Source organism: Erinaceus europaeus, chromosome 19 (assembly GCF_950295315.1).
Source record: "Erinaceus europaeus chromosome 19, mEriEur2.1, whole genome shotgun sequence".
In the NCBI taxonomy this organism is placed as follows: domain Eukaryota; kingdom Metazoa; phylum Chordata; class Mammalia; order Eulipotyphla; family Erinaceidae; genus Erinaceus; species Erinaceus europaeus.
Genome location: NC_080180.1, coordinates 24,080,333 through 24,151,481, shown reverse-complemented (window position 1 = coordinate 24,151,481; position 71,149 = coordinate 24,080,333). Strand labels below are relative to the sequence as shown.

The 71,149-nt window shown below is 48.5% G+C and overlaps 1 protein-coding gene across 8 annotated transcripts; it reads right to left on the bottom strand.

The window, feature by feature from the left end:
* Positions 1 to 24,774: 24,774 nt before the first annotated feature.
* On the bottom strand, positions 24,775 to 70,922 carry TMCC2 (transmembrane and coiled-coil domain family 2). Of its 8 annotated transcripts, none has more exons than XM_060178697.1 (6): positions 70,157 to 70,267; positions 57,144 to 57,226; positions 55,707 to 56,234; positions 27,279 to 28,210; positions 25,470 to 25,605; positions 24,775 to 25,364 (listed from the first exon to the last, which is right to left on the bottom strand). In XM_060178697.1, exons 3-6 carry the CDS (start codon positions 56,205 to 56,207, stop codon positions 25,053 to 25,055), a joined length of 1,881 nt encoding a protein of 626 aa, XP_060034680.1. In that variant the 5' UTR covers positions 56,208 to 56,234; positions 57,144 to 57,226; positions 70,157 to 70,267; the 3' UTR covers positions 24,775 to 25,052. The 8 variants fall into 8 exon arrangements, with proteins under 8 accessions (XP_060034680.1, XP_060034681.1, XP_007523198.1 ...); XM_060178698.1 differs by lacking the exon at positions 70,157 to 70,267 and adding an exon at positions 69,109 to 69,529; XM_007523136.3 differs by lacking the exon at positions 57,144 to 57,226 and having other exon boundaries at positions 70,157 to 70,922.
* Between the last annotated feature and the right edge of the window lie 227 nt (positions 70,923 to 71,149).

Here is a 71,149-nt window from a genome sequence, read left to right as displayed (position 1 = left end):
TTCCCATAGTCGAACCCTCGTGGGACTCAGTTTCCCTGTCTATACAATAATTGGACTGTATCAAGAGATCTCAACACCCCCCCACACACACACACTTCACACCTTCAAAGGCTTTCATACACTGTATAAAGGACATCAAGACTGTCATCCTTGAGCTGGAGCTCTGCTTCTGCTTGTGGCAACCAATATCCCCCATGGGGACCTTGTCAACCTAAGTCAGGCCCCATCACCCATTCTTTATCCTGTGTTCTGGGGAGCTTAGGCACAGACCAAAGCCTGGGAACATGCATTTGTAACAAGCCTGCTCAGCGCCTCTGCTCACCCTGAAGTTTGAGAAGCTTCTCCAGGTGAAGGCCCTGAGCATACCACTTAGGAGCAGCTGCCTCTCAGGAATTCTGCACCCCTGGGCAACCAGCTTCTCTCTTGGTTCAAGCCTTCTGCTTACCCTGCCTGCCCCTTCTGGCTCTAAAGTCCACCCTCCTTTGCTTCTGCAAAGGAGCTTGAGAAACTTCAGCTCTTCATTCTCTTCTCTCTAACCTCCAGCCCCTACCAGCATTAATCCCACCTCTTCAGTGTCAGCCTGTCCCCTCTGGGGGCACTCAGGTCAAGCTGAGAGAATGAGTCATCGGGCTGGGGGAGGGGGCTTCAAGCCCATAAATGGGCAAAAACTGTGACTTCAGGCCCCAGGATTCCAGGATTCCTGGATTCCAGGAAAGGGCCAGTCTCAGCACTCACTCCTCTCCCCAGAGGAATTCCCCCAGGGGAAAGAAAGGCATCCTGGAGGGCTGGCCTGGGCCCCTGGAGTTCTAGAAGCCACTGATTCTCCGGAGATAGTTTGGGATCTGACTCAGCTTCCCTGATAAACAGAGACTGTCGGTCAGGATTTTCCCAGACCTGACAGCCAACAGCCCCACTTCCGGGTAGAAGCAATTGGCTTTGGCTTGAACTGAGAGCCCAGCATCTCCCCTGTGTAGCATCGCTTTTTCCTGGTGAGGAGAAGGCCCCTTGGGGCTCTGGATGTGGGGATACCCAGCTACTGCACAGTGTGCAGAGGAGTGGCTGAGATGACCTTTCAAAGCTCTCTAGCTTGCTGGCAGTCTCAGCACCCCAGCCCCAGCTGTGACCTCTGCTGTGTCTGCCAAGATGTCTTCACTTGTTGACAACTTTGTACCCTGAGTAGGCAGGCTACTGGCATAGGTCCCTTCTCTGCCCCCCCCCCCCCCCCAGCCCAGACCAGTGCCTGGTCCTCTGGGCTTCCATTGACACCTCACTTTGCTGTTCAGAAGCTTGCTTATTCCAAGTCTTGGGAGCTCAGGAGCCAGACTCCCAAAACTCCAGAGAAGAATAGACTCAGTCTGAATGCCAAGTCACCGATTTTCAGGGAAAGTAATTGCTGTCCAGCCACCCTTTGGGTTTGCTGATGAGTTTTGTTCATTTTATTCACCAATAGCAGTTTGGCACAAGGGTATTGTAAATAACGTTCAATTAAAATTACTTGTCAAGGCAAAAAATAAGGAGTTGAAGCAAGGCATTTATTCTTTTGCAAAAGGGTGTGCTGCCAACAGTGCCTGTCAGGCAGCAGCACTCCCTCCTCAGCCTTTTCTCATCTTTTTTTTCTTTTTAAGATTTTATTTATTTCTGAGAAAGATAGGAGGAGAGAGAAAGAACCAGACATCACTCTGGCACATGTGCTGCCAGGGATCAAACTCGGACCTCATGCTTGAGAGTCCAAAATTTTATCACTGTGCCACCTCCTGGACCACTTTTTAAAATTTTTAAATATTTATTTATTTATTTACTTATTTTCCCTTTTGTTGCCCTTATTGTTCTTTATTGTTGTAGTAGTTATTATTGTTGTTATCGATGTCATCGTTGTTGGATAGGACAGAGAGAAATGGAGAGAGGGGAAGACAGAGAGGGGGAGACCTGCTTCACTGCCTGTGAAGCGACTCCCCTGCAGGTGGGGAGCAGGGAGCTCAAACCAGGATCCTTAAGCCAGTCCTTCCTCTTTTTTAGACAAGTGCGCTTAACCAGCTGCGCTACTGCCCAACCCCTTTTCCCATCTTATATACTTGACTCAAAACTGTCTCCTCCACCCCTGGGCTGGGCTTCAGAACTCACAATCTCCCCGTTGCCTAAATAAGGAAAGAAGGGAAGAAAAGCAGAGGGTCTCTGCTGGAGGATTAGTAAGCACTGCAAGGAGCTGACCTAAAGAATACAAAACTACTGGCCACAGGTGGTCACAGATAAAAATTTATACAAAGAATTTTTGTACTTAACTGTTGTTCTATTCATGTTCTTTTGAAGATGGTTAGGTCTAACCATCTCTCACAAAGGGAAGCTCAAGTTCAGAGGGCAAGTGGCTTAGGACAGGAAGCCAGGCCAGTGGTCATCTCAGAGGTGGCAGCCTCTCCTCTGCCAAGAGCTCAGGACAAACCCCAGCCCCAGCTCTGGAAATCTCCTACTTCCCTCCCTTTGGAGCCATGGGCAGAGCACAGTGCTCATGGGGTCACTCTCACAGTCCATGTACCCCAGTATGGCACAAGGCTTAAGTGAGAGGATGAGGCACACTCTCTAAATAACATCTCACCAAAGGAGAGGAGGCCTTCAGTGAATGTTTACTAAGGGGCCTCCACCTGTTTTCCTGGCCCCAATAAAGGGGATCTGATAGTTAAATCAGTGGAAACCCATCCCCTAATATACCTTGCCTTGGACTGACAGCTTGTCATTGTTCTGGATGCTGTGGAAAAGACAGAAGATGTAAAGGAACAATCCCTCCCTGAAGGAATTTATACACAATAAAGCAGAAGCTGTAAAAAAAAAAAAAAAAAACACCTACGGGAGTCGGGCTGTAGCGCAGCGGGTTAAGCGCAGGTGGCGCAAAGCACAAGGACCGGCATAAGGATCCCAGTTAGAACCCCGGCTCCCCACCTGCAGGGGAGTCGCTTCACAGGCGGTGAAGCAGGTCTGCAGGTGTCTATCTTTCTCTCCTCCTCTCTGTCTTCCCCTTCTCTCTCCATTTCTCTCTGTCCTATCCAACAACGACAACAACATTAATAACTACAACAATAAAACAACAAGGGCAACAAAAGGGAATAAATAAATAAAATAAATATTAAAAAAAAAAAAACACCTACAGCTGGATCATGAGCGGGGCAGTGAGGGTGGATGAGTGGGGGCAGAGAGTACCTAGCACAGAAATGTACTAAGATGCTCAGGCCCCTTGGGTTTCCATGGGAAGAGGACTACTAGGTGCCTTGACCCTGAAGCAGGGCCTCCCTTAAAACTCCTCAGCTGAAACTCCAAGGTCCTGCCCTCCTGCCTCAATCTGGGTTTAGACCTATTTCCAACAGCCTTTGCAGGGCATGGCAGTAAGCTCCAGAAAGGGCGATACAAGTCAGGGAATGGGGGTGGACAAACTCCCTACCTTGTCAGCCTAAGTTGGGGGTGGGGTGGGCAACCAGCAGCTGGGTAACCCTAACCTTGTCCCCCACTTGCCAGCCCAGCTTCCACTGTCATCCACTATCTTCTCCCTGCCTAGAGGATTTGCCTTAGCAAACAAGCCTCTCAGAGCCTCAAGGCAACCTTGCAGTCTCTACTTTCTCTCTCTCTCTCTCTCTCTCTTTCCCTCCCTCCAGAGTTACCTGGCCCCTTCACAACCTATGTTCTAGGCTCCCTTGGGTCAGAGTCTCTCCACATCCATTTAATTCAATTAACCAGGCAAGATCCAGTCTCAGCATCCTCTCATCCCTACTATGTATCTCAGAAAGAACAGCCAGCTTTCAATCTGACTGTGTGCAGTGTCATCCCATCCCCACTCCAAATTAATTCAAGGAACCAAGGAACTGATAGTGGCATGGTGCTGAGTGACTGCTTCTCAAAGTGGGTTCCTGGGAACCCTGAGAAGTTCCCTTAATCCTTTTATCAACAGAAGCCACATGATGTCAAAACTTTCAGTAATAATATGAAAACATCAACTACATTTTCCACACACATTTTTCACATGGGTACAGTAAGGTTTTCCATGATGTATGATGTCACAACAGATTGTACCTATAAGGACCCAACTCTGCACCAGAATATGAGTATATTCAATATAACTGAACTGTACACTTAAAAATAGTAAGGATGGAGCTGGGGAGAAAGCACGATGGCTATGCAAAAGACTTTCAGGCCTAAGGCTCTGAGTTCTCAGGTTCAGTCCCCAGCACCACCATAAGCCTGAGAAGATTGGTGCTCTGGTCTTGATCTCTGCTTCTTTCTCTCTGAATCTTTCTCATTAAAATAAATAAATAATATAGATAGATGACAGATAAATAGATAGTCAGGACAGACCTCCCTGGCCAGATGATCTCACTAGCATGTCCCAGAATCTGATCTCTCCAGACTCCTACCCTACTAGGGAAGGATAGAAATAGGCTGACAATATGTATCAGCCTGCCAATGTCCATGTTCAACAGAGAAGCAATTATAGAAACCAGAACTCTTTCCTTCTGCACCCCAAAAAGAATTTTGGTCCATTCTCCCAGAGTGGGGTAAACATAAAAGAAGATGGGCAGAGGGATCTGGACCCCAATTCCACCAGGACCTGAAATGTTTGTCACCAGGAATCTTTGTTTTTGTACCATCATTGAAAGGGAAGCAAAACTAGAAAATGTCAGAGGAAGCCAGGCATTGTATCACTAATCTGAGAAAGGAAAAAGGAAGTACACTTGGAAGTAGTAATAGGTGTAGGTGTGACTTAGAAAGAAAGTGAACTATATTGCACCAAAGTAAAAGACTCTGGGGTGGGGGGGGGGGCGAGAATACAGGTCCAAAAAGGATGACAGAGGACCTAGTGGGGGTTATATTGTTATATGGAAAACTGGGAAATGTTATGCATGTACAAACTATTATATTTACTATCGAATGTAAAACATTAATTCTCCAATAAAGAAATTTATAAAAAGAAAGAAAGAAAGTGAATGGGGGCCAGGTGGTAGCACATCAGCACAAAGTAAAAGGCGCAAAGCACAAGGACTTGCTCAAGGATCCCGGTTCGAGCCCCCAACTATCCATCTAAACAGGTGTAAAGCAGGTCTACAGATATCTATCTTTCTCTCTCCCTCTCTGTCTTCCCCTCGCCCTCCCAATTTTTCTCTCTCCTATACAACAGCAGCAGCAGCAACAATAATGGAAATAAGATAGCTTCCAGGAACAGTGGATTCGTATTGCAGGCACTGTGCCCCAGTGATAACTCGAGGCGAAAAAAAGAAAAGAAAATGAGTGAAGGGGCTGGGGAAACAGCATAATATTTATATAAAAGACTTTCAGGAATTGGGATGTAGTGCAGTGGGCTAAGTGCAGGTGGCTCAAAGCGCAAGGACCAGTATAAGAACTCTGGTTCAAGCCCCCAACTCCCCATCTGCAGGGGAGTCACTTCACAAGGGTCAAGCAGGTCTGCAGGTGTCTGTCTTTCTCTCCATTTCTCTCTGTCATATCCAATAACGACAACATCAACAACAACAACAGTAATAACTACAACAATAAAACAAGGGCAACAAAAGGGAATATAAATAAATAAATAAATAAATAAATAAATAAATAAATAGGCTTTAATACTGAGACTCTGAGGTCTCAAATTCAATCTCCAGCACCACCATAAATCAGAGCTGAGCAGTGCTGTCTCTGGTCTTTCTCTCTGTATCTCATTTCATTAATTTTCTCTGTATCTCATTTCATTATCTCATTTCATTATTTCATCTCATTTCATTTTCTCTGTATCTTATTTCATTAAGTAAATAAATAAGAAAGAAAGAAAAAGAAAGAAATAAAGGAAGGAAGAAAGGAGAAGGCAGAACCTTGGGGAGGGATATATATATATCCAACCCAATCTGTGACCTTGGGAGAACTATTGAAGTTTCCACAGGAGGGGTGGAGGGGGATGGGGACAAAGAATTATGGCAGCAGGAATAGTGTGGAATTATGCCCCTGCTATCTTAAAATTTTGTAAATCACTAATAAAAAGTTAAAATAAAATAAATAATTTTTAAAGATTTCATTTATATACTAATGAAAAAGGTAAGAGGAGAGAAAGAACCAGACATTACATGTGCTGCCGGAGATTGAACTCAGGACCTAATGCTTGAGAGTCTAATGCTTTTTCCACTGTACCACCTCCTAGACCAGAATATAAAATTTTAAAAAAATGGTCAGGATGGTGGCCTGAGAGGTGGCATAATAGATAAAGTGTTGGACTCTCAAGAATGAGGATTGGGGGGCTGGATGGTTGTACACCTGGTTGGGCACACATGTTACAAAGCACAAGGGCCCAGGTTCAAGCCCCCCAGTCCCCACCTATAGAAGGAAAGCTTTCTAGTGGTAAAGCAGTGCTGCAAGTATCTCTCTTTCTCTCTCCCTCTCTGTCACCCTCTTCCCTATCAATTTATGACTGTCTCTATTCAATAAATAAAGATAATAAATTTTTTTAAAAGAATGAGCATCAGTTCCCAGCATTATAAGTACTGGTTCTCTCTCTCATGCATATATATTAAAATTATCAGAATGATAATTTTTATATATTTTTACCACAAGTTAAAATTATATTTTAAATATTTTATTTATTTATTGGATAGAGACAGAGATAAATGAAGAGAGAAGGGGAAAAAGAAAGGGAAAGATAAAGAACAGCACCACTTCAACACTCATATGGTGGGCACTTGGGCTTGAACCTGGGTCCTTGTGCATTGCAGCACATGTGCTCAACCAGATGTGCCACCATCCAGTCCCCCACATTTAAAAAAATTTTTTTTCTCTAAGGTGATCACTGGGGATTGGTGCCTGCACTACAAATCCACTGCTCCTGAAGGTTATTTTTTCCCCTTTTGTTGCCCTTGTTGTTTATTGTTGTTGTTATTATTGTTGTTGTCATTGCTGATGTTGGATAGGACAGAGACAAATCCAGAGACAAGAGGAAGACAGAGACAGGGAGAGAAAGATAGACACCTGCAGACCTGCTTCACTGCTTGTAAAGCAACCCCCCTGCAGGTGGGGAGCTGGGGGTTCGGACCGGGATCCTTATGCCAGTTCTTGTGCTTTGCGTCATGTGCACTTAACTCACTGCACTACTGTTGGGCCCCCTAAAAAATTATTTTACAAAAATCCTTTAGTGGTCCGGGAGGTGGCACAGTGGATAAAGCATCGGACTCTCAAGCATGAGGTCCTGAGTTCAATCCCCAGCAGCACATGTACCAGAGTGATGTCTGGTTCTTTCTCTCTTTTCTCCTATCTTTCTCATTAATAAATAAAATGTAAAAAGAAAGAAAGAAACTTCCCTATTCTTTAAAAAAAATTCCTTTAACAAAGTTTTCTTTGTTAAGTCAAATATTAAAGACATGTGCAACATCTGTAGAACAATGGCACTCTTCTCACCAATTATTGTATTTTTTAATGTTTTATTCATTAATGAGAGAGATACAAAGAGAGCAATACAGAGAGAGAGAGAGAACCAGAGCGCTGCTCAGATCTGGCTTATAGTGATGCTGGGGATTGAATCTGAGACCGTGGAAGCTCAGACATGAAAGTCTTATACATAATCATTATGCTGTCTCCCAGCCCCCTCGCTAATTAATTTATTTCAGAATATATGTATATACATATATATGTAAATATATATTTTAATTTATTTATTGGGAGATTAATGTTTTACATTCTATATATATTTTCTTTACTACAGCACTGATCACCTCTGGCTTATGATGGTGCAGGGGATTGAACCTGGGACTTTGGAGCCTCAGATATGATAGTTTCTTTGCATAACAATTGTGCTATCCAGTGCAGCACCAGGTTAAGTACACATAGCACACATAGCAAGGACCCATGCAAGGATCCGGGTTTGAGCCCCCAGCTCACCACCTGTATATATATATTTGAAGCAGGGCTGCAGATGTCTCTCTCTATCTCTCCCCCCCCAACTTCCTTTCCCCTCTCAATTTCTCTCTGTCCTATCAAAAAAAAAAAATCAAAACAATGGCTACAGAAGCAGTGGATTTTTATTGCAGGCACTGAGTCCCAGTGATAACCCTATAGGCAAAATAAACAAAGAAATGAATGAATGTTGGAGGACTGAGGAGATAGCAAAAACAAACAAAAAACAATTATGCTATCTACCCCTGCCCCAAAATATATTATTTTTCATGAAAAAGTTTTTTGTTTATATAAATAATTACATGTTGCTATTACTCTGATTTAAAAATTAAATTTTGTTCTCATCTAAAAGAAAACAAAAATTGGGAGTCGGGCTGTAGCGCAGTGGGTTAAGCGCAGGTGGCAAAGCACAAGGACCGGCATAAGGATCCCGGTTCGAACCCCGGCTCCCCACCTGCAGGGGAGTCGCTTCACAGGCAGTGAAGCAGGTCTGCAGGTGTATATCTTTCTCTCCCCCTCTCTGTCTTCCCCTCCTCTCTCCGTTTCTCTCTGTCCTATCCAACAACGACGACAACAACAATAATAACTACAACAATAAAACAACAAGGGCAACAAAAGGGAATAAATAAATAAAATAAAATATTTAAAAAAAAGAAAACAAAAATTAAAAAGGAAAATTTAAAAAAATCAAATATTTGAATTTTTAACTATTTATTTATTCCCTTTTGTTGCCCTTTTTTGTTTGTTTGTTTTAAAGATTTTATCCATTTATTAATGAGAAAGATAAGAGGAGAGAGAGAGAAAGAACCAGGCATCACTCTGGTACATATGGGATCAAACTTAGGACCTCATGCTTGAGAGTCCAGCGCTTGATTCACTGAACCACCTCCTGGACCACATTGTTGTTTTTTTATTGTTGTAGTTATTGATGTCGTCATTGTTGGATAGGACAGAGAGAAATGGAGAGAAGAGGGAAAGACAGATAGGAGGAGAGAAAGATAGACACCTGCAGACCTGCTTCACCCTTGTGAAGCTACTCTCCTGCAGGTGGGGAGCTGGGGGCTCAAGATAGTATCCTTACACCGGTCCATGGGCTTTGTGCTATGTGCGCTTAACCCACTGTGCTACCGCCCAACTCCCAATATTTGAAATTTTTTCTGTTATAATTTCTTTTTTAAAAAAAGTTTTCTTAATTTACTTATTTATTGCCTTTTGTTGCCCCTGTTGTTTTATTGTTGTAGTTATTATTGTTGTTGTTGTTGTTGGATAGGACAGAGAGAAATGGAGAGAGGAGGGGAGACAGAGAAGGGGAGAGAAAGACACCTGCAGACCTGCTTCACCGCTTGTGAAGTGATTCCCCTGCAGGTGGGGAGCTGGGGGACCGAACAGGGATCCTTATGCCGGTCCTTGCGCTTTGCGCCACGTGCGCTTAACCCGTTGAGCTACAGCCCAACTTCCTTCTGTTATAATTTCTAATATGATTATATCAATTCACCCACATGAAAACTCTTCGAGTGTCATCAATCATTTTGAGGAAACCCTGAGACCAAACCATCTGAAACCTAGAATTCAAGTGAGAAGGAATACAAGAGGTAGGATTGCCAGAAAAAATTACAGATGCCCTGCTGAATATAGCTTCAGATAAATAACACCCAATTTTTAATATGAGCCATACTGAACTTTAAAAAAAAAGTACTTGTTGGGGGTCGGGTGGTGGCGCAGTGGGTCAAGCGCATGTGGCGCAAAGTGCAGGCACCGGCTAAGGATCCCGTTGGAGCCTCCGGCTCCCCACCTGCAGGGGAGTCGCTTCACAGGCGGTGAAGCGACAGGTCTGCAGGTGTCTATCTTTCTCTCCTCCTCTCTGTCTTCCCCTCCTCTCCCCGTTTCTCTCTGTCCTATCTAACAACGAACAACATCAACAATGGCAATAATAATGGCCACAACGAGGCTATAACAGCAAGGGCAACAAAAGGGGGGAAAAATGGCCTCCAGGAGCGGTGGATTCATGGTGCAGGCACTGAGCCCAGCAATAACCCTGGAGGGAAAAAAAAAAAAAGTACTTGTTGTTTGGCTGAAATTCAGACTTAAATAGGTGTTCTGTATTCCTTAAAGATTTATGTATTAATGAGAGTGGGAGAGAGAGAGCCAGAGCATCACTCTGGCACATGTAATACCAGGCATCAAACTTGGACCTCGTTCTTGAGAATCCAATGCTAAATCCACTGGTTGTGTGTTCTGTGTATTTGTCCACTAAAGCTGGCTACTCTAACAGCAGAAAATATCTAGGCTAGACTGAGACTTGGGTCCAACTATGGGACTCTGACCCATGGAAGGATGGAGAATTCTCTATTCTGAGCAACTCTAAAGGAAAGTGAGCATGTTGGAGGCCTTAGGGTTAGAAGTGACAGCCTAAGGAGCAACCTTCCTCAGCTGGACCCAAGACCCACTTGTCCAAAAATCCAAGCTGTGGCCAAGGAAGTGAAATGGCCAGCTGAAGCCCTTCCCTGGGTTGGGTTCATTGCCCAACCCCACCCCAGAACAACAAAGACAGAACAAGTAGAACATCTCGGATGGTGGAGTAGTGCTTTGAACTCTCAACCTCTAGCACAGATACACACAGAAATAAAAAATAAATAAATGAAACCCTGGCAACTGAAGTGTGAGCAGAAGATTCCAGAAGCTATGGAGAGTGAAATACAGCACGTGACAATGTTCTTCAAAGAGGGAAGTGCAAGAGGGCTGGGTAGCTGTTGTCTCACAGATGGAAATGAGGTCATTTGTTCCTGCTAAAAATAGTTGTGGTTTTGTGTTGCCCCCCAACTTACCTCCCCAAGAAGCTGTGGGGAGGTGAGTCTAGAGATCTGGTGAGGTTTCAGGTCAGGTGGATGGAAAGCCTAAGAAACACTTTCAAGTCCACAAATAAACAGAGATTAAAACAGCCCAAGAAGGGCCCTTCCCTGCAGCTTCCAAAGTATAAGAAGCATGAGCTCTCTCATCAGCCTGGGGAAGATCACAGGACCCTAGAAATAAGGCAGTAGGGAGGTGGCAATGTTTATTGTTGTTTATTTGACATGCCTGGAGCATCAACTGTGTAGCTGGCCTTGTACCAGGCCCTGGGGTGTTTCCTGCCCTACAGAGCCAGGGAGTTCAATGGAGACAAAAAGTACAACCCAGCAAGAATTCATGGATTCATTGGGAGAAGGAAGGCTTCATCACTGAGGTCCAAGCAACAAACATCCCATCCACCATAAACCCAGCCCTCAGCAATTCCCAGCCCTAGCACAAGCTGTACATCTAGAAGAGGGGAAAGTGTCACCCAGAGGCCTGCAGACTGAATCTTCTTTCCACAGATGTCTCAAAATGGGGATCTCCTTTCCTCAACTTTCTTCTTCTCTCATCATAGCCTGGTGTTTTTTGTTGTTTATTTTATTTTATTTTATTTTATTTTATTTTATTTTATTTCCTGCAGCCCTGTTTCACCACTCACAAAGCTTCCCCCCTACAGGTGGGGTCCAGGGGCTGGAACCTGGGTCCTTGTGCATTGTAACATGTGCCTCGAGCAGGTGCGCCACCACCCAACCCCCTATTTTTTGTTTTTGTTTTCCCTCCAGGGTTATCTCTGGGGCTTGGTGCTGGCACTATGAATTCACTGCTCCTGGAGACCATTTTTTCTTCCATTCTATTGGATAGAACAGAGAGAAATTGAGAGAGGAATGGGAGATAGAGAGTGAGAGAGAAAGACAGACACACCTGCAAACCTGCATCACCACTTTTGAAGCATCCCTCTTGCAGATAGGAAGTGGGGGCTTAAACTCGGGTCCTTGTACTTAATACTATGTGTGCTTAACCTGATGTGTCCTGGCCTGACCCCCTTAGATGCTTCTTTAGAAGGTTTCTGAAAGTCTGGAAATGACTGTTGGCTCTAGTTAAGGCAAAGGGGAAGATAGAAAGGGAGCAAAAAAAAAAGACACCTACAGTACTGTTTCACCATTTCTGAGACTTGAACCAGGGTCCTTGTGTATGTGTACTCAACTAGGTACCAGGCCTTCACTCTGGTACATGCAATGTCAGGGGATTAAACTCAGGACCTCATGCTTGTAAGTACAGCACTTTATCCACCACATCACCTCCTAGGCCACAAGCTTTCTCTGTAGGTTTCAGCTTCCAGATGGGAATTCCTCACCCGACGTCCAAAATTGATCTGCAGGGAGTCCTGTGTGTGATTGGCAGAATTTTTGAAGTGCCTTTTTTTGGGAAGAGAGTATAGTTTTCCATCACACCCTCAGAGAAGTCCATCAGTGAAAAACTGAGGAACCACTGCTGGAGCCTTGAGATCCCTCAGTGGTAGGAGAGATAGGGCTGGTCACATTCATCACAGACTTCACTAGATAGCCACATGGGCCCCATGGGTAGGGGGAATGGAGTAGGTGGGGAGTAGTGATTACTGTGTTCTGTTTGGACTAGAGACACATTAGAATTTATGGGATGGACAAGATCTAGAAATGTTGTTTCTTTTCTTTTTTAAATATTTATTTATTATTCCCTTTTGTTGCCCTTGTTTTATTGTTGTAGTTATTGATATCGTCATTGTTGGATAGGACAGAGAGAAATGGAGAGAGGAAGGGAAGACAGAGGAGGAGAGAAAGATAGACACCAGTAGACCTGCTTCACCGATTGTGAAGCGACTCCCTTGCAGGTGGGGAGCCGGGGGCTCGAACCGGGATCTTTATGTCAGTCCTTGTACTTTGTGCTACCTGCGCTTAACCCGCTGCACTACCGCCTGACTCCTGTTATGTTTCTTTTTATTCTTTCCTTTTTGTGTGTGGAACCAAGGCCTCACACATGTGTACTTATACCACTACACACACACACACACACACACACACACATACCTGAAGATTCCTCCACTGCCCCCACATGATGAACAGCTCCCATGTGATGCTGGGGTTCAAACCTGCGGACTCCTTACCTGGTATGTTTCCTCTCTGGTCCCTTTGGGAGTGATGGATGTCTCAGTCCTTTTCTTTGCTGGGATGACTGGAGTCTTGACACATGTTATAAGATTGTAGACTGGCAGCCCAGGAGGTGGTACAGTAGAGAAAATGTTGGACTCTTGGACATGAGGTGCTAAGTTCAATTCCTGGCATTACATACCTTCCCCCAATAAATAAATTAGTTTTAAAAAAGATTATTGACAGGTAGAAATTTTTAGAGAGGACGCACATGGAACTGTCAAAAGATCCTGAAATTGTACTTTAGGAGGCATGACAGGAAGAACAGAGGGTACTTGATGAGAGCTAAGAATCACAGAGTTGATGGGGGTTGGGAGTAGACAGTAAACTGAGTTCCCCCCTTATTTAATTATAAAAAAACAACTAAATGAAGTAGGGCCAGGTGGTGGCACACCCAGTTAAGTGCACATAGTACTAAGTGCAACAACTTGCTCAAGGATCCAGGTTCGAGCCTCCGCTCCCCACCTGCAGGAGGTCCACTTCCTGAGCAGTGAAGCAGGACTACAGGTGTCTCTCTTTCTCTCTCCCTCTCTACCTCCCCTCTTTTATCAATTTCTGTCTATTCAATAAAGTGGAAAAAATGGCTGCCAGGAGCAGTGGATTCATAATGCTGACACTGAGAGCCAGAGATAACCCTTGAGGCAAAAAAAAAATGGGGGAGATTATAGGGCCTAGAAAAGGATAACAGAGGACCTAGTGGGGGTTGTATTGTTATGTGAAAAACTGAGAAAATTTATGAATGTACAAACTATTTTATTCACTGCCAAATGTAAAACATTAATCCCCCAATAAAGAAAAAAAGTAAAATAAAATTTAAAAAAATATATTAGACTCTGAAAAAAAAATAATAAAGTGCTACCCAGGGGATTCTACAGGGAAGTAGACAAATAGTAACTCAGGCAAAAACAAAAACAAAAAACCACTTCCTAATAGTGAGTGAATGCTCTCCTGCACTGAGTATTTGGTCTCTCAGAAGGGGGGTATGTTGTAGGCAGAGTCTACATTCTAACTTGGAGAGAGATGAAGAAATGACAATGACCTGTCTTTTCTTGGGGCAGAGTGAGTGGATGACATATTGTGGAGGGGAGAAAGGGCAGCAAAGGAGAGTGGATGGGATGCCCTGTGGCTCCTGCCTGTTGGGATGCGCTAGTGAGGAACCTCCCTTCTTCCAGTCACCCTCTCGAGCCCCTGGTGCTGCAGGAGTGGGCCCAGGGCTATGGTGCTGGAACAGAGAGTTGGTAGCTAAGGAAGGCAGATCTCTAGGCCCAATGGAAGACAGCCTGGGGTGTCCTAGGCCGAGCAGAGGGTGTGGAGCTGGCTCACTGGTGAGTCAGCCAGGCCATTGTCTGCTCCTGTTCCTCTCAGTCAAGATGACAGGAGGGACAGGCCTCTGGCCAGCTGGGCCTGTGGGGACAGGTTCCCTTGCTTTGCTTCAGGACTCTGGGGACAAGTGGAAATTGGCTTCCAGGCCCTTCTCGCCCACCAGGCAGCAAGGCTGGGCTGGCATGCTGGCACTGGATGCGAGCAGGGAGCTCTCCACTCAGTCCTGGATGAGGGTAAGGTGGTCACATGGGGAGCCACGAGGCCCATCCTGAGGAGCTGCCCACCCTGCCTGGCACAGAGGCTACTACCCATCTGCCCTTCTTTAGGGATTCCTCCTGAGCTGGGAGGTACGTCCCTCCACACCCTGTTTAAGCCTCCTTCCAAACCTGTTTTACCTAGCCAGCCGGTCAGGCACTCCACCCTTCTTCAAGGGCCCAGAGAAGCCTAGGGATAGCCAGGGTAACCTCAATGGGTGCCCAGACAGGACCTGGTCTGGTCTGAAAGGCAGGGCCAGTCTCTTGCTCCCACTCAGGCTCAAGTCTGCTAGGGTTCGAGGTTCCTGGAGTAGACTGTCCAGACTGTTAAGTATGCTAACCTTGCTGTTCTGTTTCTCAGTGGAGCTGAGTGACGGTGTTCTGGAACCAGTGGATGAGGCTAAGGAAAGCACTGACAGTGGTCAGGGAGGTGGTTCAATGGTTAGAACACTGGATTTATGGGCATGAGGTCCTAGGTTTGAGCCCCTGTGTTGCATATGCCAAAATGATGCTCTGATTCTGTCTATATATCATTAGTAAATAAGTAAATCTTTAAACGAAAGCAGGAAAGGAAGAGAAATAGAGAAACACAGAGACATAGAGGCTTAGAAAGATGTAGCTTCTCTCTCTGAGGAAGAGTTCCAAGGAACCTTTTTCTACTCAGTGCCCTTATATTTGCATTTCTCACAATGCATTATTTGATTCTCCTCCTCCTCCTCCTTCTCTTCCTTTTATTTATTTTTTTTTCTTTAATTTTTTTACCAGAGCACTGCTCAGCTCTGGCTTATGGTAGTGCTAGGGATTGAACCTGAGACTTTTGGTACCTCAAGCATAAAAGTCTTTTTGCATAACCATTATGCTATCTACCCAGCCTTTATTTCTATTTTTTAATATTGTGTTTTATTTTATTTATTTATTTTGAATAGAGACAGAGAGAAAATGAGAGGAAAGGGGAGACAGAGAGAGAGAGAGAGAGACAAACACACACCTGTAGCACTGTGTTACCACTCACAAAGCTATTCCCCTGCAGGTGGGCACTAGGGGCTTGAACCTGGCTCCTTGTACAATGTAATGTGTGTGCACTCTACCAGGTGCACCACCACCTGCCCCCTTGAATTTTCTTTTAAAGGACTGGAAGGCCGTATGTCAAATGCTAATGGTGAGAAGGGAGGAGGGAGAACCACCTGTAATTTGAGTTCACTTGTTACATTTTCTTTTTTTTTTTTTTTTTAAATTTTTTATTTAAGAAAGGATTAGTGAACAAAAGCATAAGGTAGGAGGGGTACAACTCCACACAATTCCCACCACCCAATCCCCATAACCCACCCTCTCCCATGATAGCCTTCCCATTCTCTAGCCCTCTGGGAGCATGGACCCAGGGTCGTTGAGGGTTGCAGAAGGTAGAGCGTCTGGCTTCTGTAATTCACTTGTTACATTTTCTATAACAAACATACTAACGGTGTGTGTTCCTCCCTGTGCCTGAGTTCCTGGGTTTGAGCCTGTCACCATCACATGGAAGTAGTAACGCAGCTCCAGGGGATGCTCTATGCTTGGTGGAGTGGTGCTCTGGTCTCCCCTCCAGCCCGTCCCCCTTCCGCTAAGTACATAGAATTAAAGAATTGGGCCAGTGATGTCTCATGCTAGTAATGCCTATTCACAAAACTCTGGTTCACTCCTGTAAGACAGTTTTTTTTTCTTTTAAATGACTTGTTTAAAGAGATAGATAAATAAGCCAGATGGCATCTACACCATGTCTAGAACAGCACTGTCCAATCAAAAGCTTCTGCAGGGGTGGAACTGTCTTTTCTCCCCGTGTCCAGGAAGGTGATATCAGCCACTGTGGCTACAGAGGCCCTGAAATATGGCTCAGGAAGCCAAGGAAATACATTTTTCATTTTATTTAGTTTCAAGTATTTTTGACTTAGGTCTTATTTATGTATCCCTGAGCTGGGGCCTCACACATATGCAATTTCACCACTCCAGCTCAACTTTTCTCATACATATGAAATATATTTATGAAAATATGTGTGTGAGACAAGCAGAGACCGAAAGAGAGAGAGAGCACAACACTACAACTCCCCCCAGTGCCGCAATGTTCCCCTATGGTGTACAGGCTTTGAACCTGGGCTGTGTGTATCCCACCAGGTGAGCTGTCTTGCCAGCCCTTTATTTAAGTTTAGACAGCCCCAGGCTTGTAAGTGTTCAATAAGATGAACTTAATGTGACATCAGATCCCAGTAGAAAGCTTCCTGGCTAGTCACCCTCTGAGCCTCTGCTCTCCCCCACCCCCGTCCCCCAGTCTCTCCTCCTCAGAGCTTCCTCTAGTCCCAGTCCATGGGTGGAAGGGGAGAGGTCTTAGAGCTCCACCACCATCTAGGAGCTTCCCTTGGTACCATGGAATTTCCATATGGTGCTGGAGCTCAAACCAGGGGCTACATACATACTATCGAGTGAGCTATCTCCTGGCCTCTCAGGCATGCAAATCCAGTGCTCTACCACTGAGGATTGGCCAGAGATTTCAGAAAGACCCCACAGCCTTCCAAACTTCAATGCTGAGATCCCAGAACAGTCACTGAGCGTGGTGAGGTGCGTGGGACTCTGCTGAGTGAAAAGGGTGTCATGCCCAGCTGGCATGAAGGTATGTGTGGCACCAGGGTTGGGGAGTACATGAGGAAAGCGGTGTCACTTGTGGACGTAGCTCCCCTCAGCTCCACAGAAAGCAATTTTCTGGCTCATCTGGGCGTCCTCCATCCTGTACAAATCCAGACATTCAGACACGTTGGGTGAGGAGACGAATGAGGGATTCTTAGCTCCCCCAGCCTGTCCCCTAAGAGCTGGTATTAGCCCCACCTGCAGGGGAGTCGCTTCACAGGCGGTGAAGCAGGTCTGCAGGTGTCTGTCTATCTTTCTCTCCCACTCTCTGTCTTCCCCTCCTCTCTCCATTTCTCTCTGTCCTATCCAACAATGACAACAACAATAACTACAACAATAAAACAAGGGCAACAAAAGGGAATAAATAAATAAAATAAATATTAAAAAAAATAAAGAGCTGGTATTAGGCCTTAGTGAAAGACAGAGAGGCAGTGACAATTTCTGTCTCTTTGGAAGTGTTTTCTCCTCAATTTCCAGCCTTTCCAAACCCCAAGTTTCCCTTTTGCTGGCAGAAGGAAGAGCTTGTCCACTGCCAAGATGTTCATGACTTGAGCTGCCACACTTGGCCTGTGGCTTCAGCTAGTTGTGGCCATGCCCCTGTCAGCAAGCCTGTCTGGCCCAGACCTGTCCTCTCGTAGCGTCACCACTCTAGTCAGATTTTAGGGCTGTGGGTACACACACAAAGCATTTGTTCCTCAGATGGCCCTGGACAAAGAAGGGGATTGGCACACCTGTGACTCTGGGCCAGGGTGGGACCTTACCACTCCTACAGGTCACTCCCAAGTAGCCAGTGGTCATGTTGGATGCCACCTCCCTTTTCATCTGGGAGCTGCCAAGCAATGAAAGAGACCTAGCTTCTCTGTCCTGTCTCATTGCACACCCAGGGGAGGCCCAGGAACCAGAGGAAAACTTCTGCCTCTCACTGGCCTCAGACATTGGACCTCTCAGCCTGGGTGTCCACAGGTAGGACCCTTGGCCATGAGAACAAGGCTGCCTTCCTGCTCACAGGCTGCTCATTCAGGTGGCCTCCCCACCACATTGGAAGCCTGTCCTCCACCATCTTTCTGCCAGGATCTTTTTTTTGCCTCCAGGGTTATTGCTGGGGCTTGGTGCCTGCACTACGAATCCACTGTTCCTGGAGGCCATTTTTTCTCTTTTGTTGCCCTTGTTGTTGTTATTGCTGTCATTGTTGTTGGATAGGACAAAGAGAAATCAATAGAGAAGGGGAAGATAGGGAGAGAGAAAGACACCTGCAGACCTGCTTTACCACTTGTGAATTGACCCCCTGCAGGTGGGGAGCCAGGGGCTCTAACTGAAATCCTTATGTCGATCTTTGCACTTTGCGCCATGTGCACATAACACCTTGTGCTACTGCCCAGTCCCTCCTGCCAGGACCTTCTTGGCTCTCCTCACATGCTCCTTAGACATGCCAGCTACCCATCTTGATAAATATCCAGCTATCACTCAGTTGTGTGTGGTGGGGACTCAGGACCTTGGTTGTTGGGACTTTTCCTTGTTAGGGGTTGGGGGAAATTGTGTTTCCTTTCCTTCTCTCCCAAAGACCTCACCCCCACTTCAGAACCTCCAAGTCCCTGTTCCTGCTCTTTCTTAATAGGGAGGGTTCAGTAGCCCCTTCCTTGGCCACTCTGCCCTCTGGAGTATGTGAGTATAGAGGTGTTGAGGCCTGAATGGACAGTGTGCCCCACCAGTCATTGCCTGTTCCTGGGGGAGCCCAGGACCCAGTGGAAATCATCCTGCTTGGGGACACTCTCCCACCTTGCCCTTTACCTACCCTCCAAGGCTTGAGAACACCCCAAAGCTCCCCATAGCATGGCAGCTTCCCTCTCAGCCTACTCTGTGTCAGAGGTGTGTGCACGTGTGCACATGTGTACTGGTGTGTATGTAATCATGAACATGTGTGTCTATGAGCCATGCTTTTCTGTGGCCCCAGGCTTGACACACAGCAGGTGTTCAAAACTGTGTTTCTGGAACTTAATCCAACTCAAGGATGGGTCTATGGGGTCACATAATTGGGCTCCAGGCTGAAAGCCCCCCCACCCCACATACACACAGCCCCTTCCTTCTCTACAGTTATGATGCCTGATCTTTCACCAGCCTGCCCCCACCCCAGGGAAAAGGGGGGAGAGGTGGGTCTGGGCTGGTGGTGATCCTTCGCCTGCGTCCTTTTCATGCCCAAGTCCATGAGCAATCTTTCTCCCTCCCCCCCATCTCTGGGTGCCTGGGGCTGACTTCCACTAGAAGAACCAGGGGCCCTGACTGCAGGGAATAGTGGGTGGTTCTTACCTGGCCTGAGGATGCAGGAATACTGAGAGAATTCAGCCTTCCTGGGGACACCAGGGAGGAGAGCCCCTAAACCAGCCAGAGACCAGGGATTTCCACAGTCCTGAAGGTTTAGGTGGAAACCTCTGAAGGACAGCCCCAGTTGCCATAAGAATCTCTGGGCAGGGCTGGCAAAATAGATCACTTGGATAGTGTGTTGCTCTATCATGAGCACAGCCCACCACATTGAGTCTGACTCCCACCACATTGAAGGTAGCTTGGGTGCTGTGGTCTTTTTAACACTCTTCCTCTCTGACTCTATTAGAAGAAGGGAGAGAAGAAGGAGGATATGGAGGAGGAGGCTGAGGAGAAGAAGGATGAGAAAAGAGGGAAAAGAAGCTTTAGGCAGGGAGGTTGGAAGGGGTGGTGTATGCAGCACTCATGAGTGCTCTCCAAAGCAAAGTCAATTTGCTTGGTGGGTGGCTGCCTGGGACAGGATCGCTGTTAAGGTAGTCTCTCCAGGGTCCCCAACTCAGGAAGCTGGCCTTGGTGGGGTGTGGGGCACTGCCCTGGAAGGACAAAGTGTGGGAGGCAGCCTGGTTGCTCTTCTGGCTGGCTGGGTGACTCAGGTCTTGCTGCAGTCCTAGATGTGCTGAGACAAGTCCTGGGCTCCCCTCCCTCCTGCCACCCCAGCACTGGTGGGGCCGAGCTTCCTTTTTCCACCTCCAGGACTGGTGGCTGAAAGCCCTTCCTCCTGCCTTACCCTAGACCTTCCCAGAGCTGTTGGAAGGTTAGCTCCCTGGGGTGGGTGGTGAGTGTCAGCAGAAGGTGGGTTTAAGGTTGGCACCCAAAAATCCGTGGTCTCCTCTGGGCCTCTTGAATGCCTGATGCCCAATTGCCCACGCATCTTTAAATTTATTTATTGAATAGAAACAGCCACAAATCAAGAGGAAGGTGGAGATAGGGAGAGAAACACCTACAGTACTGCTTCACCACTCTTGAAGCTTTCCTCCTGCAGGTGAGGACTGGGGGCTTGAATGTCTTTGTGCATTGTAACATGTGTGCTCAACCAAGTGTGCCACCACCTGCCTGCCCCCCCACCAGGCATCTTTATCACGTTTCCAGTGATAAACCTGAGGTACAGGACCTCCCAGTGAGTGACTAAGTCTCAGTCCAAACCCACATTCCTTCATGCCAAGTCCACAGCCCACATAGGCCTGTGGTCCAGAGGAAGGGTCCCCAACCCCCCATATTGATAGATGCACTTGCAAAACCAGGGTAGACACCAACCTGCACCAGGGAGGCCTCATCCAGTCCTCTCTTGGGTTGGGGCCTGACCTTCTGGAACTAGCCATTTTCTTGGTGAAACTTAGTAGAGGGGTGTCTGGAAGAAGCAGGCTCTCAGCCCTGGGGAAGATGCCTAGGCCTAGGCCACCCCTCCTACTCCCAGTCTTGAGGTTCCTTCTGGGTATGTGATGACTGCTCTGAGCAGCACCCCCTACCCTGAGGAATGATAATGCCTCAGGTAAATCCTCTATTATGTCCCAGGCCCTGTTCTGAGTCTGTGACAGACATTCTCCCTCCTCCTGCAACAAATCTGCGTGCATTTGTGTTCCTGTTGGTGGACAAGGCCTGAGAGCAGCTGAAAACCTGTCTGAGGAGAGGGAGGGATGGCCAGGTCTGCCAGCTCTAATGCGAGACCTCTTATATGTGTGTCTAAATATTTTATGTATTGATTAATGAGAATTATAGGAGGAGAGAGAGAAAGAACCAGACATCACACCAGTACATGTGCTGCCAGGGGTTGAACGCAGGACCTCATGCTTGAGAGTTCAGTGCTTTATCCATTGTGCCACCTCTTGGATCACATGTGTGTATGTTTTAAGATATGCAGATTTTTTTATCTTTATTTATTGAAATCAAGAAATCAAGAAGGAAGGGGTGACCGAGAGAGAGAGAGAGACAGAGAGACACCTGCAGCACTGCTTCACCACTCGCAAAGCTTTCCCCCTGCAGGTGGGGTAGGGTGCTCGAACCCAGGTCCTTGCACATTGTAACATGTGCGCTCAACCAGGTGCACCACCACCCAGCCCCAAGATATGCAGCTTTTTAAAATATTTATCTTACTTATTTTATGAGACACATACAGAGTAAAAGGCCAGAGCAGCACTCTGGCATATGTAGTACCAGGAATCAAACTCAGGACCTCATACTTAAAAAGAAACACCTGCAATGCTGATTCAATGCTTGTGAAACTTCCCCCCTTGCCTCCCTGCAGTTGGGAGGTGGGGACTGAACCCAGGTCCTGGTGATTGATAACATGTGCTCTACTGGATGTGCCACTGCCCAACCCCTCTTGTGTTCTGCAAGTATAGAGTTCTACTTCTGCGCCACCTCCTGGACATAGCAGGGACTCCACCTACTGGGTCTGAACTTCATGGGAGAAACCAGCTGCCAGGGAATAGCTCACCTGTAAAGCAAGGGACTCTCAGGTCCGAGGGCCCTGGCTTCATCCTGGAACCACATGGACAAGAGTGGAGCTCTAGCTTGCCTGCCTCTCGGTCTCATGTGAAATTCTCTCATATGCCATAAATAAAATGTTTAATTTTTTTTTATGTCAGAGGTCAGGCAGTGGCACACCCAGTAGAGCTCATGTTTCCATACTCTCAGACCTGGGTTTGAGCCCCACTCCTCACCCGCAGGGGGGAAGCTTCATGAGTGGTGAGCCAACGCTTCCACTGTCTCCCCCTTTTTAAAATTTTTGTTTATTTGATAAAGACAGAGAAATCAAAAGGAACGAGGAAGATGCAGCCCTGCTTCACTGCTTGCAAAGCTTTTCCTCCTGCAGGTGAGGACCAGGGGCTTGAACCTGGCCCAAGTGTATTATAACATGTGTGCTCAACCAGGTGTGCCAGTGCTGGGCCCCTTTTATCAAATAAATTTGCCAAGAAAGAAGCCTGGCCTGAGGACCCCTTTAGGTACCCCGGGTGACTGCCCTCCTTTCTCACCTCATAGCACCAGGTCACTCCACCTCCCAGCTGCCCTGGAGTAACCCCAAGTGGCAGGGCTGTGTCCCCACCCCCTGCCATGTTTGCCCAATGCACCTGCCACAGTGTCACTGTTTCCACACCGTCCAGCTCTGCTTGGACGGGTGCTCTGCACACAGCCACTCTGGGCCCCTGCCAGGCAGCACTGCTGCACCGAGGACCAGTGCCACTCAGCTGACCCCACAGTCACTGAAGTCTCGGGACAGACTGCCAGTCTGCCCCCTGCAGAGAAGGCCACCCATGTGGTGGCTCATCCTGTGAACCCCTGGCAGGGAGGGTACAGGTCTGGAGTGGGAGGTCACCCCCTTCCTTCTGAGGAAAGAGGCTCAGACATAAAGTGGGAAAGACACAACTTCACTTGGGGACACCCTAGCCCCCACATCCTCCCCTTTGTCAAGGCCACTCCACCCACTGCCTGGACTGATTGTCCTTTCTGGACAGGAGGATGCTGGCTGGGCTGGCTTCCCCTTTCTGCTGACCTGCACTTTGCAACCCTGGGATCCAGAATGAGTCTCTTCCTCCCTTTCAGTGTGAACTCAGGCTGACAGTGACATTTCAGAACCCAGGGAAGGCCTGACCTTGGTAGGAATTCAGGAAATGCCTACAGCCAGCCACCCCCTACCAGGAGCCCAGGAATGTGGGTTCCAGCCTCCTTGGGAGATGTGCTGGGAGGGCCCCTGAAGTCACCTGGTCAGACTGGTTCCAGGTGAGTCCAACAGCTGAGGGCAGACCCCCAGAGCACCCCCTGCTCAGGAGGTCCCTTCTCTGACCCCATCTGGCATGGCTTGGGCATAGCTGCCACTGTTGCCTCCCGAAATCCACAGAAACACAGGTGGCAAAGCCTTTTGAAACAGCAGCTGCTGCACCCATCCAACCTTACAGATGGGGAAACTGAGGCTCAGGAGAGCCTCAGGTGTACCAATTAACTATGGCCCAGGAACTAGGGTGGTGCCTTCCCCACAACCCTTCTGCTGGAGGCCATCGTCCCTCCTTATCCCGCCCCCCCCAGCTCCCACAGGAGCCCAATGCCCACTATGGGTGCCCATAACTACTGCAGGCAGTCAGGGCCTCACCCTGATCTCAAGGCCATGGTCCAGCTCCAGGGTGACCTGGGATCTGACTGGATCTGGCCTAGAGTGTGCCACCAAAGGCCTCCATCCAGGGCTGAACCTAGAGAGAGGGTTGAAGAAGGACACTGCTGCCCTCTCATGGACACACCTGGGCATGACTGCTGTCACTCAAACTTCCAGATCCCAGTCTTCAAAAGCTAGGGAATTCTCTAGCTGGAGGGCTGGAGGGAGTGGGCTCATGTCACCTCTTCATCGGCAGGAAAGGACAGTTGGAAGCTGACTTGCTTGGATCTGGAGGGAGGTCTAAGGTCAACTAGGGAGTCTGCTAACCAGAATGCCTGGGTGTGTAGGGAGGGCCTCGGTTTCCATGGAGAGAGACAGTAGAACCAGCCAACACTAGACAGGGTGGTTTGAAAATGTAGAGAATATTTATTTCTCAGGCAGGGGGGTTCCACAACAGTGGGCAGGTACTGCCCTCCCCCACGGAGGAGATTTCTCTCTCCTCCTCCTCTGAGAAACCCTCACTTCCTGGAAGTGCCTGTGGAGAGGCTAGGAGGAGAAGAGGAGAAACCATACACCACACACAACACTCCAGAGCCTTTAAAAAAAAAAGCCACAAACAACTCCTCCACACAAAGACACACATATGAAGTCAACAGACATAGAAAAGAGAGACTTCGCTCCTGCCACTCTGGCTGGGGCTGTTCTGGGGGGGGATTGGGGCTGGGTGGTCTGGCCCCAGGGCTCCCTGGCAGGATAGCACAAAGGCTGAATGGTGTGGAAGAGCCTGATAGTCAGGAATAAACCCTGGCTCCAGAGAGAGGGCGGGGAAGGGGTGCAGGAAGGTACAAATAAATAAATAAATAAATAAATAGAACCCAATTCTCCCCCAGAGGCCAAAGGGCTGAGGCTTGGGGCCTCTGGGGCCTATTTCCCTGAAAGAAGCAAACTCAGTGCCAGGCAGAAAGAATCCCAGGGAAAACATGGTCCAAAGTCACACCCGCCTGGCCTCCAGAGCCTGTAGCCTTCAGACCCCAGAAGGGCCCATCCCAGAACCCAGCCTCTACCCAGCAAGGCTGATGCTGGTCCTGCAATGCCCCAAAGGTTGGGAGCCCCTCTCATGCACACTCTTGCCTTCCTTCTGACCATCTCTGTAAGGGGGAGCTCAGCATGGGTCCTCCCTTGTCCCTGTTGTCATCGGCTGCCTTGACCCTGGGTGAACCAAAGAGTGGCACAGTCTATGTTGCTGTTCTCCTTAGTCCATTTGCCCACAGGTGGCTCCTGTGTCCCCAGCCAGGGTTTCCTCCCAGGCTCCCTCTGGGCCAACAGGAAGGAGGCGACAGACAGAAGTGAGGACTGAGCAGAGGGGCCGATGGTGCTGGAATGGACACTTTGTGCAGATGGCCAAACCGGGCACGTGAAGAAGTCTAAGGGACGTGGGGGTCCCAGGGTCCCTCCCGGAGAGGCGCAGGCAGTGGGGAGGGGGGATGCGGGGGCCAGGCTGGCTCCTCAGCTGGGCAGCAGCACGTGCTCAAGGAGGTAGGTGAGGGAGTCCCAGTGTTTCCAGAGGAAGAAGAGGACAAGGACCAGGAGGGCGGTGCTGGTGATGCGCAGGCGCGTCTTCATGAGTGGCGTGATGAAGTTGGCGATGGTGGACACGAACACCAGCAGCACGGCCATGAGCGCCAGGATGACGTTGATGAACTTGCCCAGCAGCGCGCGCGCGTTGGCGTTCTCCACACCCTCCAGCTGCACCACCTGCTGCTGCTGCTGCTGCAGCTCCAGCTTGGTGACCCGGGTCAGACAGGACTCCACAGCCTCCTGTGGGGCAGAGGGCACGGGGCGCTCAGGATAACCAGGGTCCTCCCACCCCTACCCGCCCCTCTGTTTCCCTGAGCCCCACCCCACCCGCCGGCTCTGCCATACCTGGATGTCCCGAGCCCTCTCATAGGACTGGTAGGCCACCTTCTCCTCCATGCTGGCCAGCTCCTGCTTCAGGTTGGTCATCTCGTTCTGGTGCAGCTCTGTCAGGTCATTGAGCTGCTCCTCCAGACGTTCGTACCTGGCAGAGGGAGAGAGCGTAACTCCAGTCCTGACTGCCCCAGCTCCCTCCTCTTCTCCCAGGGCTCCATCCATTCATTCTTTGCAGTGACCCTGCCCTCCCCAGGGAGTTGACCCTGCTCTAACCTCAACACAACAGTAATGGAAGCGACTGCTCACCTGGCTACACTAGCTCAGAGGATTAGAGGACCCTGAAAACTCTGTGCGGCTAGTGCTAGTGTCACTCCATTTCACAGATGATGGGACTAAGGCTCCAACTCACAGAACCTGTCTAAGGCTGCCTGGCTCAGAAACAGAGGAACCAGGGGTGGATTGGCTCCCCCACCCTGCCCCCTGCTAAGAGGCTCTCCTGGGCAGCAGACACCCACCCCTGCACTAAAACTCGAAATGTAGAGAGATGGCTGCTGGGGTGGGAGGGGATTATGGTTAGTTTTCCTGAAGGCTCACTCTCCATCTTCTAAGTCATCATCATATCTGTCGTAGAAGACTTGACATATTTTTATTTATTCATTTATTCCCTTTTTTGGTTGTCCTTGTGTTGTTTTTTATTGTTGTAGTTATGGATGTTGTCATCATCGCTGGACAGGATAGAGAGAAATGGGGAGAGGAGGGGAAGACAGAGGGGAAGAGAAAGACAGACACCTGCAGACCTGCTTCACCACCTGTGAAGCGACTCCCCTGCAGGTGGGGAGCCAGGGGCTCGAACCGGGATCCTTACATCGGTCCTTGCACTTTGTACCACGTGCGCTTAACCCACTACACTACCGCCCAACTCCCTTGACATATTTTTCTATGTTTCTCTAGGCAAAAATGCATCATGACTTTTCCAACAACCTAATATATAAAGAAGGAAAAGGACCCAAGGAGAGATCATAATAGTTATGCAAAAGAATGTCTGGAGCTCCAAAGTCCCAGGGTCAATCCCCAGCACCACTATAAGCCAGAACTGAGCAGAAAGGACTCTAGCCAGGAATGCAAAAGAAGGGAAGTGTTAAAGGAAAAGTTCCCCTGGAGAGGTGCAGAGCAGAGCAGGTGGAGGGTAGGGCCTCAGAGCTGCATTGCTCACACCCAGCCGCCCAGGGTCACATTTCCAATTTTGGGGGGTTGATTGGACTCATTTCCTCTTCAAAATGAGCCTGGGAGGCAAGGCTCATTCATGTCACCCCCAATTCAGAACAAGGTGACCAGAAGAGTTGGGGTCTGAATCCTGGGATTCTGGACCCAGTGCTAGCACATAGTTCCTCCCTCAGTTTCCCTTTCTTTTTTTTTTTTTTTAATATATATTTATTTCTTTTTTGTTGCCCTTGTTTTTATTGTTGTTATAGTTACTATTGTTGTTGTTATTGATGTCGTTGTTGGATAGGACAGAGAGAAATGGAGAGAGGAAGGGAAGACAGAGAGGGGGAGAGAAAGGTAGACACCTGCAGACCTGCTTCACCACCTATGAAGCGACTCCCCTGCAGGTGGGGAGCCAGGGTCTCGAACCAGGATCTTCATGCTGGTCCTTGTGCTTTGCGCCACATCGCTTAACCCGCTGCGCTACCACCCGACTCCCCAATGTCCCTTTCTGTACACTGATCACAGCACCATGGAGCAGGGATGCTCCACAGGCCCTGCCTGCCCAAGGGGCAATCTGAGTGCCGGGTGCCAGGTGCCAGGGGCAGGGACACCCACCTGTAGCGCTCCTCTTGCAGGCACTGCGTCATGTAGGTATAATCCCGCTGCAGCTGCGCTTTCAGGTCCTCCATGGAGTCCTCCAGGTGGGTCTGGCCCTCCCTGATCTCCCGCAGCTCCTCCAGCAGCGCGTCCAAGTTGGCAGGCGCCCCGTACAACGTGTTGGACTTGGGGCTCCCCAGTACCCCCATGGCCCCAGCCCCCGAGTTGCTGCCTGCCCCGGCTGAGCTGGCGCTGGCGCTAGAACACTCGTCGTCGCTGCCGTATTTGGGGCTGGACACAAGTGTGGCGCTGCCACTCAGTGCACGGGCCGCCTCCTCAGGGGGCCCATCGTCCAGCGGGTCCTTGAGGTGCGCAATGTTGTCGGCGCTACCAAACTTGTTGCGGATGAGGCTGGCAAACTCGCGCGGCTTGGACACCACAGCACTGTGAGTGGCCTGCGACAGGCCGGACAGACTGCCCTTGACACCCTCCACTACTCCTCCACTGAAGCCGCTGATGCCTGCACGCACGTTGGCGCCCACGTCCTTGAGGCCCTGCTGCATATCCCGCAGCACGTCCTTGGGCTGGCGTGATGGCCCGTTCTGCTCAATCTCCTTGAGGCGCCGGCGGTAGTGCTCCAGCTTCTTGTGCAGCTGCGCAATGGTCTGTGCCGACTTCTGGTTCTTCTTCTCAAACACCTGCTTGATGCGCGACACCTGCTGCTTGTCAGCATTGTTGGCCAGCTTCAGGTACTCTGCTACATTGTCGTCACGTGCCTCCTGCTCGATCTTGATCTGCTCCGTGATCTTTAGGATCTTCTGGTGCAGGTGGTCGATGGCTACCTTGGTCCGCTGTGGGTCTGGGGCCCCGTCAGGCACATCCAGGCTGATGGGGCCATCAGCATCACCTTGGCCGGGGCCGCTGGCCAGGCTTGGGTCCCCCTTGTCCACCTTGGGGATGAAGCAAGAGGCAACATGAGTCCATGGGAGGGGACACAGGGTTCTCAAGTGACCCCTTACCCCAACACCTATGCTTGGCTTTGGTGCCGGGAAGAGGATGCAGGTGAATAGGACGCTTCGGAGAAAGCCCCAAAGGATAAGGACGGTCTTCCCTTGCCATCCTGAAGGGCTCTCCCTTCTCTACCTCCAGTTCTATCCCATCACTAAAATGTAGCCTAGGCAGAGCGGCCACTCCGTAAGTCCAGAGAGTTCAACCAAATAGCTCAGGGTTACACAGCCACAAGAGACCAGCTCTCCAGCCCAGATTGTTGTGACATCACTTGGACCAAACTGGTCAGAGACTTCAGCGTACTCACAGGGTTGAGTTCTGAGTTCCCCACAAAGCTGACTTGTACCCATGCTCTGACCCCAGGCAGGAGTAGGCAGCCTCCCCACCCTCCCATGCTTCCCTAACACCGTTCAGAAGGGTCACCCTGCCCTGCTGGAGCACTCCCTATCCCCCCCCATTACCTTCCAGCTCTCTGGGATGGTGAACAACCTCTTCCGCTTCATGATGGGGGCACCAAGTTGCCCCAGCCTCCCAGAAGCAAGAAAGGAGTCTACTCACTCCCACCCACACTGCTGGCCAAAGCCCTGAGGACTCAGTCCCAGGAGCAGAGTCCGAACCAAGGGGAGCAGGGTTGAGTTTGGAGGCTCAAGAGCCCCAGCCACCCAGCTTTGAAGGGAGGGAACAGGCAAGGAGATGACAACCCCTCTTCCTCATGAGCGGGCTTCCCAGGCACATCAGGATGACATGAAGGATGAAGAGAGCCCAAGGAAGAAAGTTCAGGAAGACAAGCCCACAGGGAGAGGCAGGTGAGAGGATGCGAGCAACATGGAGGGGCCCGTCCCAGGCCGCTGCCCCACGGGTGGAGGGAGGAACGGTCTGTCCCCAGTTGTGTCCCGGCTGTCTTATCACCACACAGCAGCAGAAGCAGCAGGAAATGGCTCAACCCCATGTATTTTTACACACAGCTCACCCCCAGTGAGGCTGGCTGGGTCAGATGCTCGCTCTTTCTATGTATGGGGAGGAGGCAAGGGCAGGATGAGGTAAACACGGGGGAAGAGGTTAAAAAACAAAGAAAGTAGCCCAGTCACAGGCAGCGGAACAGGAAGCAGTCCACGCCAATTGCAGGCAGAAGTCACCCGGCTCTATCTCAACTGAGGAGGCACAAAGGGATTGAAAAACAATGGCCCTGCCCAATAGAGAGGGTGGCTCCACTGGGCTTCCTCTGGGGACTTTTCAGGTCACAGTTCTGCCCCAAGCTCTCCTGGAGTCAGGGCTGCCCCATACTTTTGCTTTCGGTCTCCCCTTGGGTCCCCTTGCCTGTTGCTCCATCTCTCTGACCCTGCATCAAAGGAGCCAGCTCCATCATCTCTGTCACACCAGTCCAATGTCATGTTAATCCCCTTCCTGATGGCCAATAGTCCACCCCTCCAACTCTCAGACCCTTTGTGTTCCCACCTGCAAAATGGGCACAACTGTATCTCCCTGCAGGTCTTTTGTGAGTCATAGGAAATGATGCCAAGGTCAGCACTTGGGCACAGTGCAAGACATATACAAAAGGTGTGTTAAATGCTGTCTAGAGGATGGGAGCAAGCTAGCTGTGGTGTCTCTCCTCTGTTTCTGTCTCTCTTTTTCTAAAAAAAAAAAAAGAGAGAGAGAGAGAGAGAGAGAGAAAGACTAGAACATTGGGCCAGGGAGGTCACTCAGAGGTACTGTGCATCAGCAAGGCCCTAGATTCATTTCCCAGAACCACATAAAAATAAATAAACAAACAAACAAATAAATAAATATTATCTGGAAACAATACTGTTCCCCCCCCCTTTTTTTTTTTACCAGAGCACTGGTAAGCTCTGGCTTATGGTGTTGTGGGGGATTGAACCTGGAACTTAGGAGCCTGAGGCATGACAGTTTGTTTGCACAGACATTATATTATCTATGCCTGCCCAGCCTGCACTTTTTTCCTAAGGAGTAAAATTCATGTAATAGATGATACCAACTAATTTATTCAATGTTGACCATGAGTATGACACAGCTATTGAATTAAGCAAAAATCAAATTCTAGCTTTCATATTTACTTTATTTATCACATGAGAGAGAGGTTCACATGAGTGAAAGAGGGAGAGAGACACCATAGCACCGCCCTGGTACCTGTGGCACCAGGGATTGAACTGAGAATGTCAGGCATGCAATTCTGATGCTCTACCAGTCGAGCTAGTTTTCCAGCCTCCAAAATTAAATTCAATATGCAGGGGCAAGGTGGTGGCGCACCTGGTTGAGAGCACATGTTGCAAATGCTCAAAGACCCAGGTTTGAGCCCCCGGCCCCCACCTGCAGGGGGAAAGCTTTGCAAGTGTTGAAGCAGTGCTGCAGGTGTCTCTCTGTCTCTTTCCCTCTCTGTCTCCCCCTTCCTTTTGACCTCTGGCTATCTCTATCAAATAAAAAAAATTAAACTCAATACACAATACACGTATGTGTATGACTAAAGAACTTGAATACCTCACAAGGCCTCAGTGAACCTTAGAGGCTAGGCAATGGCTCATCTATGAGGAGTGGGTAGTCCCACTGCTTAGAGGAAGTAGCTAGGGGGACACAGATGTGACATTGCTGCAGACAGCAAGCATACTCCAAGGTGAGCAGGGTGAGGTCCACAGCCTGGGGCTGCTCTACTATGACTGGTGTCTTTCCCCTATACTCTGCATCTGTCTGGCTTATGAAGGGCAAACAGCATTGAAAGTGGCTGTGAAAACTCTAAAACTGAGAGAACAGACACAGGAGAAATGGGCTGAGGTCCTTGGAAGGCTGGAGAAGTTGGGGCCTGGTCCCTCACCCAATCCTAGTCTCACTCTAAAGCCCAAGAATCAGGAGTCCTGCAAAGAGTCACAGCTCCTTCCTTCCCTCCCTCCACCAAGCTTACAGAGCCTGGACTCTGCTCCTGCAAGTTGGCACTGGACAGCCATTGAGGCATCAGGAAAGGAATCTGAAAGCATACGTAGCCAAGGAGATATCACAATCCTTCTGTAAAAAACATTCCTGCCAGAAGCTGCAAGGACCCAGGTTCAGTCCCCTCATATCACCATAAGCCAGAGCTGTGCAGTTCTCTGGTAAAAGTAAGTAAATAAATGAATACATAAAATAAATCTATAGGGAGTTGGGCGGTAGTGCAATGGGTTAAGTGCATGTGGCACGAAGTGCAAGGACTGGCATAAGGATCCAGGTTTGAGCCCCTGGCTCCCCACCTGCAGGGGAGTGAAGGTCTGTAGGTGTCTGTCTCTCCCCCTCTCTATCTCTCATCTCTCTCAATTTCTCTCTGTTCTATCCAACGACAGCAATAAAACAACAACAATAATAACCACAACAGTAATAAAACAACAAAGGCAACAAAAGGGGAAAAAATGGTCTCCAGGAGCGGTGGATTTGTAGTGCAGGCACCGAGCCCCGGCAATAACCCTGGAGGCAAAATAAATAAATAAATCTACAGAAAGACATATAGTGTGTGTCACTAAGGTATACATTACTCCATAGTTGCTGACTGATTTTATCATATTACATTTCAGATAGAGGGTCAGGGAGCTAGCAATAGTGGCTCAGAGTTCCCAGGTTCAATCCCCAGCACCAGCATAAACTGGAGCTGAGCAGTGTTCTGGTAAACAAAACAAAAAATGTGCCCAGGAGATGGTGTAATGGATGAAGCACTGGACTCTTTAAATATTTTTATTTATTTATTACTGGAGAGACAGAAAGAAATTGAGAAGGGAGGAAGAGAGAGAGAGGGAGAAAGAAAAAGAGACACCTGAAGCCCTGCTTTACCACTCATGAAGCTTTCCCTCTGCAGGTGGGGATCAGAGGCTTGAACCTGGGTCCTTGTGCTCTGTGATATGAGCCCTTAACCAGGTGCACCACCGCCTGGCCCCCAGCACTGGACTTTTAACATGAGGTCTCAAGTTCGATCCCTGGCCTTCCATGAACCAGTGATGTCCTGTTTTTTCTACCTCCCTCTCCCTCATTAATAAATTAATAAAAGTAAACATAATTAAAAAGTGAAAGCATAGGAAGTAAACAATGAGAACACCATTACAAAGGATGGAACAAAACAGAGAATGATGTTTTTATCAACTGGAATAATCATCTATCTTTTGGTGCAATGCACACTTGATATGAAAATCCAGAAGGCAAAGCATGTCTGATCCAAGGGATGCTGTGGACATTTCAGACACTCAAGGACCCTATGCTGATTTGATGAGGGAAAAATCCAGAGCTGGGATGCATCTGCAGTGCCAGGACCCTGAACTTCTCTCTGCTATAGGTGGGTGGGTGGGGGCTGGCTATGGCCTCAAACACAGGGCCCAGCAGTGCCCAGGGCTCCCCCTGCCTCTGTAGTCACCACAAGCCAAGCCGGATTAGGCACCCCGCCAGGTCACAGGCCCCCAGCCTCCCTCTTCCTTCCTCGGGCCTGGATGCCCATCATTAGCACCCAGTGGGTATAGGGCACAGCCCACCACAACTGCATACCAGCCCAAGGCAAGAGCATAGGCCTGGGGCAGAAAGCTGGGGTGAGGAAGGGGGCACCACTCAAGCTGTGAGTGGTGGATCAATCATTTCTCAGGCAACGGTCTAGGCACACTGTACACACAACAGGGAACACGGCAGCTACTGCCAGGGATGACCAGAGTGTGTTCCACCTGCTTCTTGGTCTCTATGAGACAGAGTGGCCTCCCAGCCTGTGACATCCCCCTTTCCCTAGCCCCCACCCCCACAACAAAGCAGGCCCTAGTGAAATGCACACACTGTTCCTGGGAAGGTCCCACAGCGGATGACACAGAATATGGGCCTTCTTTTCCTAGCCATCTGCTCACAGTTGGAAAGCATGTATTGAGGTCATGCTTAGGAGAGAGAGAGAGAGAGACAAAGACAGAGAGAGAGAGGGAATGAGAATGGGAGAGGGAGAAGGAGAAAAGATGGAAGGAAGGAAGGAAGGAAGGAAGGAAGGAAGGAAGGAAGGAAGGAAGGAGGCTTACTGTCCCTGTACAGAGCAGAGCAGTACTATCAGCCTAGGTTTCATTCCTTGGATCCCCTCCCCAGGTGGGAGACAAAAGAGTTAACTGTCACCTTTGCCTTGTATGTGGGCCTGGCCCAGCAGATGCAGCCAGGGAGCCAGAGTCATTATGGGGAGCTGGTAGGCTGGGGGTCTCAACCTGCTGACTTCCGTCCCCCAGATCTGATTTGAGCACACCCTTTGGGGAGAGCACACTCACAGGTCCCTTTTCTACTAGTTCCTAAAGGGGAAGGGAGGTGTGCAGGGACCTTATAAAGCAGAAAACCCAAGACTTTCTCCAGCCTGCCCAGAGAAGGGCTTTGACTTGGTGTGGCAGGAGGCTGAGATCCGGCTTTCTTCCGCAGACCCAACATTCTAGCCTGAGCATCTGGGAAACCGTTCAGGGGTCACCCTAGTCTCCATAACCCCGTGGGCCTTGAGCTCTTTCTTGAGCTCTTTCTCCTGGGCATGAGGTTACAGTAGAAGCTGTCCTAGCCAGCCCTGGGTCCTTGTCCCAGAGCCAGCCCACCCTGCTCTCCTCTGTGCCTGGGAGCCTAAGCAGCTTTTCCTTGGAGGGCAGGGAGGCCACTGCTGAGACTAGGGGTGCATGGGGCGCAGACTGAGCACCTGGGCCAGCAGCTCACAGGGATAGAGCAGAAGGTGCACATCCCCATGCCTGAGGGCACTGCTTCCTACTGCAGGGTCTTTTCCTGGTGGCCTGGTGTACCCTGGTGGCTTTAAAGGACTTTTACCCGTTATGGTGATATAATATCCCTCTGAGGGATATTAGGGAGCAGACATGCATGAACCAGGAATCTCACTTAACTTTGATGCAGCAGCTACAACCTGTGGGAGTCCAGGCACTGGGCAGAAGCTGCCCACCAGCTGCCCCTGCAGCCCCTCCCACCCTGACCCAAGGGCTCTTCTCTCTTCCCAGCAGCCTGACTCCCTTGGCACTTTCCATTAAGTCCATTCCCTGACTCTGGGCAGAAGCACAATGTCCATCCCGAACCTCACTCCCAGCTGAGAACACAGTCCTTTTGTCCACTGAATGCCCAGCACCCTGCTGTCTCCTCACACCACTGACCCTGGTGGAGCCCCAACTGAGTCTCCATCTCCTGAGTCTTCCAGCAGCTCCAAACACCAGATACTGTGTCCTCCTGGACTCCCCACTCACTCACCAGGCCTCCTCGCCCCCTCTCCGCTCAAGCACAGCACCCCTACCACTTCATTCCTGGCAGCTCCTCTGGCCCCAGCCCAATCTTGTCCAGCCTCATCCAGGGGCTCCTCACTCCACTCATCAGAGACCTCACCTGTGTGGAAACTGTTTCCCGAAGCCACGCTGGTGCTGGGGTGCTGGGGGTTCTGAGGCCCCAGCTGTCTGCAGGCTGAGCCAGGCCCCCGGGCTCACAGTCCTGGGGCAGCACAGGGCTCCCCGAGCACAGCCGGGGCCTGCGGGCGGGTGTGCCCAGGTTCCCAGCCTCTGCTGCCGCCATCTCTGGTCTGAGCCCAGCCTGAGGATTAGGGGCGGATTGTTCCAGGAGAACTCTCCCTCCCCAGGCTGGTGAGCTGCTCCTTCATCTGGGGAGGAGGAGCTAGGAAGCCCCACTGAGCTCCAGGAGGAGTCCCCCCTTCACCCCACCCCCAGCCCCAAGTCCTGCTGTTACCACTGTGAGCTCAATGAGGACAGCAAAGTATGACAGCAGCAGCTCCAGCCCTGGGGAGCATGGGAGAGCACGTGGCCCTCATTCCTCACACAAGGGCCCTCCCATCCTGCAGGCCCAGAAATGTCCCCACCATCAGAAGCTCCTCTCTCAAGAAGGCAGAAGCACAGTCCCTGGACACCCACCTCAGCTTGTAAGTGGGTGGAGAGGAGATCTCTAGTGCTAGAAGGGGTCCCCACAGGACGTTTGGCCTGGACTCCTCACCCCCCCATCCCCCCACCCCCCCCCCCACCCCACCCCCACCCCACCCCCCCCCCCCCGCCCCATGAGCACCTGCAGGAAACAGGGCTGACAAGCTCACTGGGTAATTCCTCCTCTCTAACAGCCTCCCTGGAAACCCTCTCTGCCCTGCGGCAGCCACTTCTTCAAGAGCTTCTCTTCTCTGTTTCCCATCCCCCATCCACCTGCCCCCAATGTTGTCCAGACAAAAAGAAAAAACCCTAGACAAACTCACAGTCTCCTCCCTCTTGAACTTCATCTTGACAGCCCCAGCAAGAAGTGCTGGGAGTCACCAGCAGATGGGGCCCAAGGTGCACAGTTGAGGCCAGTGAGCTGTGAGGGCGATGGGGTGGCCTGCGTAGTCCAGGGGCTTGATGGTTGGGTCTCTCTTAAGAGCAGCTTCCCACAACAGAATCATCAGTGGAAGAAGACACAGCCGGTATGAATTCTGCAGCCACTTGAGTCTGGTAAGAAACTCAGGGCTTAAATACTGACAGTCAACTTGGGTCACACCAATGGGGCAGTCCCAAGTTCAAGACGGTGCAAAGAGATAAGAAAGGACCCCGTGCTATCTCTGGGGCTCCATGCCAGGGCCTGCAGCTCCAAACACCACAAGCAGGAGCCCCACACCCTGGGTCCATGGAAACCTTATAAATATTTGCCATAGCTAATGACTTGCAGTTTGAGGACAGGAGCCGAACAAGGATATGTCCCATACTTCTGGGCTCAGTATTAACATGTGCTCTGACACAAAGGGTCAGAAGACATTTCCAGCACCCCCAACCCTTCTGTGAACCATCTCTTTCCATTAAGGTGCTTACTTTGTAGGCTGTGCTAGGGCACAGAACACAATGGACCTGTGTAAAGGGGTCTCAGGTCTCAAGGCACGTAGGAAGGCAGGGCCAGAGTTTCAATCTATCTAAGCCTATGACTTAGCCAGGGTCAGGTGGGATGTGTGTGGAATGACCAAGTGACCTGTCTCATTTAACCACAAAGGAAACAACCTGTGCACAGCAGTTCTGTCTGATGTCCTAAGGGAAACAGCTCCCCCCCCTGCACATGAGCAATGCCACTTGAACTTGCAGGAGTATCCTGTTCTGGGGAGGAGAGCCAGTGTCAAGGCCTGGTGACAAGATGGGAGGGGCAACCCCAGGGAAGGGTCTCAGCTCTGAGACTGTTCGTGAGGGCCCACACCAGCATCCCAGCTGCTGTGTGACGAGGGGATGAGGAGTGGGGGAGCCGGGAAAGCCCTGGCTGGAGGGGACTGTGTCACAGGAAAGCAGGAAGGCTGGGCTCCAGGGTCCTGGCAGAGCCTGCTAGAGGCAGAGAGGCTAGGAGCAGCCAGAGCCTACTGTGAACTCTCTACCTGCTGGACATGCTGTGTGGCCTGGGCACGCATTTGTGCTTCCTCCCAAGTGTAAGGGGGGCAGCAGCACCCACAAAGCAGCCTCAGAAAGAAAAGGCGATCAGGAGTGTGATGGGAGGCTGGGAGAGAGGCAAGGGTGACTCCCTCCGGTCCTCCCTCTTACCCAAATGTCATTCATTCCTGCACCTGGAGCACTTGTCCTGAGATACTAATAGCCAGTGGACAGCTGCCCCAGGGAGCAATACTGAGACCCAGAGAAGCTGCCCTGGGCATTGAAACAGGGGGTTCTGACAGGACAGTGAGCTGCAAGTTGCCCCAGTTCTGCAGATAAGGTGTTGGAGGGTGGATACACCCATGTGTACTTCCTGCTAAGTCCTGCCCCCCAAGTTCTCATCCTCTCCCACAGCCCTCCACGACTGCAGCTTGGCTCTACCAGGCAGGGCCTCACTGTTGGGCTCAGGCTTCCCAAGCTTGCCCCGAATCTGGGATGACAGATGGGCTCCACTTAGTCTTCTCCTGGGTAACCTGAGCAGTTATGCCAGCCCCTTTCTTTCTTTCTTTCTTTCTTTCTTTCTTTCTTTCTTTCTTCTTTTTTTAAAAATAAATTTATTTATTCATTCCCTTTTGTTGCCCTTGTTGTTTTATTGTTGTAGTTATTATTGGGTAGGACAGAGAAAAATGGAGAGAGGAGAGGATGACAGAGAGGGGGAGAGAAAGACACCTGCAGACCTGCTTCACTGCCTGTGAAGAGACACCCCTGCAGGTGGGGAGCTGGGGGCTTGAACCGGGATCCTTAGGCCGGTCCTTGCACTTTGCACCACCTGCACTTAACCCACTGCACTACCACCCGACTCCTCATTCTTTCTTTAATAACATTTTTAAATGTTTTTCTTCTTTTTTTATATTTATTTATTCCCTTTTGTTGCCCTTGTTGTTTTATTGTTGTAGTTATTATTCTTGTTGTCATTGTTGGATAGGACAGAGAGAAATGGAGAGAGGAGGGGAAGACAGAGAGGAGGAGAGAAAGATAGACACCTGCAGACCTGCTTCACCGCCTGTGAAGTGACTCCCCTGCAGGTGGGGAGCCAGGGTTCGAACCTTATGCCGGTCCTTGTGCTTTGCGCCACCTGCGCTTAACCCACTGTGCTACAGCCCAACTCCCCTAAAATGTTTTTTTTTTCTATTCTCTTCATTTGCCCTTGTTAATATTCTTCAGTCTCCCACCCCCTTTATAAAAAAATCTCCCTACTTTTCTTTCTCTTAGAACAAAGAAAAAAGAAAGGGAGAGAGAGAAAGAAGCACAAAGCATACACACATACATTCAGAGCTGTGGGCAAGATGAGAAGTCACAGGCACTAGGAGCAAATTCAAATGCTGAGAAGCAGCTAAATTTAGTTGCTCAGGAGCTAATATGAAGCCCTCAAACATCTTCGGCCCCAAGTGCACTGTGAAGATCTCCACTGAGGGCCCCTCTAGAAAGCCTAGAGCTGAGGGGTCACTATCAGAGGTCCCTCCCCAAACACTCTCTTACAAACCCACCAGAAGGTGCTTATTCTTTGGGGTAAACACAGCAAGCAAGGTGAGTATGCCTGCCAGGAGCAGGTGCGGGGTGGGGGACAAGCAGAGAGCAGAAACTGGGATACACAGCTTACACCCCGCTGGGCCAGTGTTCGCTAAAGTGACAGACACTCTTGCCTGAAGTCCTGCTTGGGCCCATCAGGAGCCAGCAGCCAGGCAGTGGGAAGAATCCATGCTTAGGCTCCTCTCAGTTTTAGGCCTGCATAATAGCTCACTAGGACAGTGTGCTGCTCTGCCATGTACACGGCCCAGGTTGAGTCTGGCCCCGCGCACACTGAAGAAAGCTTTTCTGCTGTGGTCTTTTTTTTTTCTCCTTGCCTTTTCTGACTCTATAAAAATATAAATAAAAATTAAAAAGTCTCTTTCAGTTTCACGCCCTTCATAGCTACTATGTCCCTGAGAAAGGGGACACTGGGAACAGAGTCAGGAGAAAGTGACTGAAAGAGGAAGCAGCTTGTCCCTTGGGGGCAATTCTGAAGAACCAGAGCCCTGCACTCCACTGTCTCTGCCAGGAGTAGTTGGGAATGATTCCTGGCCGAGGGCAGAAGCAGAGGCACAGAAGCCACTGGGTGCTGTATTGACTCAAGGGCTAGAGGCTCAGCAAGCACTGACATGAATAAAGTGAGGCTTGCAGGTAAAACTGCAGAGCTCTGCTAGTGCAGGCCAGCTCAGAGGGCCATGTCACAGGACTGTAACGAAATGCCAAGGGGCATGCCAGTGATGTCCCCCAACCCAAAGAGGTCTGAAGCCAGGCCAAATTCTGGATCCTGGGACAGCCTTCTCAGGCCTTGCAGAAACCTTATATAATGAAGTTAGTATTTCAATGCTCTGTCTTTACAGGGCAGGCTTGGCTTTCCAGCAACCCCAAGGAGGCCTCCTAGTCAAAGTACCACTGTGGATCTGAGCTTTAATTGAGGCTGCTGAATTATTTACAAGCTGTGGATACTGGCCTGCCTCTGGGGTCCTGGTGATGGGGGGGGCCTTCCTGGAGGGGGGGAGAGAAAATACAATGATAAACCCCACGTCCAGATGAGAAGGAAGGTGAAAGAGAATGAGAGTCTGATTTGGCCTCTGGAAGAAGTGAGGAGAGGGGGCCAGTGGGCCAGGAGGAGTCAGACAAGCTGTTCAAGACAGCTGCCACCTGCCTCAGGAGGTGTGTGTGTGGGAGAGGGGTGAGAGGAGGCTGCTTTCTCCAGAAATGGGGTTCACTGCTTCCAGATCCTCACTGCAGCTCAGGGGGGCTCCCTGAGAGCCTGGAAGGAATGCAGTGGGGAGGCCCACTTCTGTTTCTGAGCCTTCTACCCTCAGGGTGGAGATAAAGGCCCAAACACACCCATGAAAAGCTAGCTAAGGTGGCCATGGGGATCAGGTGAACAGCACAGTGTTTCCATTGCCTCACCTGGCACCAGAGGGGATCAGGGTCACATTTCACATCTCAGGGATGTGAAGAATCCAGGGAGGAATGTGCCCGGCGTCTGGGGAGCCTTGTGCCAGCTCCCACAGCCTGTGCCCACAGCACCAGTACCAGCTCTTTGTTGTCTGGACCCAGACCACAGAGCTCCCTGCCTGCCACCTCTGAATACTCTGGGAGCCCATCTGAACCCTGACCTCACCTTCCCCTGGAGTAGCAGTGGGGTGTGTCCAAGGCTTTGAGGCCCATTGGAGAGCTGCTTATTCCAACCCTGTTCCCCCGAGGTTGCAAAGAGCCTCAGAGACCAGCAGGTCCAGAGTGAGTGACTTTGGTCTTGGCTTGGTAATGTGGAAGGAAGTTACCTGGTATCACCCCCTGAACTCCAGGGGTTCTAAGCTCCCAGAAGCCAGCACTAATGTGGATGGTGCAGGCTGCCTTCTATCCCCCTAGTCACAAGTATACAAGAGAGATGAGCAGCTCACTTTGGAGCCAGCTGCCTGCTGGGGTGCAGCACTAAGCCCACACTCCCGCCCTGGACTCAAGAGGAAGCTGTGGCTTCTAATCTGGTATAGGAAGGAGCCTTTGGCGAGGGGCAGAGTCCTCATTTCCGGGGCCCCTCTCCCCAAAAGTGAGGGACTTCACCTAGACAAGAGTGAGTATTTAGCTATAGAGATGAGTGCAATTCACCTAGTTAACAGCAAATCACAGAGCAGCCTGCCTGGGCCTGGTGAGCAGCTGGCACGAAGGACAGGCCTTGGAGGCCTCCCAAGGCCCATGGCTCTCCCCCTGCTGAAGGGGCCTGTCCACTCAGAAAGGACCAGAGAAGGGAAGAAAGAGGATAGGACAGGGTGGAGGAGGGAGCAGAGAGGACAGCTGTCCCCTCACAACTGGGCCTGAGCACAGGTGACAGGCCCGAGCATGCACCCAAGGGACTGTGGATATGCTGAGTGTAACATCTCTGAAGGAGAACATGTGGACCCTAGACCAGGGCCCCTTCAGTCACCCACATAAACCAGTCTACAGGCTCCTGCATCAGCCCCCTCTCCCCCAGTGGACTGTAGCCTCCCTCCAGCTGTGAGGGGACATGACTAGAAACCTCTCAGCACACAGCCAGCCCCACCCACCCCTGGACCAGCAGGCTCCAGACACAAATAAACCAGGGCCCTGTAGATCTGTCTACTTGGCAAGAACCAAGGGTAAGGGTGGCCCCTCACTCAGTCGCCAACCCTGGAGTAAACAGAGTGCTTATTGATGCCAGGGTGGAGGGGAGTTTTGCTGTGGATAAATCACAGGGGGGTGGGGCAGCAAGCCTGCTCTGGTTTAGAGGATAGACTGGACCTTGGAGCCTGGGGCCTGGAGATAACAGCCCTCTGATGTCACAGGAAGCATCCATCATGACATCACCCCTATTCACTCACTCACTCACTCCCACACACCCTTCATGCTCCCTCTGTAGCACCACAGGGAGGTCTGGGTTCCTCTCTCCATCCCTGCCTGACCTCGCTAGGAACTGAATGACAAAGTCCTGGGAGGGTACAGTCACACAGCACAGAGGGGCAGGAACCCTCAGAGATGCCCCCAGGAGAGAGGGGAAGTGGTGATACTGTTGAAAGGACTGGAGAAAAGGATCAATTAGCATGTGAGCCTATAGGACCCAGCCCTGCTTGGAAGCCTGTGAGCAGGCAAAGAAAGCCAGGTAGAAGGGGTGGGCCAGGTGGAAGGGGTGCCTGCTATTTCTGAGGGCATGATCTTCCAGAAAACGCTCCTCAGTAGAAAAAGAGGACACCAGCAAGGGGTGGGGACTCCACTGAGAAGCCCTGCACCCAAGTTCACTGCAACTGTGCATACAGTCAACGTTCCTGCAGGGTCTGTGGGGACCAAGGGAAAGGGTCTCAAAAAGATAGAGGCCAGATACCACCTTCATTCTCTAATCAGCTGCTAATGGCCGACAAGCACAATATATTTTTAAACTAGTTCTTTTTTAAGATTTATTTATTTATCCCCTTTTGTTGCCCTTGTTTTTTAATTGTTGTAGTTATTGTTGTTGTTGATGTCATCATTGTTGGATAGGACAGAGAAATGGAGAGAGAAGGGGAAGACAGAGAGGGGGAGAGAAAGATAGACACCTGCAGACCTGCTTCACCGCTAGTGAAGTGACTCCCACAGGGATAATTTTTAAAGATATGGTGAAGGGTCACCTGCTCAGTATCATACAAACCATACAAAGCAGAATGGGCTGGGGGTTGAGATGACAACTTGGTTTTGTTTTGCTAAGTACATTTATTCATTTATTTAAAGGGGAGGGGCTGGAACACCACTCAGCTCTGGCATATGGCAGTGCAGGGACTTGAATATGGGTCCTCAGGCTTACAAGTCCTATGCTAAGCCACTGATCTGTCCCCCCAGCACTGTTTTTGTTGTTAAAGGATAATTCAAGTCACCACCTCAAAGACTAGCTCTCAGTCTAGGACACAGGATGATCAAACCACATTACCAAGGCTGAGCTGCTTCCCTGAACCCCAATCTATCCCTCTCTTGTACCCCTGCTCTTCCTGGGGCTCTAGATACCCAAAATTCTTAGGGGTTGGGTAAACCTCTTCAGGACAGCTGGGGAACTTTAGCTGCCTTCAGGGTGTTTGGGTAACTCAACCCCTACAAGGCCCACTCCAGTCCGAAAGCCAGCTGGGGAGTTCTAAACAATAGCAGGGGTGTGGGGAGTGGGGAGGCTTATGAATTAAAAATAGACGCTAGTAATCAGCAGAGAGCTTGCAAAGAGCATGTGGGGCTGTGTTTACTCGGGGGAGATGAATACCTGCTATTCATGCCATAGACCAGGGCAGGAGTTGCTATAGCTTTTCACACAGCCAATGGCCGCTGGGGCTGAGAGTCAGCTGACATCTGGATTTCCCAAAGATGGAAGGCTCCTCCAGACAGGGAAGTACTCAGGGAGCTCCCCTAGAACTACACCCATCCCCTGAAAAACAGCTCCAGGCCAAGAAAACTATTTAACTAAAAGGAAATGACAATCAAGAGATATAGTCAACCTCCCTGGACTGAGGCAAGTCTGCTCCCCATAGGTCCTGCACAATATGGTCCCTAGCAATTTTAGGCAACCTCAGATTTCAATGTAGGACCTGGGCTCCATCCAGAGGTCTCTAGGTCTGGTCTCTCACCAGCAAAGTTCCCAAAGTCCCCAGGTGGGGTGCCTGCTCCCAAGCCCCCCAGCCTGCCCAGTACCACCAGACAGCAAACACCAGTTTCCAATGGCACCCACTGCCCAGGTCCCCTCCCTCCAGCTGCAAAAACGCTGAAGATTTCCTTGATCACCTTCCTCATCTTCAAAAAACAGCTGTAACCCCAGACACCTTATTAGAAGGGTTGATGGTAGGTCCAGGGATTGAATATGGGACTTCGGAGCCTCAGGCATGAAAGTCTATTTCATTATTTCTCTTCCCCTCTCTGTCTTCCCCTCCTCTCTCCATTTCTCTCTGTCCTAACCAACAACAATGACATCAATAACCACAACAATGTTAAACAACAAGGGAAACAAAAGGGAAAATAAATAAAAAGCTGAAATAAAATAAAATAAAATTGGGGGCACAGGGCAGTGGTGTACCCAGTTAAGTGCTTAAGGAAATCTGCGTAAGGACTATCTTACACACTATCTTCCTGAAAGTGATTTGATTTTTAATTTTTTTAAACTATTTTATTTGATAAGACAGAGAGAAACTGAGAGAGAAACACTTGCAGCACTGCTTGTGAAACGTTCCCCCTGCAGGTGGGGTCTGGGGGCTTGAACCCATGTCTTGTACATGGTAATAGCGGTGCACTTAACCACCTCCTGGCCCCCTGATTTGGTTTCTTCCCCCTTATTCTTGTCTTACACCAGGGCCTCACAAGTCTGCACGATTGATTCCATTGCTCCTGGTAGACAACTTTTTTACCTTTTAATTTCAGACAGAGACAGAAACAGAGAGGGGTGGGAAGAGAGACACTCCAGCACTATTCCATCATTCAAGGAACTTCTCTTGGTGCTCTGCATAGTCTTCCCATATGGTGCAGGGAGCTTGAAGTCAGGTCATCATGCATAATAAAGAATGTGTAGGATCCCTAATTTTATTGTATTGTATTATTTCTTTATTTTTGCCTCCAGAGTTATCACTGGAGCTCTATAAATCCCAGTAGCCATTTTTCCTTTTTTAAAAATTTTATTTGATAATACAGACAGAAAGTGAGAGAGAGTGGGAGATAGAGAGAGAAAGAAAGATAGACACCTGCAGGCCCGCTTCACTATTTGTGAAGCATTCCTACTACAGGTGGGGAGCAGAGGCAAACCCAGGACCTTACGCATGTTTCCTTAAGCACTTAAGTGGGTGCACCACTGCCCTGTCCCCCCAATTTTATTTTATTTTTATTTTAGCTTTTTATTTATTTTCCCATTGTTGCCCTTGTTGTTTAACATTGTTGTGGTTATTGATGTCATTGTTGTTTGTTAGGACAGAGAGAAATGGAGAGAGGAGGGGAAGACAGAGAGGGGGAGAGAAAGACAAACACCTGCAGACCTGCTTCACCGCTTGTGAAGCGACTCCCCTGCAGGTGGGGAGCCAGGGGCTCAAACTGGAATCCTCTCACTGGACCTTGAGCTTTGCGCCATGTGCGCTTAACCCGCTGTACCACCACCCGACTCCCCTAATTTTATTTTTAAGGTGTATTCACCAACTGGGCAGTGAGGAGGACTGGCAGGAGGAACACTTGCTCCCTGAAGGCTGAACACCCTGGTCATTCTTCAGGACCTTGGGGCCCCCACTATTCTGCAATGCCTCCATTTCAGCCAGAGCTCCTAGAAATCAGTCTCCCATTAGACGTCTCCCCATTGGAAACTGTGCTTGCAAATGGTTTGGGCCATGGTTTTCAATGCATCCTTTATACCAACAAGCCCCAAACATGTGCCTCCAGCTGGATCTCTTGCAGGGACTCAGGCAAAAACATCTGACTGCATTTTTGGCATTTCCACATCAATGTATAATAGCCATCACAAGTGAAACCTAGCTCTGGTTTCTGTCACAGCTCGGGTCCCTGCCAGATATCTACTCATTGCTGAACTCCCCAGTTCAGTTCATGGCTGTTTCCTCTTTCCAGATGCCAGCCTTCACCAGCCCTTCCTATAACAACCCACACCTATCAGCCTGCCTGGTGAGTTGTGAAGCAAATTCAAAATCTCACCACTTCCCAGGCTACTCTCTCCTTGCTGCAAACCACCACCCTCTCTCCATGGATCTCCCTATGAGAATCCCTGCTGACCACCCATTCTCCACATGGAGGTTTGAGAGAGGGTCTCAAAAGGTGTTACTCATGTATAAAGCCTTCTAATGAATAGAGTTAGCAGAAAGAAGCCTTAACAATCACTAAATTGAGTCTTGTAAACAAAAATAAAATAAAAAAGCAAAGCCAGGGAGTTAGATGGTAGCACAGCAAGTTAAGCGCACATGGTGCAAAGCGCAAGGACTGGTGTGAGGATCCCAGTTCAAGCCCCTGGTTCCCCACCTGCAGGGGAGTCACTGACAGGTGGTGAAGCAGGTCTGAAGGTATCTGTCTTTCTCTCCCCCTCTGTCTTCCCCTCCTCTCTTCATTTCTCTCTGTCCTATCCAACAACGATGACATCAACAACAATAACTACAACAACAATAAAAACAAGGTTGCTCTTCTGGAGGCGGGGCTACAGAGCAGCAGCAGCTGTGTTTCTCTCCTCTCCTGGGTCAACTAGGAATAACAAAAGAGATCACATGGGACTACAACAAGACAGGACTACAAAGACTTCAGGAACCCACTAAATCACCGGTAGTACAAATACATGTGGCTCAAGGACAGAGAGGAGCCTAGGGAGAGATTAAGTGGCTGGTAACTGTCTGGCAGTTTACCAGTTGAGACACCACCTCCAGTCTGTTTCACCAACAAAAAGACAGCTGAAGGGAGGAGAGGACTCTCCTAAGACTCACCAAATGCAACTGTGAGTCTCCATTGCTACTGCTCTCAAAAGCTGCAGCAGCAGGGGGGAGGACCTGTGCTGACATCAGAAGACAGAGAACTAACCAGGAAACTCAGGACATATTTACCTCAGTGGCCTAGCAGTAGGGCTTTGAGAGTCTCTTTGCATAACCACTGTATTATCTCTACCCACCCTGCTTTATCTCTTGGTCAGCAGTGAGGGATTAAGCTAAGAAGGCTACTTATAGTTTAAAAGCCCTCAGGCTCCCATAGCCTACAGGGAAGAAAAAGAACAGAAGAGGCTTTTAAACCACTGTGCTCCAACTCAAGGATTAAAATAATACTGAAACAATTGTCAAGTTCCACAACTGTGAACCCTTTAATTATTTTCCTTAGACACAAGTCAATCCAGGCAAGAGTGGTCAGTAATTTTAAAAGTATTGAGAGAGGGACCTCATAACATACTATATAAAATGGTTAAACCAACAAGAAGAAATATTGGAGAAATGAACCAGGACAAGACTCCAGCTAAAAGCCCCCCAAAGGTTGAAGCACAAAATAATGAGGTCAACATCCAAACACTTATTAAGGAAAGAATCACAGGAATGTGTTGTTAAAATTCGGAGGCTCTTGCCGGGTTAGCTTCACGGGCGGGTAACAGAGACGCGGAGACAACGGCTGGGCAGGGAAGCTGTATTTCTTTATTCAGGAACAACGATTCATAAACTAAGACAAACTAATCACCAAACAGAACTCCGCTGTCTCTTTGCGGCGGCGCAAGCACTCTCTCTTACTCCCGAACTCAGGAACTCTGGCGGGGTTCCTTCGGGGCGGGGCCAAGCAGGCCCACGAAACTAACTGGACTGATCTAATTCTCTCGGTGGGGGAGAATTAGAACCCAATGTAAAGCATACAACAATTCCCCCTTTTCTTTTTAACTAAATGACTACAGTATTAAGGGTGTGGGGTGAACAGAAACATATATCGTACAGGCATTTTTTAAAAAAGAAACTGGCACAAACATGGAGAAACATGTAAGCAAGTAACAAGAACCAGAGTGTTGCTAAGGGAAGGCCTGAGGGGGCCGGCCATTTTTTTTTTTTTGTCTCTGTGGGCAAAACTTTATCAGCTTAAAAAAAAACATTTCTTGCCTCTGGGGGGCGTACTTTCTCGACGGACATTTGCATGGGGGCGGGGAACGGCCTAGAGTCCCAAAGGCAGCTGGCTGCAATTTACTTACTATAAAACAAAACTTGTTATTAGCATATTTTTAATAGAGAAGGAATTTGAGACTTTTACATAGCAACAACGTCTTTTTAACCTTTTGTTACACCCATTCAAGATGGAGTCAGGAAAGGAAACCTCAGGCATGAGAATAATTAGCATAGCCATTGTGTGATCTATCATTTCTAATAGAGAAGGTAATGGAGAGTTTTACATATCAACAAGTCTATTTAACCTTTTGTTTAGACCAACTTAGTTAAAATATATTGCTAACTAATTTTTACCTCAGACTTTAAAAGTAAGTTAATTTTATCTTTATGAGAATTACATTGAAAAGCTTTTTCATTTAACTTTGACTAGTAAGAATTTAGCCTTAAAGTTATTGTTTACCAAACTTTAAACATACACATAAACATGTAAAGCATACAACAGGAGTGAGTAAAGAGTTTGAAAGAATTATGATCAGAAAAGCAGAAACAACAAATGAGACTCTGGAAGAAAACACAATTATCTCAAGATTACTAGAGAGCTGAAAGCTGAAATAGCTGAGCTAAGAACACAACTAACTGAGCAGCCTAAACAGTAACAGAACAGCGTAACAAAATAGATGAACTCCAGAAAACAGTAGAGGGAAGAGAAAATAGGATAAATGAGGATGAAGACAGAATTAGCAAGATCGAGGATGAATTAGAGACAACTAAAAAATAAGTAAGAGATCTCAAAAAGAGATGAAGAGATACTGAAAACAACAACAGAGACCCATGGGATGACTTCAAAAGAAATAATATACGCATTATTGGCTGACCAGAGGAAGAAAGAGAGGGAGGGGAAGAAAGCATTCTTCAGGACATAATAGCTGAGAAATTCTCTAGTCTAGACAACATCAAAGACATATAGGACCAAGAAGCCCAGAGACACTCAAACAGAATTAACTCAGATTTAAAGACACCAAGACACATCATATTTAAAATGGAAAGAAATAAGGATTAAAGAAAGGATCCTGAAGGCTGCAAGAGAAAAACAAAGAGTCACCTACAGAGGAAAACCCACAAGATTAACAGCAGACTTCACAAAAACACTACAGGCCTGAAGAGAATGGCAAGATATCTATCGAGGGCTCAATGAGAAAGGCTTTCAACCAAGACTACTGTATCCTGCTAGACTGTCATTCAGACTACATGGAGGCATAAAAACCTTCTCAGCCAAGCAACAGTTGAAAGAATCAACTATCACCAAGCCTGCACTAAAAGAAGTTCTGAAAGATCTGCTGTAAACAGTCAGACCACTATAAATATGCCATATATCAGACCACTCTAAAAATCTACAAGAATGGCGTTAAAATAGCTTCAATCTTTGATATCAATAAATGTCAATGGCCTGAATTCACCTATTAAAAGGCACAGAGTAGGAAGATAGATCAGAAAAGACAACCCAACAATATGCTGTCTACAGGAAACCCACCTAACTCAACTAGACAAACACAGACTCAAAGTGAAAGGATGGAAAACTATCATACAAGCCAATGGCCCACAAAAAGGGCAGGAACAGCTATTCTCATATCTGACACGATAGATTTTGAAATAAATAAAGTTTAAAAAGATAGGGATGGACACTACTTAATGCTCAGAGGATCAGTCAATCAAGAGGACTTAACAATTATTAACATCTATGCACCCAATGAGAAGCCATCTAAATACATCAAACGTCTGCTGAAAGAGCTACAGCAATATATTAATAGCAACAGTCATAGTAGGGGACTTCAACACTCCACACTCTCAGCTTGACTCTTAGATCATCCAGGCAGAAAATCAATAAAGACATGAGAGAGCTAAATGTGGAGATAAACTAGAACTACTGAACATTTTTAGAGTCATTCAACCCAAGAAACTGGAATACACATTTTACTCAAGCCCACATGGGTCATTCTCAAGGATAGACCATATGTTAGGCCACAAAGACAGCATCAGCAAATTCAAGAGCACTGAAATCATCCCAAACATCTTCTCAGACCACAGTGGAATTAAACTAACACTTAACAATCAAAAAAAGATTAGTAATAAGTCCCAAAATGTAGAAACTCAACAGTACACTACTTAACAGCCACTGGGTCAAAGAGGAAATAAAGGAAGAAATCAAAATGTTTCAAGAGTTCAATGAAAATGAAGACACAAGCTATCAAAATATTTGGGACACAGTTAAGGCAGTACTGAGAGGGAAGTTCATAGCCATACAAGCACACATGAGGAAAAAAGAAAAAGCACAAATAAACAGCCTGATTGCATATCTTAAAGACCTAGAAAAGGGGGGGGGGGGGGGGAAGGAACCATAAAGTAACCAGAAGGACAGAAATCACTAAAGTTGGGGCAGAAATCAATAACATTGGAGGTTGGGCAGTAATGCACCAGGTTAAGCACACATGGTGCAAAACACAAGGACTGGAATAAGGATCCCAGTTCGAGCCTCCAGCTCCCCACCTGCAGGGGAATCACTTCACAAATGGTGAAACAGGTCTGCAGATGTCTTTCTCTCCCCTTCTCTGTCTTACCCTTGTCCCCATTTCTCTCTGTCCTATACAACAAGGACAACATCAATGACTACAACAATAAAACAAGGGCAACAAAAGGGAATAAATAAATAAATAAAAGGTATAATTAAAAAAAGAAATCAGTAACATTGAAAATAAGAAAACCACACAAAAGTTCAACAAAAGTAAATGTTGGTTCTTCGAAAGAGTGAACAAAATCAACAAACCTTTAGCCAGATTCACAAAACAAAAAAGGGAGAAGACCCAAATGAATCGGATCATAAATGAAAGAGGAGATATCACAACAGACACCGCAGAAGTTCAACATATCATATGAAACTTCTATGAACAACTATATGCCACCAAGCTAGAGAACCTGGAAGAAATAAACAATTTCCTAGATAGCTACGAACTTCCGAAATTAAGTAACCAGGAACTAGATAACACGAACAGGCCCATCACAGTTATGAAATTGAAACAGTTATCAAAAATCTCCCCCAAAATAAAAGTCCTGGACCAGATGGTTTTACAAAACCATCAAAAACAAAAACTCTTCCTGGAAAACCTTCAAGGAAGAGTTAATATCTCTAATTTTAAGTCTTCCAGAAGATTGAAGACACTGGAATACTCCCTTCCAGCTTCTATGAAGCCAACATCACTTTGATACCAAAAGCAGACAGGGACACAACCAAAAAAGAAAACTACAGATCAATACCTCTGATGAACATAGATGCCAAAATATTGAACAAAATTCTAGCCAACTGGATACAGCAGTATATTCAAAAGATTGTTCATCATGACCAAGTGGGGTTTATCCCAGGGATGTAAGGTTGGTTTAACATATGTAAATCAATCAATGTGATCCACCACATCAATAAAAGCAAGACCAAAAACCACATGGTCATATCAATGGATGCAGAGGAAGCATTTGACAAAACCCAACATCCCTTTATGATCAAAACACTACAAAAATGGGAATAGATGGATAATTCCTCAAGATAGTGGAGTCTATATACAGCAGACCTACAGCCAACATCATACTCAATGGTGAAAAACTGGAAGCATTTCCCTTCAGAACAGGTACAGAACAGGGCTGCCCACTATCACCATTACTATTCAACATAGTATTGGAAGTTCTTGCCATAGCAATCAGGCAGGAGCAAAGAATTAAAGGAATACAGATTGGAAGAGAAGAATTCAAACTCTCCCTATGTGCAGATGACATGATAGTATACATAGAAAAACCTAAGGAATACAGCAAAAAGCTTTTGGAAATCATCAGGCAAGACAGTAAGGTGTCAGGCTACAAAATTAACATTCAAAAGTCAGTGGCATTCCTCTATGCAAACACTAAGTTAGAAGAAGATGAAATCCAGAAATCAGTTCCTCTTACTATAGCAACAAAACAATAAAATATCTAGGAATAAACCTAACCAAAGAAGTGAAAGACTTGTATTCTGAAAATTATGAGTCACTACTCAATTGAAAAAGACACAAAGAAGTTGAAAGATATTCCATGTTCATGGGTTGGAAGAATTAACATCATCAAAATGAAATACTACCCAGAGCCATATACAAATTTAATGCTATCCCCATCAAGATCCCAAGCACATTTTTTAGGAGAATAGAACAAATGCTACAAATGTTTATCTGGAACCAGAAAAGACCTAGAATTGCCAAAACAATCTTGAGAAGAAAGAACAGAACTGGAGGCATCACACTCCAGATCTCAAATTGTATTATAGGGCATTGTCATCAAAACTGCTTGGTACTGGAACATGAATAGACATACTGACTAGTGGAACAGAATTGAGAGCCCAGAAGTAAGCCCCCATGCCTACGGACATCTAATCTTTGACAAAGGTGCCCAGACTATTAAATGGGGAGAGCAGAGTCTCTTCAGCAAGTGGTGTTGGAAAAAAATGGGATGAAACATGCAGAAGAATGAAACTGAACCACTATCTTTCACCAAATACAAAAGTAAATTCCAAGTGGATCAAGGACTTGGATGTTAGACCAGAAACTATCAGATACTTAGAGGAAAATATTGGCAGAACTCTTTTCTGCATCAGTTTTAAAGACATCTTCAATGAAATAAATCCAATTACAAAGAAGACTAAGGCAAGTATAAACCTATGGGACTACATCAAATTAAAAGGCTTCTTCACAGCAAAAGAAACCAATACCCAAACCAAGAGACCCCTCACAGAATGGGAGAAAATCTTTACATGCCACACATCAGACAAGAGACTAATAACCAAAATATATAAAGAGTTTGCCAAACTCAACAACAAGAAAACAAATAACCCCACCCAAAAATGGGGGGAGGACATGGACAGAATAGTCACTATAGAAGAGATCCAAAAGACCAAGAAACACATGAAAAAAATGCTCCAAGTCTTTGATTGCCAGAGAAATGCAAATAAATGTAACAGTTAAGATACCACTTCATTCCTGTGAGAATGTCATACATCAGAAAAGGTAGCAGCAACAAATGCTAGAGAGGTTATGGTGTCGAAGGAACCCTCCTGCACTGCTGGTGGGAATGTCAATTGGTCCAACCTCTGTGGAGAACAGTCTGGAGAACTGTCAGAAGGTTAGAAATGGACCTACCCTATGATCCTGCAATTCCTCTCCTGGGGATATATCCTAAGGAACCCAACACACCCATCCAAAAAGATCTGTGTACACATATGTTCTTGGCAGCACAATTTGTAATAGCCAAAACCTGGAAACAACCCAGGTGTCCAACAATAGATGAGTGGCTGAGCATGTTGTGGCATATATACATAATGGAATACTACTCAGCTATTAAAAACAGTGACTTCCCCATTTTCAGGCCATCTTTCATGGGCCTTGAACAAATCATGTTAAGTGAAATAAGTCAGAAACAGAAGGATGAATATGGGATGATCTCACTCTCTGGCAGAAGTTGAAAAACAAGATCAGAAGAGAAAACACAAGTAGAACCTGAACTGGAATTGGCGCATTGCACCAAAGTAAAAGACTCTGGGGTGGGTGTGGGAGAGAATATAGGTGCAAAAAGGATGACAGAGGACCTAGTGGGGGTTGTACTGTTATATGGAAACCCGAGAAATGTTATGCATGTACAAACTATTGAATTTACTGTCAAATGTAAAACATTAATTCTCCAATAAAGAAATTTTAAAAAAATTTTAAAAAACCAAGGGCAACAAAAAGGAAGTAAATAAATAAATACTTTTTTAAAAAAAAAGCAAAGCCGTGGGATATATTCTCAATAGTGTAATACTCTGAAGTTAGAAAAAAAGAGTACAGTGTGTTCTTTAGGATTAAATGGATGGGACTGGCAGTGATTATGCTCAGTGAAGTAAGGAAGTGAAGACAACTACAGAGTGAATATAGAGAATTGAAACACAAGAACTTGAAAAAAGAAGATATATATATAAATATAAATATATATATATATATATAGTCAGCCCATATCTTTTAAAAATTTTTTATATTTACTTATTTTCCCTTTTGTTGCTTGTTGTTTTTAATTGTTGTTGTAGTTATTGTTGTTGTTACTGATGTCATTGTTGTTAGATAGGACAGAGAGAAATAGAGAGAGGAGGGGAAGACAGAGAGGGGAAGAGAAAGAAAGACACCTGCAGACCTGCTTCACTGCCTGTGAAGCAACTCCTTTGCAGGTGGGGAGCCAGGGGCTCCTTATGGTCCTTGCACTTTGCGCCACGTGTGCTTAACCCACTGCGCTTAACCCCACTCCCAGTCAGCACATATCTATGACCTTGGAAGAACATAGTGGCTACTGCTGGAGGGGGGTAGGGGCACAGTACTTTGGTGATATGGAATTTTCCCCCCTATTATGCTATAATCTTGTCAATCACTAATAAATCTCTAATAAAAATAAAGTTAAATAAATAAAACCTTCTAATGACCTTACTAGCAGAAATCAAAAATCAAAAGTTCTTTTCCTGGACCAGCAGACTCATCCATAAAAAAATCGACAAAGAGCACTGAGTTTGGGGGGCCACATGCCAGATCTCCAGCACCACGTGGGAGCACCTTAGACAGTACCCACTAGGGGCTCCAAGGGTGGTAGAATGGTCCATGTCTTTCTCCCCTCCCCCACCTCTTTCTTTCTCTTGCAAAACATAAAAAGAGGCAGTATTGTGTACACACAAGGCCCTGCGTTCCTTCCCCAGCACGGCACTAAAAAAAAAAAAAAAAAAACCCAGCCAGCCTTAACATAATCCCCACTGTCTCCCTCCTCCCCCAGAGGAGCAGCTTGTGCATCTTCCACTCAAGCCACTCCTGAATCCATCGGCTTCCAGTGATCCCATTCTTGCTACCACCTGTGTTTGTTTCTGAAGCAGGACCCACCTGCCACCCTGCTTAGTGGTCCCCCATCCTTGCTTTGGTGGCTTCTCTCTCCAGGTTTACCTACCATGCTGCTCTATCCCTTATGTTGGGTCTGAGCCCCCCTTTGAGGGGCTCATCCACACTCACACTGTCAAGTTCAGTGCTGACTCCAGAGCATCTGCTCAGCTCAAAGAGCTCTCCCTAAAAGCTCACCACAAGCCGGTCCTCTTGCTGGAGAGCTCCCAGAGTACCTGCAATCTGCTGGCCTAATGCCCAGCTCTTCACTCCCCCACCCCACCCAAGCACGCTCCTTCTCCATATTTTCTCAACTACAGAATGCCCCATTCAGCAGCTGCTAAACCAAAACAAAAAACAAAAAAACCTAGAACCTTCATCTTCCTTGGTCTCTGTATCCATGGTCTTCCTCACTAATATTAACTGCAACTTCCAAATGTCTTTTTTTTTTTTTTCCTCCTCCAGGGTTATTGCTGGGCTCGGTGCCTGCACCATGAATCCACCGCTCCTGGAGGCCATTTTTTTCCCCCTTTTGTTGCCCTTGTTGTAGCTTCATTGTGGTTATTATTATTGCCCTTGTTGACACAATTCGTTGTTGGATAGGACAGAGAGAAATGGAGAGAGGAGGGGAAGACAGAGAAAGGGAGAGAAAGACAGACACCTGCAGACCTGCTTCACCGCCTGTGAAGCGACTCCCCTGCAGGTGGGGAGCCGGGGGCTCGAACCGGGATCCTTACGCCAGTCCCTGCGCTTTGCGCCACATGCACTTAACCCACTGTGCCACCGCCCAACCCCCCCCAAATGTCTTTTTTTTAAGTGACTTTATTTGTCTAAATATTTATTGATTGACTGATGAGAAAGACAGGAGGAGAGAAAGAACCAGACATCACTCTGGTACATGAGCTGCCGGGAACTGAACTCAGGACCTCATGTTTAAAAGTCTAATGCTTTATCCACTGTGCCACCTCCCAGTGTTGATTCTGTCTCCTCCTTCCCATTCTCACTGCTGCCTGGACTCTAAGGATAGCTCACAAAACTGCTATTCACATTCATTCCTGCTCTCTCCCCAAACTACACAGAGGACCCAAAGGGGTAGTTTCTAGTCCAGCACTGGTTTCTGGTCTAGCACCCTTTGAGAACTTCATTTAAGCCTGTGATCTGGCCTCTGTTTGTCAGTCCCCAATCAGTGTTGAACACTGTCCAATACTAACCCCCACCCCATCGCTGGTCTGCAAACATACACACACACACACACACACACACACACACACACACACACACACACCAGTTCCAGTTCTTTTGTACACAATGCACCTACTCCACCACCAGAACCCCAGTCCTTCCCAGGATAAATTATACCACTTCAAGAGTCAGCTCAGTGGCTTCCTGTCTCCCTCAAAGTTCCCACAGCCACCTTCTGTCCATCTGCTGTCTGTCTATCTCTCCTGAGGACTGAGCTGTAAGGACAACACCAGTGGCTCACTCAGCCTTGCAGCACAGAGCAGGCACACAAGAGATCCTTGCTACAGACTGATTATAGGACCCTAGGAAAGGACCAAGCTAGGCCTTCTCCTCAACAACCAGCCCTCACCAGCACCTCCTCACCCTCTTTGCTTGGTTATAATGGAAGCTATGCCCAGATTCACTCCAAAAATTTTACATGCATGAGCTCATTTACCCCTAAAGCAATGTTACTCCTATGATTATACCCAGTTTCACCAAGGGAAACTGAGGCACAGAGAGGTTGAAAGGCTGATACTGACAGAGAGTGGTAGAATGTAATGCCCCTTGGATGGCACCCTTTGGGAAAACAAACTCAAATTATCAGGTTGAGCAAGATGTGGTTTTGAAATACAAAGGGAAGTGAAGCTTCTGGGGATCGTCTTTCACTTCTGGCTCAGACACTTGGCTCCTTCAACTGGGTAGCAAGCTCTGCTGATGCCAGGGTGTCCACTCTGAGTCACCTCTACACCATCAACACCACTACCACCCCCAGAATGGGCCCCCTGACCACCTCACCTTGTCTCCGAACCCCTCGCCCTCCTCCGCCAGCAGGTACACATTGCTACCGTCAGCCAGCAGCAAGGCGGTGTCAGTGGTGGAAGAGGAGCGGGGGCGGCACTGGTGCTGGTGCAGGATGGCGGCCAGGCTGCTGTCCTGTGGGCCCTTACGCAGCAGGTGGGGGCTACCACGCTGGGGCTCCAGGGAGCTGCTCTTGGTGCGCCGGCTGCCGCCCCCACCGCTCCCGCCGCTGCTGTGCAGGCTGGCGCCACGCTTGATGGAGGGCCGGGAGCGGATCTGCTGCAGCACACGGTTGAAGGCTGTGGGCCGGGCGGGCAGGTCGTGCAGGGATACAGCGTAGGACACGCGGTGCATCTCCGGCGAGCGCTCCTTCTCGTCTGGAGAGTCATGGTCGGACATGCCCTGAGGCTGCTGCAGCGAATCCTGAGACGGCTGGTGCTCCCGCTCCCGTGACCTGCGGCGGCTGTGGAACAGGTGCTTCAGGCCGTGGCCAAACATGGAGCCCTCCGAGAGCTGCTGGATTTTCTTTAGGGGGAGAGAAACAACACTGGTGAGTGGGAGGCCTGGGATACCTGGTGGGTTGGGTGCAGAGGAGAGCTGCCTGGGGCCTAATCTGTACACCTAGGAGGCTGCTGTCACTTCCCACCTCAGCAGGTGGCATCCCAAACTCCTTCATTCCTGAAGAAAAGTATTTGGCCCGGAGTGCAAGCCCCAGCATCTTGTGTGCCACAGTGATGCTGTGGTTCTCTCTTGGCAAGAAATAAATATGTTTTAAAAAGTTTTATTTCATTTGATTTTTTTTCTTCTTTTTTAGATGGAGACCACAGCACCACAGCTTCCTCCAATCCAAAGGAAGCAGGGCTCAAAGCTGGGTCACCCTTGTGGGGATCCAAGGGAGCTATTTTGTGAGCCTTTGATTAACTTTCTTTTTTTTTCTTTTTCTTATTTTTACATATTTATTTTATAGAGACAGAAAGAAGCTGAGATGGAGAGGGGGGAAAAAAAGACACCTGCAGCACTGCTTCCTGCTTATGAAACCTAACTCTGGCATATGCTATGCCAGGGATGGAACCTGGGACCACATGCATGAAAGTCCTGTTGGGAGTCGGGCGTTAGGCGTTATCATCACAGTGGGCTAAGTGCAGGTGATGCAAAGTACAAGGACCAAAGTAAGGATCCCAGTTTGAGCCCTCAGCTCCCCACCTGCAGGGGAGTCGCTTCACAAGCGGTGAAGCAGGTCTGCAGGTGTCTATCTTTCTCCCCCCCCCCCTCTTTGTCTTCCCCTCCTCTCTCCATTTCTCTGTCCCATCCAGCAATGACAACAGCAATAATAGCTACAATAAAAAAAACAAGGACAACAAAATGGAATTTTAAAAAAAGTCCTATGTTCTACCACTGAGAGACCTCTCCAGCCCTGCCCCCCTCTTTTCTTACCAATCAGATTGCATGGCCTTCATATAGTCTTGCATCAGCAGATACCCTTGCAGTTAGGAGTAGCCATGTGATACAGATTTGGCCTATAAAAAGCCAAGGAAGAGTTTTGAGAATACTTGCTTTTCTTAAAGGTATTGGTCTTTCTACTTCTCCCCATCTGAAGTATGGAGATGATACCTGGAGATGTAGCAGCTTTCTTGCATGATGACAAAGGCTTACACAGAGAGTGTGCAGCCCCAAGGGACAGGCTGGGAACTTGATGGCCCTCTGGAGCCACCAAAGCCTGTCATAAAGGGCTTGTCTGGGATTCCTGCTGCATGAAGTAAGTAAACTTATCTTTGGCCACAGAGCTCTAATGCAATTTGCTGTTACTGGCAGCTAATCTCATTCCTGATCTATTTGATAATAAAATCAGCTTTACTGGCGCTTCTGGGTGGATGAACACACCCACACACCAAGAGGATGGCCCACTCCAGGTCACCAGGGACAGAAACTCCTGCACTTGGGACCTTTTTGGGACATGCCTCTTTGTCTCCATCACTCATAACACCCTTTATCATAACGTGGTGAGTGAAAAACAAATAAGCCTATTTCTTTTTTGTTTACAACACAGGGTGTGCGAGATTTCACCATTCCCAAGTCACTCTTTAATTCAGGTAGAGAGCAAGGATGAGAGAACAAGGATGAGTGAAAAAGAGAAACCACAGCACCAGAACTGACCCCAGGGCTGTTGCTCTAAACTGGGCAGCACATATGTCAAGGCAGGCAGCCGACCATGGAAACTATTCTTTCAGTCAGCTGAGTGTCTAGTTTGTAGTAGCCAATAAAGTGACTATTTCTCTAGTACACACATCCAAATGAGTGCCTGTCCCTGCAGACTGGAAAACATCTGAGAGGCCCTGCAGCCCCAAGCTTCCCCCAGCCCCAACCTCGACCTCCCACTTAGCCCTACTTCTGAGAGTCTCCACCTGTTCCCCTAGACAGGACCATTCGCAGAGGGGAGGCTGGATGAAGTGTGGTGGAACTGCAGGCAGCCATGGCCTCTGCAGAGGCCTTGGCTGATCTGCTTAAGCAAAGGACAGCCAGAGGGCTGGGGCTTGGAGGAGCAAGTGAAAACCCACACTGTAACTCCCAGAAGGGAAATTCAGAACTGACCCCGCCAGGGTTCAGTGAGCTACCAGGAATTGCATGAGGCAGCCTCAGTTCCGAAGTTTCACATGCAGTGAAGCAGGTCTATAGATGTGTCTCTTTCTCTCTCTCCCTCTCTCCCTCACTCCCTTCTACCTCGGCTAGTATAAGCCAATACCCATAACCTTTATGGATCTGTGTTGGAATTTCCATTTTTCCATCATATCTGAGTCCTCTCACAGCCCTCAATGCAGGTCAGCCCCAGCATCCCCCATTTTCAGAGCAGGTAAGTCAGATCAGTACAACTCACCAAGATCTAGTACTTTATACTTTCTGAGGTGTTTTCTCTCACATCATTTTCCCAGGTGCCAACAAAGGCAATGGCAGCAACAGATCTATTTTTAGACAAGCAAATGAATGACTATTCAGTCTCAAGAGCTCAAATCCTGGCTGGCCCTTGGAGATGTGAAGTAGCATGGTGCTACATTTCCCCCATGAATGAGCAGCCCCTCTGGGCCATCCTAAGGCCACCATGAGCCCCACTTGAATCTGCCTGGGGTGGAAGCAAGACTTCCAGGGCAGAAGGATGGGGAAGCACATGCTGCCCCTGACTGGAGGCAGCCAGACTCTATGGCTTCAGGTGCAGGGATGGCCAGAACACTTCCTCCTCCTCCTCCTTCTCCTCAGGCCCAGGATACCAGACCTCCCTCCAGTCTTCATGAACAGGGCCAGCTGGCTCTGGCACTTGCCCAGCTGTTTCTGCCAAATGGTCACATTACAGACTGCAAACTGTCTTTCTAGCATGCTATTCTAGGTCTCTCTCTCCTCTCCCACCACTGCCAGCTAGCTTCTCCAACACCAAGGCCAGTCTTCTCTGACCACTAGAGTAAAAAGAAGTGGCCCTCCAAAGAACTTCAGCAGTGGCCCTGCAGTCCTGGGGCATGTCACCGCCCTCAGCCATCAGAACTGGTGTTGGGGACCACAGCTATCATGCTCCGCCCTCATGTCTTACACCCTAAGATCTGCAGTTAATTTATATCCGATATTACACAAATGCATTTTCCAAACTGCTTTCCAGTTTATGCTGTCATTGAGGCTGGTGCTTCACCTAACTTCAGGAAGTGGAAAATGGCAGGTAATGGTGTGTGTTCAGTTTGCAGCACAGTTAGCTGGCGCATCCAAGTCAGGTGATGCCCCATTTCTAGTCTAATTTACCTTCTCAGAATTACACATGGACTCCTAGGCTAAAGCAGATAAAGGGGAGCCAGGGAGTGGCATACCAGGTAGAGCTTCCAAAGCCCAAGTTCCCTACTTGTATGTCTGTGTATATATATATATATATGGAGTAGCTTCATGAGCAGTGCTGCAGGTCTCTCCCCAACCCATTTTTTAAAAATTATTTTATTATTATTATTATTATTTTCCTCCAGGGTTATTGCTGGGCTCAGTGCCTGCACCATGAATCCACCGCTCCTGGAGGCCATTTTTCCCCCTTTTGTTGCCCTTGTTGTTGTAGCCTCGATGTGGTTATTATTATTGCCATTGTTGATGTTGTTCGTTGTTGGATAGAACAGAGAGAAATGGAGAGAGGAGGGGAAGACAGAGGGGGGAGAGAAAGATAGACACCTGCAGACCTGCTTCACCGCCTGTGGGGAGCTGGAGGCTTGTGGGGAGCTGGGGGCTTGAACCGGGATCCTTACTGGCCCGGTCCTTGCGCTTTGCGCCACATGCGCTTAACCCACTGCGCCACCGCCCGACCCCTCTCCCCAACCCATTTTGCTTTGACTATCAGAAAAGAAAGAAAGAGAAACAAAAAAAAAAAAGGCCATCATGAACAGTGGAGTCACTGTGCATGAACTGAGTTCCAGCAATAACTGTGGTGGCAAAAATAAAATAAAATAAAATAAAATAAAATAAAATAAAATAAAATAAAATAAAATGGGCAAGCCAGGACATTATTAAAGATAGGGGTTTAGGTCCCCACATTGCCGTAGTGGGTCTGTCCAGAGCACTGTTCAGCTCTGGCTTACTGAACCCAGGACCTCAGAGCCTCAGGCATGAAAGTCATATCTATCTATCTATCTATCTATCTATCTATCTATCTATATGTTTTCCATTTTGTTGCCCTTGTGTTTTTAATTGTTGTTGTAATTATTGTTGTTATTCATGTTGTCGGTGTTAGGACAGAGAGAAATGGAGAGAGGAGGGGAAGACAGAGAGGGGGAGAGAAAGATAGACACCAGCGACCTGCTTCACCGCCTGTGAAGCGACTCCCCTGCAGGTGGGAAGCCAGGAGCTCGAACTGGGATCGTTACTTTGGTCCTTGCACTTCACACCACTTGTGCTTAACCCACTGCACAACCACCCGACTCCCATGAAAGTCTTTTTGCAGAATCATTACACTGCCTCCTCAGCCCTTGGGCAAGACCTTGAACTACTTCCCACTTCCCAGAGAAGGAAAGCCCCAGGGACAGAGACCAGGGGACCACAGGACCTTTGCTCCAGCAACACCAATGAATCCATGGTAGGCACAAGGTAGAAGAATTAAAAAGTCAAACAGTAATGGGGGGGTGGAGGAGATTTGCTCAAATAAGGGGCTTTTCTTCACTTCCGAGGTGAAAAGCAAGAAAGAGAGTGTCACAGAGGTGGGGTGTTTCTGAATGTGGGAGTCAACGAGGAGACGGTTAAGGAGCTTTGAAAGGAGGAGACAGTTAAGGAGCTTTGACATTACACAGTAATTGTCAAAAAAAAAAAAAATCAGCACTCACACAAAAGCAGCCCCTAAGTTTTGGAAATGAGGAAAACCATGGTGACTAGCTTGAGGGAACTTAGCCACCAACGCAGCAGAAAGCACCACCTGCTCTGACTAACAGGTTCCAGCTACTAAATGTCATTTGCTTTTCCACACTGACTTTTGCTTTCCCCCGGCTGCCAGAAACCATTGTAGTGGCTAAGCAGAGCCGGGTCTTAGGGAGAACTGAGATGTTTCAGAGTCAGAGGTAGGACACAAACAGAGCTCACGGGAAACATGAGAACTAGGAAGAACTATTCACAATGAGAGTAGGACCCAACATCCTAATCCCGAGATCTGAAGTCAATTGTTGCCAGAATGCAGCCCATAGGGAGAGCTTCCCGGGATGGTATTCAGTTGGGGGGGGGGGGGCAGGGAGTAAGTAAAGTGAATTTACAGTGTAATGCAACCATCTCCTCTGGGTGCCATCACCCCCTCAGGAAGAAAGGGTGGATGAGCTGGCTTCTGAAAGCTTTTCCTGAGAAGGTTGTGGTTTCTCAACAGTGAGGCTTCATCTGTTTCCCGCTGGGTGTGGATCCCCAAAGGGGAAGTAGGCCACCAAGTCTGCAGACACAGTTGCAGAAGGTCAAGAGAAGATGAGGTGGGGTGTGGCATCATTGGCACCACCCAGCTAAAAATAGTCCTGAGTGGCTCCTAATTCCTGCTGGGTCCCTGTGTTCTTAACAACTCCCAGAAAAGCTGAAAGCATCTTACAGTCACACTAAGCGGTGGCTGATCACCTCACCTGGAAGCTGACAGCAACCCCCTTCCTTCCACCTGGGTTTGAAGCTCCCTCTGTCAAAAGGTTCAGTTGTGTGGGTTCGGGGGGGGGGGGACTGGGTCACCATGAGCCTTAGCAAATACTGGCAGGCAAAACAGCAGAGTAGTTTACACAACACATTTTCAAGCTTAAGGCATATGAAGGACCAAGTTCAATTTCAGGAATTACCTTAAACCAGAGCTGAGAAATGCATCGATTTAAAAATAACAATAATAACAAAAATAACTATAGGGAGCCAAGAGGTGGCTCCTGTGGTGAAGCACGTGTTACCACTCACAAAGGCCTGGGTTAGAGCCCAGGCAACCACATGAGAGCACCTGCAGTGGTGAAGCTTCAAGAGTGACGGAGTGGTGCTGTGGTGTCTTAGCAATCCTAGGTTGCCAACATCTCTCTATTTATAGGGTCTCTATGAGAATCAGGCAGCATTTGTAAACTAATCACCCTCAAAACCCAGAGTCCTGCTCTCAGGATCTGAAGTGAATTGCAGAAGTCTCCTATTGCCCTGGAGAAACTTTCAGAGCAGGGCCAGGCAGTGGTTCATGGAGTAGAGTGCACATGTTTCCAGGTTGAGGGAAGCTTCATAAGCTGTGGGACAGTGCTGCGGGTGTCTCTTTCTCTCCCTCTCTATTCCTCTCTGCCTCTATCAGAAAAGAAGGAAACAAAGAAATGGTTACCAGGAATGGTGGAGTCATTGTGCAAAGAGACCTAGCAATAACCTTGGTGGAAAACAAAACAAACAAACAAACAAAAACCCAACAGCAGCAGTTTTGGGGGCCGAGGGGTGGGGGGAGCCTTGAGTGAGGAGGACCCATCACCCCAGGTTTGGCACTGGCAACCACAACGATGAAAAAGGGTGAGCAGCTGTGGCTGGGGCCCCTATTAGAAATGCAATGATGAAAGATTTTTGGAATCTTTTTTTTTGCTTCCCTGGTATCACAGCTGCCAAAAAAAAAAAAAAAAAAAATCAGATCTCAATTTTCCTTTCACCCCTCACCCTCCCACCCCCATTCTTTTATTGTTTAGAGAATTCTGCCTGGTGCCAAGGCAAGTCAGGCAAGGGAGACCACTGTGCTCTTCAGACAGAACAAATTCAGCATCTACCAGTAAAGGAGATATTTATTAAAGTTGCCTGTGTGCTGTGCCCTCTCTCTACCTCGTCCCCTCTGCTCACCCCTCACCACCTCTCCCTCTGGAAAGCCTTCCTTGACTGTAACTGTCAACAGCATGCACCGACCCCTGCCCCCCTACCCTCTCTGTACCCCCAAGAGCTCCTTATCAGCATACTCCCTGCAATTAATCATGTTCTTCTACATGACATGGCTTCAAACTGCTATCCGACTCCTCACCTGCTATGGGCAGGAGCCTCTATCTCTGTGGCTCTGATGTCACCCAGTGGAAACCTCGACACAAACATGGTGACTGTGCTGTAACTGTTTATTTTCCGAGCGGAAATAGTTCATGTCTACAAACCCATCTCCAAATTGTGTTCTAATGCCAGGACAACTCCCTTTCCCAAAGACTTAATCTTTCAGGAAGAGCTGAAGCATTCAGAAAGCGTTTTCCTGTGTCTACCCCAGATCCCTCCCGCCGCAGTTTAAACCCTGGTCTGTCTCTCAGCTCAGCCACTGCCAGAACTGAGCTGGCTCAGGAGGTGAGGAACACAGCCCCAGAAACCTGTGTGTGGGCTGAAGTCCTCACAGGCAGCTCTCTTGCCCAGAGTGAACACCACTCACTTAGCTCGGCTGCAATAAGGAAGCCTTTAGTCAAATACTGGCAGGCAAAACAGCAGAGTAGTTTACACAACACATTTTCATGCTTAAGGCATCTGAAGGACCAAGTTCAATTTCAGGCATTACCTTAAACCACAACTGAGAAATGCATTGATTAAAAAATAATAATAATAACAAAAATAACTATAGGGAGCAAAGAGGTGGCTCCTATGGTGAAGCACATGTGTTGCCACTCTCAAGGGCCTGGGTTAGAGCCCAGGCAACCACATGAGAGCACCTGCAGTGGTGAAGCTTCAAGAGTGACGGAGTGGTGCTGTGGTGTCTCCTGTCCTGTCTCTCTCTCTCTCTCTCTCTCTACTTCTGTCTCTCACCTCTATCAAAAGAAAAGAGAGGAGGGCTGGGGAGATAACATAATGACTCTGCAAAAGACTTTCATGCCTGAGGCCCCAGAGGCCCCAGGTTCAATCCCCCACACCACCATAAACCAGAACTGAGCAGTGCTCTGATAGAGAGAAAGGAAGGAAGAAGGGAGGGAAGGAAGGAGGGAGGGAGGGAGGGGGGAAAGAGAAAAGAAAAAGGAAAAGCAGAGGGGATGAATGGCCACCAAAGTGATAGAGTCAGGCAGGCTCCAAGCCCCCCGATAACCCTGCTGGCAAAAGAAAAAAAGAAAGAGAAGAAAAGAAAGCCAAATCTTGTCTATCTAACAGTTACAAATACCAGCTAGTCCCTCCCAGACTTTGTTCTTGCTTCCTCACACGAAGAAAAATTACAATGTTTAGCCAATAAAGGTGGTGCCTGTGCAGTTGTGGCTTCAGTCTCAAGCTACACTATTCTGGCCCATAAGCACAGATTTCAAAGGCAGAAGCCACTTCTCAGAGGGGAGGTGAAAGCAGTGTTTTCAGTCTGCTTCCACAGCCTGACTTTATTTCCACTCCAAATTCCAGCCCAAGGGGATGTTCCAATTCCCAGTTGGGGAAAAGTCTTGATAATGGCACTGAGACACAATGAGATACACAAAAAGAAACCAGGCCTACAAGAGAGTTCCCACTAGCTTAGACTGCTGGGAATTCATCTGAAACCCACTATGCGGCAGGGAACAGAGCTACACTCACCACATGCTTTCCCATCGACTACCAACTTCTCCCCAGCCCACATACAGGATGGATCTGAATATTACTGAAGGGGACTCAAACCAGCTGCTCTCTTCAAATGAGCTGCAGGTGAGACAGAGGCCACCTCGTTATGTCACACCACCCTTCACCCCTCCTTGGACAGGACTGGCAGAACACAAACACTTTCCAGAGCAACAGTACACTGGTCCTCTTACCGTTCTCTCTGTAGTTGGTAACTGATGTTCCAGCTTTTCAGTAAAATCTTGTTATAAAGTCTTGCTCTAAGTCCACCTCCTCCAGGACTCCTTTCCAATTGACATCCTAAGTTTTTGATCCCATGCTATGATGGTCAAAGCACCCTTTCTGTGTCCTTCAATGGGTGAATATATATTTAATGAGAGAGAGAGGAGAAAGACCAGAGCACTGTTCAGCTCTGCTTTATGGTGGTGCTGGGGATTGAACGTGGGACTTCATAGTCTCAAGCATGAAAGTCTTTTGCAGGGTGGAGGGTAGATAGCATAATGGTTATGCAAACAGACTCTCATGCCTGAGGCTCCAGAGTCCCAGGTTCAATCCCCCACACCACCATAAACCAGAACTGAACAGTGCTCTGGTTAAAAAAATAAACAAATAATAATAATAATAAAAAGAAAGCCTTTTGCAGAACCATTTTGCTATCTCCCCCCAGCCCTGATGGATGAATTTCTTATAAACCCATCATCCAGTGTGACTAGGGGCTCACCTGGTAGCCAAGGTAAACTCATGTCCTATTCCTGTCTCAGGTCCACCTCACTTCTACCACCTGATGAAACAGACCCTAGCTCATACCTGAGCTACCAGGAATCTAGCTTCCAGCCTGAACCTGTCACTTCTGAAGCAGAAGCAGGAGCGCTGTAGCAAGGCTGAGGCAGCCATACTCTCCCGGCAGAATTCCCTCACACACCCCACAGTCCCCTGGTACATACACCTTCATCTCACCCACACCCAAGTAGCCTGTCTTCTTCTCCAGTGAAAAAGTGGAGAAACTGAGACCCATATACTTTATCAAAACCCTGGGCAAAAAAGCCAACAGAAAAAGAGAAAACACAAGTAGGGCTTCCTTGGGAACAGCAACTCTCTTGGCTTACGTGGTGGGGAGACGGGGGGGTGTCTGTCTTGCCACTGTCTTCAGATACTTTAAGACAGGCACCATCTTCACAGTGTGAAACTGCCTTTGCCAGTGTCTGTGCTGAGTTGACACTCCGGTGTTCTCTCTCCCTCTCACTAACAAATCAATCTTTGGGAAATAAGCAAAAGCAAAACAGCCCTTCCCATGGGAAGTGTCCATGGTGCTCCTTCCTGTGGGCTCTTATAGGAGAGATGGAGGGAACAAACCATCCATGGGAGGCTGAAGCTGAAAGGAAGCCAGGAAGGAGCCAGGTCATACAGGACTGTCACTCGGCTATGTGACGTCTGCTGGCTTTACTGAAGCTTCCCTCTGAGCAGGCAGGACACCCAGGCCTGAACAGAACATGAACCAGAACCCAAAGGATTTGATGACACTTTGAACCAGGATGAGAACAGTGAAATTAGATGTTCCCCCTTTTTATTTACCGTAATACTGTTAATAAGTCCTTATGAAATCATTCATGAGGGCAGTTGTTGTGAACACATAGAAAACCTCTGGGGGGAACCTCTAGCAGGCACCCCTAGCCCCTTCCTTTCAGAGATGCCAATTCCTCCCACAGCATGAGGGCTGGGGAGAGAGGAGGTTGGCAATGTCCTCCTCGTGTCTCTTTGAGGAAACTAATTCTTCTAGTGGGGCTTCTAGGACACATCAGAACAGAACCAGCTGTCTCTAAAGCTCAGCCACTCATCCCAGCCCTCAGCAGTATCTACCACATGCTGCATTTTAACAGGAATGTGCACTTCCGAGTCCCTTCCTGCAGCTTCCCCTGAGCTCCTCCCCACTGGCATTGAGTCCTCCTGCTGGAATGTGAGACAGCCAAAACTCAGTGACCAGCACCCCCAGCCTCCTCTCTCCCCCGGGGCCTATTACCCCTTAAGCAGGGAATCTGGAGGCAGTACCAGACTGGTGAATGAAGACAAAGGGATCAAGATGAATTCAAGTGGTTACACAAGAATTCAAGCCACAGTGGCTGTAGATGTGACTGTCAATCACTGGACTCCTGTGTCAGGGGTATCTGCTGGCACCCCCCACCCAAAAGTCACATTAGTGACCTCGGAAGGGGGCACAGTGGATAAAGGGTTGGACTCTCAAGTATGAGGTCTTGGTTTGATCCCTGACATAGCATGTACCAAATGATGTTCTCTTTCTTTTTTTTCCCTCTCATTCATAAATAAATTTTTTTTTAAGGGTCACAACAAAAATGGGTCATATAAGAAATCCCCCTTGTAGTCCATGCTTGAATCTCTCTGGGGCACTGTCCACTTTCAGGTTATTTTTCCGTTAATTTTTTCTTTTAGCATTTATGTTTATTTCATATGAGCTAAAGAATCTCACCTAACAGACAAAGATGCCAGACCACCTCTGGTCATCACATGCAACAGCACCCAGGATTGAATTAGGAGCCTTGGGCACGCAAACCCCAAGCTCTGCCAGTCCATACATTATGGGATGGTTTTATAAGTGCTCAAGCAAGCCTGTCACTTAACTTTTCCTTCTTTTCACTGGCCATCCCCACCACATAAATACAAATCACAAGAGCAGACATTTGGAGAGTTTGAGGCTCTGCACTAAAAAGCCATGGAGAGAAAAAACACAGGTCTATAAAGCCCTGGGCTGTTCACAAGTTCAGGCATCCCATCACTTTGCTGAAGACTACAACCCTCCCTGACACTCCCTCCCATTCCCTAGGAAGTTACTACAGACAGACAGCACCTCTTTTTAAATCTTATGATTTCCTTCAATGCACTTAAATCTATCACAATGCCTGGAGCTGTCACAAGAAAATATAAGTGAGACTGAGGGACCAAATGCTCCTATTCTCTCGAGTTCAGAAGGTGAGCAAATCCAACCCAGAACTGCTGGCCATCCTAGACCAAACACAGGTATTGATAAGGGATGTTCAAAATTAAACTTTTTCTTCCTTTCTGGCCCCATCATCAAATCTAAAACAACTCCACCATCTCTTGCTGAGTTCAAGAGCCAGTGATGGAATCTTTCCATCACTGGAAAACCAGGCCAGCATTGGAAAACCACTCTTTTAGTACTGGAAAGTAAGTCCCCCAAATAAATAAATAAAAGCTCAGAAAAGTCCCCTGTTCCTGTAAACATGTTGTGATGAAACAGACAGAGATAAACAGGAACAGGCCCTGTTCCCCTCCCCATACTCCTACTGAGCAGGCAGAAGCTCTATTTACTCCTCCTGGCTGCTAATCTGGGTCCACATGGCTAGATCAACCTCGGTGGTTGGTCTGGGGTGGGAGTTGAGCACTTTATCACACCTGATCTCAATTCTGGTCCTGGGATGTTTGACATTTAATAGCATGCATAGAGTTCTTGCAGTACCTGACCAGCCAGAATGAGGTTATCACTAAACAGAGAAAGAGAGAAAGGGGGTGGGGGGAGAGGTGGTACACCTGGTTGAGCACACAAGTTACAATCCACAAAGACCCAGGTTCAAGCCCCTGGTCCCCACCTGCAAGGGGAAAGCTTTACAAGTGGTGAAACAATGCTGCAGGTGTCTCTTTGTCTTCCTCTCAATCTCCCCCTTGTTCTCAATTTCTGGCTGTCTCTATCCAATTAATAAATAAAGATTTAAAAAAATTAGAAGCGATGATCCAGGATGGAGAGAAGTGAGTTTCTGAAGGCAGCTTTATCTACAGAGACAAAGACACTGCAGTCCCCCACACCACCAGCAGCCCACCTTCCCCTGCAAAAGCAACCTGGGGTAGTGGATGGAGCCGGCAAGAACCCACAGCTGGCCCAGGTTGCACAGCAGGCCAGTTCCCAAGGCTGCTTCTCTCAGACCCAGACTGTGTCAAGGAATCAGAGTTTGCTGGCCAGACTCATCCAGGTCTACCCGAAAGGTTTGCCCCCCTCCCTGCATCAGCAATAAAGGCACCTTTCATTTAAAGGAGGAATCCCATCTTTTTGTTGTTGTTGTTCCCATCTCTTTTAAATAAGGGTAAGGCTCATTTGAAAGAGAAACCCCACCAGTAGAACACACCAGGTGGGCTCTCAGATGACAGCTGGTGCAGCTCCAAGAACTCCTTGGGCTAAAAGTGACAGCTGCCTGCAAAAGCCATTCCGATGGAGATCATCTTTAGATGTTAAGAAGAGCAGAACCTCTGCACCCGGCGGCAAGAGGTCAAGTTTAAATGGCTACAATTTTTCAAGTACATGCACCGAGCTAGCTGTTCCTCTGCTCGCCTCTCCTGGAGGAGTACAGACAAGAACACAGACAGGCAGCACACTCACCTGTACTGTATTCCTGCCTCTGAGCCTTTCAGGCCAAATGAGGAATGTTATTGGCTCATTCCTGTGAGCTCCTTAGCTGCTGCTGCCATAGGATACAGGCTTTCACTCCCCTAGCCCAGACCTTGCACATCCTTGGGAAACTGCTCCCCAAAGCATGGGTTTCCAAGGGATTTAAGTTTCTTCCTTGGTGTGACATCTCAGCTCAGCTCGGCAGTGCTCAAGAAGTCTGAGCTTGCAGCCCCTGCAGCAACTCCAGCAAAGGAGTTTTTTTCTTTGTTTGTTTGTTTTTTATCCTGGCTGCTGTCTAAATGAGTATACAGCTATATTCGGTAGGGCTCAACAACTGTCTTGCTGCCTGGGGCTGGAAAATAAACGGCTCCAGACTACATGTGCTCAGCCCCTTCAGATCTTGCTTCTAGCTGCTGGCTGGCTCAGCGTGTGTGCAACTTGAACTGCGTGGCTCCCAACCACCCCAGGAGCTGCTTGGCCACCAGTCAATTCTCCACCCTGGGGGTTGGTTCTGGAGGCAGGCAGCGATCTCCAAGCACTAGCTTAACCTCTGGCTCCACCTAATGGCAAGAATCCTCACTCCCCTTTCACAGATGGGCAAACTGAGCTTCCAGGAACATCCCAAAAGGGAGACAACAAATCCAGTCAAAGAAACTAACGGCCCTTTGCCTGCTCGCCCCCTGCTCGAACACCGTAATTTTCCTTTCTCTACCATCTTACGGAGGAAAGCGTTGTCAAGTCCTCAGCATCTAGGATGTCTCTCAACCTTTTGTCTGAGAATAGCACTTCACACACATTATCCCAACCGTCTCCGAGGGTGAGTCACTAGAACCTGCTGCTGAATAAAGCACAGAATGGAGCTGGAAGACGAAGGCACAAATGGTACCTATGGTCTAGCCCAGGATTGTGGCGGCACATCCTCATCCTCTCTGACCTCTGCCTGGCTTGCTCGGCATTTCCATCCTAGGAAGGCACTTCTACGCGGGGCGGGGGCAGCTAGGTCGCGGGCAGGATTTGGCAGGGAAGGGTCTGTGCTCACCTTTAAATCAGGAGGCTTGCTTCGGGGCCCTGGATTGGGCGCCGGGGCAGCGCCCGTGTCACAAGTTGGTGCCCCCGCAGAGTTCGTACCGGGCCGGAGGTCCACGCCCAGCATGTGGCAGGCGGCATCTTCTGGCCCCGCTCCTTCCTCCTCGCCCTGCTGCTGCTGCAGCTCGTCCGACCGACACCTCTTCATGGTGTATGCGGGTCAGCAAGGGGAAACTGTCCTTCCAGCGCGCCGTCTGGGGGGTGACCGCACCCCCTCTCACACTCAGAAACGAGGCCCGGGACTAAATGATTAACGAGGAGGGGAAAACTGCGGGTCGCAAATGCTTGAATAAAAAAATAAATCTTTTTCACGGTGGGCCAGGGGTGGGCGATGAGGGGAGCCTTGGTTACAGCTTGCAAGAGTTCATGACGACCTGGGGAGCGCAGGCAGGTCGCGGTCAAGCCTGGGCAGCAGGAGTCCTTGGGCGGTCATTGGAGCGGAAGGAGGAAGCCAGCCCCCGGCCCCCAAACTTTCTGGTTCAGGGCAGGGGCAGGGCAGGTGGGAGCTTGGCGGTGTGGCGCATCCCTCCCCTCTGGCCCGGCTGCTGGGCGCGGCCGGGCACGGGGCAGTCGGCTGGGCCGGTCCTCGTCGGCCGCCCCGGCCGCCAGCTGCGGCCACAGGCCCTGCCGCCTGCCCGTCTGACCCCTCATGGGCCAGCCGTGGAACCCGCAGAGCGCCCGGCCCCGCTTCCCCCTCCCCACCGCCTGCTGCAAACCCGCCACCTAGCCGCCTGCTGCAAAGCCGCCACCTTGGCCCGGGCCAACGGCGCGCGCGCAACCTACCCCTCCCCTCACCCCCGCCCGCGAGGAGAAGGCGAGGACAGGGGGCGTGGTCACGGCGAAAGGCCAATAGGAGGCCGGAAGGCCGAGGGGGCGTCGCGCAGTCTGGTTTTTAGGGTTGGTTGCACTGCGCGGGTCCGCAGAAGAGGGTTGGCCGGCTGCGCTT

What these genes read in the sequence shown, in the direction of transcription:
- TMCC2 (XM_007523136.3), bottom strand. Translation starts at nt 70,351, where the DNA reads ATGAAGAGGTGTCGGTCGGACGAGCTGCAGCAGCAGCAGGGCGAGGAG. An exon ending in GCAAGCCTCCTGATTTAAAG is followed by an intron (nt 56,235 to 70,156) that starts GTGAGCACAGAC and finishes CTCCCCCTAAAG; the next exon opens with AAAATCCAGCAGCTCTCGGA. An exon ending in GCGAGGGGTTCGGAGACAAG is followed by an intron (nt 28,211 to 55,706) that starts GTGAGGTGGTCA and finishes TTCATCCCCAAG; the next exon opens with GTGGACAAGGGGGACCCAAG.